At 35.6% G+C, this 72089-nt stretch overlaps 1 protein-coding gene across 7 annotated transcripts; it reads left to right on the forward strand.

Annotated features, from left to right (window-relative positions):
- The first annotated feature begins 18029 nt into the window (after positions 1 to 18029).
- On the forward strand, positions 18030 to 51346 carry LOC107850579. 7 transcript variants are annotated; one of them, XM_016695196.2, is made up of 8 exons: positions 18173 to 18370; positions 20665 to 20959; positions 46645 to 46849; positions 46949 to 47169; positions 48953 to 49014; positions 49137 to 49393; positions 49511 to 49767; positions 49896 to 51346. In XM_016695196.2, exons 2-8 carry the CDS (start codon positions 20774 to 20776, stop codon positions 51096 to 51098), a joined length of 2391 nt encoding a protein of 796 aa, XP_016550682.1. In that variant the 5' UTR covers positions 18173 to 18370; positions 20665 to 20773; the 3' UTR covers positions 51099 to 51346. The 7 variants fall into 7 exon arrangements, with proteins under 7 accessions (XP_047256382.1, XP_016550682.1, XP_047256383.1 ...); XM_047400427.1 differs by having other exon boundaries at positions 18178 to 18358; XM_047400428.1 differs by lacking the exon at positions 18173 to 18370 and adding an exon at positions 18867 to 19049.
- Positions 51347 to 72089: the final 20743 nt, after the last annotated feature.

Consider the following 72089-nt stretch of genomic DNA (forward strand, 5'->3'; position numbering starts at 1 on the left):
AAGATTAATATTTTCCTCCTCCACTACAACAACTTTCTTCAGTCTTCTTCAATATATAGAGTTTCTTTGTTAAGAACACTGTATGCTTTGCCTATTGATGAGTAGACCACTATCAGTCAGCATAGTCCTGACAATATTTATGAGGATCCTTGTTTTTTTTTCAGAAAATCTATTTTGTTGAAGAGTCCTTGGGACATAGAACTTGTGACTGATTTTATTTTCAACACATAATTATTTAACTTGTGAATTCTCAGATCCAATTCCATGATCAGATCTGAACTCAATAATCTTGCAATTAAGGTTTATTTGAACTTGCTTGGCAAAGATAACCAAAATTTCATAGGTTTCATCTTGTGTTCTCAAAAATATTGTCCAAGTGAACCTTGAGTGGTCATTCACAATCACAAACACATACTTCTTGCTTCCTCTACTTTGGACTTTAATAGGTCCGCATAGATCTATATGCAGTATCTCAAGGGGTCTAGAAGTACTTACTTGCTTCTTTAACTTAAAGGAAGACCTATTTTGTTTTCCCATAACATAGGCATTACAAACCTTTACCTGGAAATTTCAGCTTTGACATGCCATGGACCAGGTCCCTTGAAATCAACTTGTTCAGCAAAGAGAAACTTACATCAGCATTCTTACTTTAAGCACTTAAGCATGTCAATTCCTTATCTTCTGCAGACTCTAAATCATCCACATACATATTCTTAAACCTTTTTTCTTTGAGAATAATCATTCCAGACATCAGGCTTGATATAGTACACCCACCAGATAAGAATTTTACTTCATTACCTTTGTTACAGATTTGAGACACTCTTAGAAGACTGTACTTGAGACCATTCACATAGTACATATCTTTTATTACATAACCAAGTGATTTTTCAGTCTTTCCAATACTATGAAAACAACTCTTTATATCATTTCCTATTGAGGCACCTACACCTTGAAGTATCTTGAGAGAGATAAAACAGTCAGTCTTTCCAGTAAGATGCTTTAAAAATACACTATCCATAAACCAGTTATGAGTGCTTTCCCCTCTACTTTCCTGCAAATATAGTCATTTTCTAGATTTGGGAACCCACTTGAGTTTGAGTTCCCTGAAGAAAGACAAGGGTGAAATAAAATCTTTCTTGGACCATATAGGTAATGAGAGCTTCTTCATATTTTTCAAAGGTTTGGAACCCTTAGGATAGGTATTTCCCTACCGGATATATCTACAACTGCTCATTCTAACTCTATGCCAACTTTTACAGTTTTTCTTCAAATGACCATCTCTTTCACAATAAGAACATAGAGGTCTGTGGACCCTGTTTCTAATATGATGAACAACTTTCCCATGAGACCCAAGTGATTGGGTTTTGTACTATTATCCAATCTCTTTACTATTATTGACACTTTCACTAGTTAGATTAGAAAGGATTTGTGAGGATGTGGTCTATTTTATGGATTTGTTAAGTTTTTTCCTTAGACGGATCAGGTCCCTTTCTAACTCTTCAATCTTTTAGAGGGTAGTCATAAGGTGATTTTGAGAATCTCTCAGTTTATATTTAAAGTTAATCTAAATCCTTAAAGCTTTTTTCTTCCCTTTATTATTAGAATCATTTACTTTCTTCAGTTGACGCAATAAACTCAGATTATCAGATTTCAACTTAGCAAATTATTAGAGTTAAATCAATTAAACCAAGCTCTTAATTCTCTATTTTCTTTTCTAGAGCATTTTTCTCAGTAGTCAGTTCACATAGAGAATCAATCAACATATTTTCTAACTTTTTTATCTTTCTTGCAAAGTAGTTATCTAAATTTTCCTTTATATTAGAGAGAGTTACCTCATTTTGTTTTTTTGTCTTCAGTGCTTGCCATAAGAGCAAATAAGGAATCATAAATAACCTCACTATCTTCCACAGCTAGCACAAATATATCTGCAATCTTCTCAGCTTCATTAGAGGAATCTCTCTAAATAGCTAAGGCTTGTTTCACTGCATAATCAGTTGCAACCTTACTTCTTGATTTTATAGGAACTTGTTCCCCGTTCTTTCTTTTGTCACCTCTAGTCTTGAGATATTCTTGATATTCTATTTTATGCATTGGACAGTCCTTAATGAAATGCTCAGGACTTTCATATTTGTGACAAACCTCCACAGTGCCTCCCTTTTTGCTGCTACTTCCTCTTCTTTGAAACCAACCACTTTTATTTATTTCTCTAACAATTTCTTTGGCCAAATAGGCAAAATAAATGTCTTCTTTACTTGAAACTAACTTAGAATACTTTAATGCCAAATATTTTTCTCTTTTTACTTTTTCCCTTTCTTTCCATAACTACTTCTTGAGTCCAGCTGTCTTCAGATTACCAGTAAATTCAACCATAGTGAGATTTTATAGGTTCTTTTACTTAGTGATAGCGTCTACTTTGCTTTCACAGGATTTGGGTAGAACCCTCAAAATTTCTCTCACCTATTAGTACAAAGGAATTGTTTCTCCTAAGTAGTGTAACTTATTGGTGATTAAAGTGAATCAGCTATGCATCTCTTGGATAGTTTCACCTTCTTTCATGGTGAAGTTTTCATATTGAGTAGTCAGTATATGAACTTTTAAATCCTTCATATCAGTGGTTCTTTCATGAGCAGTTTTCAAGCAATCCTAGATTTCCTTAGCATTTTGACAAACAGAAATCCTATTGTATTCATCAGGTCCTACACCATAAACTAGCAGTTTTTGAAATTCTTCTCAACCTTCTTTCTATCTTTATCATCATACTCTCTCCTTCTTTAAACAATAATTCTAGTTATGTTTCCTTCTTTGACCTCTCTAACTGGCATATAAAGACCATCAAGTATTATATCCATCAGCTCAATGTCCTCAGCCATAATAAAGTCATTCATCCTTGTTTTCCATCACCCATAGAATTGCCCATTAAAGTGGGGGGGGGGGGGGGGGGCTCTAGTGGTAGATTGCCCTTTTCCCAAATTAGGTGGAGAAGCCATACTAACCAAATCACTCTAGGTGTCACATCTTAGAGTGTTCTGACTCTAATACCAATTGTTGAAATATAAAAGGGCTACACCTCACTATGAGGGGCTAGTTCCCTTACATTCAGACACAAGCAATAAAATAGTAAAGCACTGAGAAACTAAAACCTTGAAGAAAAGTAAAAAACACAGTATTTAACATGGAAACCTCGCTCAAGGGAGGAAAAATCATGACTTACCTTCACAAGCGCTCAACAATCCACTATAATCAAAATCTTAATTATAGACTTGATGTGAACCTAACACTAGGCTCGTCTAGTTTGTAACAACTCTATTACAAACCTACCTTAACAACTCTGCCGAGAACTCACCTTGATATTGATAACTCTAACCAATATCAAACTCAGGTAACTTTATCTGAGCACTCTCAAGAACACAAAGAAATAATTACTCTTATAATATGAGTAATTCAATCACAGACCATGACTTGACTCAAGAACACTCACTCTTTTAGTACATACAAAAATTAAGAACTTGAGCAATGTTACAAAGTTGAGTTTTTTCCTTTTCCCCTCTTCTATATTTTGATTTACGAAAACTTACCAATTAAGAAGCATTCTTTTCTATTTATAGTGGAATAATGATTAGGGAAAAAATCTAATTAGGCCAAGTATCCTAAATGGTACACATCTCACCTGTGCAGTTTGTTACACTGGACGACAAAACTGTGCAGGCCATGTGATAACTATATATTTCTATGAATACCCAGAGACCTGGTCCCTTTTTGTTAGATGATCATCATAAAAAAAGATATAGCAGGTCGCAAATGCAAAGGCCAATATAGTTGGTCGGCCAGTGTTTCCCCCACCAGTGTGACAGGTTGATCGCATTCTGAGGTACTGTTCACTAAATAGTATAAAAAATTATTTTTATATTTTTCCTCTATTTTTGGACCTAAACTTTGGATTTGTACAGTTTTTAGGGTTTTTTCACCATTTTAGCTTAGGTACGGTCTAAAACCTTATTCTCATTATTATCACCAATTATATCATCAAATAATAACTCTAAATCATGATTTCAAAAGTTAGAGTTTTCACTTAAAAAGGGTTTCTTTGATTTGGACTTTATTTTAATGTGTTTTACATGAGTTTTCTCCTGTCGACTCCTATAACCTTGAGAATGTATTTTTAAAATAAAATTTCTATTTTACCCCTTTTATTTTTTAACTTACTTTTTGAACCCATTTTGGACTCATCTTGAATATGGGCAATATTGGTATTGTTAGCTTTCTTTTAACGTGTGGATAATATATTTGAAAGTTGTAGTTAATTCTAATAGTGTTCGTAATGGGAAATCTTCATGTTGAAGCACTTTAGACCCATATTTTATTTTTGTTGAGGTAAGTTATGGCTTAACTTCTTTCGGATTAAGTTGGGTAGTTAATATATAAGTAAAGAAAGTTTTAGGTTGGGGATAATAACTATGGGGTCTAAATCTTGAGATTATTATTAATGTTGTGTGTCTATGTGGGGGTTTATATTTAGTTGTTGTTGACTTGTGATATCTGATATTATGTGTTTCATGTGTGGGGAATTTATTTGATATCATTGGCCTTATCTGTGCATTTAAATATCTTTATTCTAGATATGATGCTAATGCAAGGCTTATTTTACTAATATAGGTCTTATTTGAGCATTGGTTGCCTTTATCATGATAGAAATACCCGAGCTAGGGATTGATATTATATTAACGATGTCTTACATGCATATTTATTCTGATGGTGCCTAATCGGAGTTGATGATCATGAATTAAGGTCATATTCAATTTTTTTGGGCTCACTTATATATATAGGTGTTGAATGGAATGAATATCATCATATGGAGTAGACTGTGAGTATTACATCCTCATTCTATACATATACATTCATGAAATACACCATTAAGAAATATTATTTTTTAAAGAAAATGAGACACTTAAAAAACCTCACAGTGAACACGAGTCAAAGAGGTGAGTTGAGATTGAGATATGAGATATGGTATATGAGTTATGAAACCCCCATAGGTCCTACCAAGTAGCTGCAAACTCAGTGAGTGTATACAAAAATTCATACGATGGCTTTCATCATTCATCCCTTCCACATTGTATTGCATTGCATTTACACATATATTTTTCTTGATTTCCTTAGTTTTCTTGACTTATGTTTAGTTTCAGTGTATCATTGCATATGTTTATGTTATTTTTATTTCTATTTATATATTAGAATCTGTTAGTAGAGACGATGTGAGCTACCATTTGGGATTTTTCTACTTGAAGGTGACGTGCTTATAGTATTATTTTACTAATATTATTTTTTTTCTTAGCTCATTTAACTTATAATACCTACTAAGCATAAGTGGATCGTACTCATCCCTATTGTGCCCTTTTAATGTAAATCCTAGTATGAGCACTACGCGGTTGGCTGAGTTCATGGATGAGGTAGTTGGTGACTCGAGGTACTGGCATGCTCTAGGTGTATAGAGTTATTTCAAAGCCTTATCCTATTTTTATTTATGTCTTTAGTTATTTTGGAGACAGATGTTATATTTCTGGCTCAGTTGTATTATTAGATGCTATGTACTAATGTTACTAAGTTTTGGATTAGATTTGTGTATTTCTTTCAGACTTTTGCTTTAACTTATGTTTTAGGGCCTGACTTCAATCTAGAAGTCTCGTCATGTTCTATTTTATTATTGTTTTTTGAATTGCCTTTACTCTTGGGATTTGGACTTACTTATCAAGGATGGACCATGATAAATGCCATCATGACCCCATATTATAAGTCGTGACAAATTGATATTAGAGCAGCCAAGTTTACCAGTCTCATAAGTGTAAGAGTAGGATGTCTAGTAGAGTCTCGAGGATCGATAGTAGATGTTTATATCTATTTAAAGAGGCTATAAGATATATTTAGGAAAAAATTTTCTACTATTAATTCCTAGTCATGCGAGTTGTCTATGCCGATGTTTTAATTTGTGTTTCGCTCTTTTTTTAACAAATAGTGCGAACTTGATCTCAAGGGGCTAGGGATACTGATCCAGCACCCGAGGATAGATCCCAGACCAGAGGGCGAGGTAGGGATCTTGGAAAATCCAAAAGTAGAGGACTAACACTAGGAGCTGCCCCAGCTAGAGGACATGCTCTTGAGGCCTTTCCTAATCTTGAGATTATGTAATCAAGGAATAATTATCTGACAAGTGATATGGAGATAGCCCAGGACATAGGGTGCAGTTGACATTATTTGTTTCTTGAGTCACTTAGAGGGTGTTCCCTATAGTGTACATGGTATTCTTCAAACTTCTAGGTATTGTTCCACTGTCAGTGTTGATATTTACTTATGGAATTCCTTCTTCTAGGGTACAACCATCATCTATGGTACCCTCACATTTAGATTTATTGCCTATTAGACTTAATATCCCTCCAATTACTTTGGCTGCAGTTATGTCTATTAATGATCAGAAGAATTTAAGAAATTTATTTGCTTGGGTCTTCCCAAGTTTAGTGGAGCTATTATGAGGATGCCTATGAGTTTTTGATTGATTTCCAGGACAAGTTACATAATCTTAGATCCCTTGAGTCTCATAAAATTCCTTATACTACCTATCAGTTGATGGATGTGGCTAGGGATTGGTGGAGATCGTATGCTAGTTGTAGACCTTTAGATTTGCCTGCCATGACTTAAACTTAATTTTTTGAGTCCTTCTTAGAGAGGTTTATACTATATAGCTTGGGAGATCAAATTCTTGATAAGTTTTATCACTTGGAGAAGGGCTCCAAGACTATTGCTAAGTATGAGCCTCATTTTTATATTTTATCTAGATATTCAGTTACTAGATCTCCATCGAGTCTGAGAGAATTTGAAAGTTTGTAAAGGGGTCAGATGGTGCTTATTAGTTGGCTATAGCTTAGATGGTCATTTCAGTGGCTTCTTTCTAGAGTATTATTGAGCATACCAAGATAAAGGATTTTACTATCTAAGAGACTCGATGAGGCACAAAGAAGGTGAGTCATCATAGTGAGTTTAGTCGGCATGCCTCTCGAGGTAGCAATTTCTTAAGTGAAGGTTCCCATAGTTATCATGGTAGGCTAGTTCAGGCCATTTTATAAGGATTGGGTGGTAGAACTTTAGGTTTAGTAACTTCAAGTATCCAGACATTGAGCCAGGGTAAATGTTCTAGTGCAGTTGTGCCTCCTCAAATTGAGTTAGGTCGTAGATGGTGTTTTGTAAGTGACAATTTTAGCCATGTGGATAAGGGTTGTCCTCGATGTATTTTTCAAACCTATTCCTATATCGACAGTAAGAGGTATTTCACAAAGTGGTAGGGGTACTGCTAGAGGTGCTTGAGGTAGAGGTATAGGTGTTAGTGGTGGTAGTCATGGGGTTAATCAGTCCTGGAGTGAACATGGACAGTATTATGCTATACATTCTAGACTCGAGGTAGAGGCCTTTGATGTTGTTATTACAGGTATCATCCCTGCTTGCTACATATTTGTTTTCGTATTATTTGACCCTAGGTCGACCTTCACCTATGTGTCTATATATTTGGCTTCTGGTTTTGATAATGCATGTGAGCCTCTTGATATGTCTCTTCATGTTTCTACCTCTATAAAAGATTCTTTAATAGTTGATCGTATAGATCTTGTGTGGTTACTTGCGGGCCATGAGACTTGGGTAGACTTGATTGTCCTAGATATGCTTAATTTTGATGTTATCTTAGTATGGATTGGTTAGATTTTTGTCATGATATTTTGGACTATTTTGTCAAGGTTGTGGCCTTTGCTACGTCAAGTGTGTCGAGGTTAGCTTGGAAGGGGATGCTTATTTAGGGTCGAAAGGTGTTATATCTTTACTTTGTGCTCGTCGTATAATAAATAGGAGTATTTGTCTTATTTAGCTTATATCCATAATACTAGTATGGTCTCACCACCTTTCTTAGTTATATCCAAGTTGTTCCTAAGTTCATGTTGTTTCTAATGAATATGCCAGTATGTCTATTAATCATTATATTGATTTTGCTATTAATATGGGGTGGGACACCAAGCCCATTTTTATTCCTCCTTATAGGATAGCCCAGGCTGAGTTGAAGGAATTGAAAAGCGGTTACAAAATTTATTAAGTAAGGGATTTATTAGACCTAGTGTATCTTTTTGGGGAGCTCTAGTCTTATTCATTAAGAAGAATGATAATTCTATACGTATGTGCATTGATTATTGGCAGTTGAACAAAATGACGATTAAAACAAGTACCATCTTCTTCGCACTGATGATCTTTTTAACCAGCTTCGGGGAGTTTTGGTGTTTTCTAAGATTGATTTGTGATTTGGTTATCACTAGTTGAATAGTAGGGCTTTGATGCTTCGAAGATGGTTTTTCAGACTCAATACAATCATTATGAGTTCATGGTTATTTTTTTGGATTAACCAATGCCCCAGTAGCATTATGGAGTTGAAGAAGTAGGTGTTTATATTCTATCTTAACTCCTTTGTGATTATATTTATAGATGACATCTTAGTTTATTCCAAGAGTGAGGTTGATTATGTAAAGCATTTGAAGATTGTATGTTAGAGGTTTCATGATGAGAAGTGTATGTTAAGTTTTCTAAGTGTAAGTTTTGGTTGGATTCTATCTGTTTCTTTGGTCATGTGGTGACCAAGGATGGTATTATGGTTGATCCAACAAAAATAGTGGCAATTCGTGATTAGTCTAAACCTACTTCTCCTATAGATATTTGGAGTTTTGTTGGTTTGGTGTGTTATTATTGGTGTTTTATAGAGGGTTCCTTATCTATTATGGCTCTTTTGACCAAGTTGACTAGGAAAAAGGTGTTTTCTTAACGGCTTGATGCATGTAAGAAGAGCTTCCAAAAGCTTAAAGAGTTGTTGACTTCAGTTCCTATCTTTACTTTTTCCAAGGATATTAAGGATTTTATCATGTTTTGTGATGCTTCTGGTGTTGGTTTGGATGCGGTGTTGATACAAGATGGTAAGGTAATTGATTATGCCTTTCGTCAGTTAAAGCCTTATGAGAGAAATTATCCTACCCATGATTTGGAATTCACAGTCGTAGTGTTTGTGTTAAATTTGTGGCGTCATTACTTTTATGGAGTTCCATGCAGGATCTTCTCGGACCATCATAGACTTCAGTATTCCATTAGACAATGAGATCTTAATATGAGACAGTGACATTGGCTTGAGTTATTTAAGAATTATGACCTCACTATTTTGTGTCATTCGAGCAAGGCTAATGTGGTTGCGGATTCCTTAAGCCGAAAGTCATCTCGTATTGAGAGTTTAGCTCATCTATTGACTCGGAGTGGCATTTAGCCTTGGATGTTCAGTTTATAGCTAACCAGATGGTTAGGCTTGATATTTGATACACAGATGTGTTTTAGGCTTTGTTGATTCTAGATCTTCCTTGATGGAGCTAATTTAAGCTCACCAATTTAATATTGAGAGTTTGAGGGTGATTCAAGATAAGGTGATGAGTGACGAGGCTAAAGAGACATTTCTTGATTTTGATGATGTTTTAAGGATTTGAGGTCGAGTTTGTGTGTCGAGGGTTGGTGGATGGGTAAGATTGATTTTGGAAGAGACATATTGTTACAAGCATTCTATCCAACCAGGTGTGACCAAAATGTATTATGATTTGAAGCAACTTTACTGATGGGGTGGTATGAAGAAGAATGTGGTGGATTTTGTAGCTCGTTATTTATTTTGTCACCAGTTGAATGCAGAGCATTAGAGACCAGGTGGTTTGCTTCAGATATTACCCATTCCTAATTAAAAGTGGGAGCGTATCATTAAGGATTTTATGAGTGGATTGTATTATACCTTATTTTTACCTAAGGTCAAAACGAGCATGACATTATGGACTCAAAAAGAATTAATTTTGTACAGAGTCGCCACCTAATTTTTAAGGAAAAAATAGGAAAACTATTTATTGTTTAACAAGTGTGATTTTATTTAATCTGCAAAACCATTTTAGATTCCAAGTAAGGGTTCAAATTATTCCGAAGGGAAGGGATTAGGTACCCTTCAGAATCCACAAATGTGGTTCCCGGCCAGACTTAGGTTTATTAAAAGATGAAGGAAAAAAATGATATTTATAAATATGAATATACAATGTGTTTTAAAATAATCTATATTTAAAGTGTGTATAAATTACATATGTCATCATAAAGAATATGAACGTAAAAGTATGTAAGAGGCATGTAACCAAAGTACATAAGAATATGTTTGAAAATGAAAAGAAATTCGTAAAAGAAAGTATTTTTAATTTTATTTGATTAAATACCTAAATTAATTTAATTCTTTTTTGTTTAAATATAAACAGCCGAAGTTCACCTAAACGCGTGGTGAAGTTTATATAAATAGAGAACATCCCTTCCCAACGCCCCAAAAATAAAATTTCACTATGATAATATTTGTACAAGTATAAAAATTTCAAAATACAAACACAAAATTTAAGGTCTTCTTTTAATGTCATTCCCAAGGAGTATTCTCAATAACTCGTATAAACACTTGTAATAACAATGTTAGTAACAAATAAATAATAACAAAATAAATTGTAAAGGTATGTATGCATATATGCATTTAAAAGTATAATTTTTGTTAAAAAGTGGGCTCAAATAAAGTTTTAAAAAGATTTATAAAGATTTCATCATTGTTTGAATTTATTTATTTTACTACGTATTTATATACGTAATATCTGTCTTTTTATTTGTAAAGACCTCGAAAATCAATAGAGAATTTCTTCATCGGCAAAATTTGATGTCTAATATAAAATAAGTAAACTTGAGAAAATAAAATCTGTCTTTTGTATTGGGGTGGCCTAAAAAACCTAAAGGAAAGATAATGTCATCGATCGATATCAGTGTAGTATTTATTTCTTATCAGTGTAGCTCATTCACAAATTAGTAATACAGTCTCAGATTTGCAAATACAGTATGGAACTAAATAGAACCATAAAAAGATTGACAAAGTCGTCTATATGTGGACAAAACAATAACCAATCCAAATGTCCAAGCCAATATGTAAATACAACAACAATTACTCAAAATAGTCATAAATAGATCCCAAAGCAGTGTTGCTCAGTGGGGACAACTAAAATTTTGTCGAAAAATTCTAAGTCGTAAAAATGTCAAAAGATCCCAACAAAAGTGAAAGAAAAAAATATTAGAGCACCCCAAATAACACAAATCTGTAAAAACACATATTAACTAAGAGAAAGATGGGTGTTGCTTCAACGACAGATGCTGGAGCAACGGTAGAGAAGCACAAACCGGTCAGATCTGGCTATTTTCCAACAAGGCAGTGTCTGTGGTGTTGTTCACTAGTCATCGATGGTTAAATCCAGCGAAGGCGACAGGAAGAAGTGAAAGGGCAAAGGGGGCGGTGTGAGAAGTGGCTTTGTTCGGCCCAAACTCGTCAGTAGTCACATCCGGCGAGCCAGCGATGGAGCAGCAGAAATAGAGAAAAAAATAAAGATCAGTGGGAGAAGGGCGTGGTGGTGGCGCGGCTGGAGCTCAAAGCTCACCGATCACCACCTCCGACGAGCTAGCTACAAAATGGAGAAGGAAGGAGAGGGCGTCGTTGGTTGTTTTTTTTTTTAGAGAGAAAGAAGAGAGAAATGTGAGTTTAGAGAGATAACACAATCTCATTTTTTTGGGTAAGTGTATGTATGTTGGGTATTTAAAAAGGAAAAAAAGTATATAACATCTACTTTTTCTTAACAAATCCCTTAAATTTGGGTAGTAGGTGAAACAAAGCCATGTTTCATAAAGATGACGAGACCTTGACTTGATTGATTTGTTTCTATGTGTATTAAAATAATTGATCTGACTCAGCTTTTGCGGGTTGTGACAAATGTACAAAAATATAGGTATTGATATGTAATTACATAAAAATGTAAAGACTATTAAAATTATTAAAATATAATTAATTTAAAAATACTATAAAAATGTGATGTCATGTCCTGCACGTGTGCAGATGATTGTAAAAAATGTTAAAAGATACTAAATTGATAAAAAATCAGCAAATTATAAAAAGTAGAAATATAAAAAATAAATTGATAAAGTCCTAAAGTAAGAATGAATATCAATAATTTATTAACAATTGCAAAAATATGTGAAAATTGTATTTTGTTCCTTTTACCGACCAGGAGGCCCGAAGACGTTAATTTTAAGCAAGGAGAGCGAAAATTGGGTGTCAACAGGTTGCCTTGTACTTTTTGTGGTTCTGGCATTATTTGGGTCATCGTGGATTAGCTGACCAAATCAGTCCATTTCATCTATATTTAGACCTCATCTAGTGCTGAGAAGTTAACCCATATCTATGATCGTGAGATAGTTCATCTTTATGTAGTTTTTATGTCTATTATTTTAGATAGATGCTTGGTGTTCACTTCTACCTTTCAGTAGACTTTTTAAGAGAAATTGGGTACTTAGGTTGACCTTAGCGCAACTTCTACCCCAGATCGATGGACAGTTAGAGTGGACTATTCAGGTTTTTAAGGATATATTTCGCGTGTGTGTTATAGACTTCAGAGGTTAGTGGGAGCAATATTTGACTTTGGTAGAGTTTACTTATAATAATAGCTATCATTTTAGTATTAAGATGGCCTTTTTTGAAGCATTGTATGGTAGGGTTGTCAATCTTATATTGGTTGGTTTGAGACCTCAAAGGTTAAACTTTGTGGTATCGGGTGATTCAGGATAGGCTTTGGGCAGCCCAAAGTAGGCAAAAAAGTTATGTGGATTGTAGGCTTAGTACCTTGAAGTTTGGGATTAATGATTGAGTCTTTCTTCATATGTCGAGCATGAAGGGAGTGATGAGGTTTGTGAACAGAGGAAAGCCAGCCTGAGGTACATTGGACCATTTTTGAGATTCTTCAAACTCTTGGAGTGGATGCTTATGAGTTGGAATTACCTCTAAACTTTTCAGCTATTCATCCAGTTTTTCATATATTTATGCTCCATTGCTATATTTTGAATGATCTTATATGCTTCATTAGGATTCGGTTCAGTTAGATGGGAAGTTGAACTTTGTTGAGAAACCAGTCTCCATTTTAGCCAAGGATGTTAGACGATTTTATGTTAGAGATATTCTTGTGGTTAGGTTTAGTGGAGATACCATCTTGTTGAAGAGGCTACTTGAGAGGTCGAGGTCGACATATATAGTAGTTACCCTAAGCTTTTTATCGATTTAGATATTTTCTTGCCTTTTAGTTTGAAGAGGAACTAGAATTTAAGTGGTGGATGCTGTAATGACCTGAATTTGTGAATTCTCTATTTCTATGTCTTTTGACTATTTTGTCCTTCTCTGTAGTTGCTATATGTTGATTTTGGGGTTTAGGGGTGGTTGGCATCGTTTCTAATGTGGTTGAAAATGATTTGCGCAAATTTATGATTTTTAGAGGCTTGATAAGCCATATAATTGAATTCGGTGAACATTTATTGTTTTCAGTCTCGGATGAAAATTTTGATTAGTAATGCGGTTGATTCTAGCTTGGGACCTTTACATCTCATTTTGATCTTTCATTTTGGAAAATAGTGAAAAAAGAATCTCAAGGGTCAATTCAATAAAAATAGTTCTTTTTTAAAAAATCCGTCATTGCCATTGAGTCTAGAACATCAAAATTATTCTAGTAGCATATATAGTTTATTTTTGTCGGATCTCAAACGAATTTTGAGGGTCCATTTGGAGATGTTGGAAACCATGCAAATCAGATGATAATTGATATCTGGTGAATGAGGTCACCATCTTTGCAAATGCGAGCCTCTAGCCATGAATACGAAGAAGAAATTATTCCTTCATTTCAAACACGAAGGTTTGGGTCTTGGATCTCCGCGAACGCGAAGCCCTAGCCACGAATGCAAAGGTTAATTTCATTGGTCGGTCAACATTTACCCTTGCAAATATGAAAGATTGACCGCATTCACGAGGAACTGCTCACTAAACAATATAAAAACTCATTTTCATGTTTTCCCTCCATTTTCAAACCCTTAAGTTTTGAGTTTGAGCAATTTTTTAGGGTTTTTTCACTATTTGAGCTTAGGTAAGATCCCAAACCTTAATAAGAAATAACTCTAAATCATAATTTCAAAATGAAATTTCACCGCTAAAGTTTAAGAAGGGATTTTCTTTGATTTAGACCTCGTTTTAACCCATTTTGTGTAGATTTTCTCATGTGGACTCATATAACCTTGAGGAATGTGTTTTTAAAACAAAATTTAGTTTTATCCTTTTGTTTCAAACTTATTTTGGACCTGATCCAAATATGGTCAATATGGATATCGTAAACTTTCTTTTAATGCATATAAGCTATATTTGAATGTTGTAGTTGATTTTGAGGTCATTCTTAAGAGGAAAACTCTGTGTTAAAATACTTTAGATCGGGATTTCATCATTTTGAGGTAGATATAGCTTAACTTCTTTTAAATTGAGTTAGGTAGTTAATAAATAAGTAAAACATGCTATGGGTTAGAAAAAATAATTGTGAGGTCTAAATCTCGAGATTATTATTACTATTGTGTGCCCGTGTAGGGCCTATATTTGTTGTTGTTGACTTGTGGTATCTGATATTGTGTTGCAGGTGTGGGGACTTTATTTGACATTATTGGTTTTATCTGTGTATTTAAATGCCTTTATTGTAGATATGGTGTCCGTGGGGGGAGTTATTTTTCTAATATAGGACTTATTTGAGCATTAGTTGCCTTTATCATGATAGAAATATCCGATTTAGGGGTTGATAATTAATAATGTATTTATTCTAATGGTGTTTAATTAGAGTTGATGATCTTGAATTGTGGACATATTGAGTTGATTTCTGGGCTCACTTATATATATACATGTTGGATGAATTGGATATCATTATATTGAGTAGATTGTAAGCATTACATCCTCATTCCATATATATACATTCATGATATACTGTTTCCATTGAGAAACACTATTTTAAAAAGAAAATGAGGTACTTTTAAGAAAATCTTCGCCATGAACACGAGCCAGAGAGATGAGTTGAGATTAAGATATAAGATATAGTATATGGATTATGAACCCCCCTCCCCCCCAACCCCATGACTCTGTTAGGGTGTTTGTCCTGATTTTCTTACCAAGTTTAAGTTCTACTTTTCTTGAAAGAAAACTAAAACTTTTTCATATTTAGCAAACCTCTTTCTTGGAAGAAAGGTTTTAAAACTCTATAAACAGAAGACCCTCCTTCTTATATCATAACACAATAGCATCCACAATGTAGTCCTTAAAGAGTCTTGTTTAGGGAGAGATTTCTCCCAATAGGTTTTAAGTTTTTTAATATTATTTTCAATATGTAGGTCGTTTGACCAAACCATATTAATAATATGTTTTTTAGTATTGTTTTATTTTTTATCTGAATTATCGTCTTCTATGATTTGCAAACTCTAAGCTTTTGCATGACACCCTCTTGACTTCAAACACAAGAAGTGGTAATAGAACATATGGTTCAATGGTCCAATGGTTCAAATTGAGGACATGTTGAGATCAAAGTTGAAACCAACTTGACGATAATGAAGATTTTTGTAAAAAAAAAAAACTACATGTAGAGACAGTTGTTAATCATATTTTCAATAATCCTGCTGTTACATATTTGAAAATAAAACTTACTTTTAACCCTATAAAGTGCTCCAATATTTTTAACCGGAAAGGGTTAATATATTTTTAAACCTGAAAGCTCCATTTTAAGCATGCCAAGCAGCAGTGATGAAGACTATGTGAAGAACAAATATCAAAGATGTGAAGAAGGCAGATCAAGTGAAGAAAATCAAGCCAAAAAGGAGAGATTTATTAGGATTTTCCCTAATTTTTTTACCAAGTTTAAGTTTTACTTTTCTTGAAATAAAAATAAAAGCAATACCATAATTACTTTTACTTTCCTGAAAGGAAACTATAAAACTTTTCCATATTTGAAAAACCTCTTTCTTGGAAGAAATATTTTGGAACTCTATAAATAGAAGACCTCCTCTTCTCATACCATAACACAATAACATCCAAAATGTAGTCCTTAAAGAGTCTTGTTTAGGGAGAGATTTCTCCCAATAGGTTTTAAGTTTTTCAATATTATTTTTAATATGTAGGTCGTTTGACCAAATCATATCAATAATATGTCTTTTTAGTACTGTTTTATTTGTCATTTGAATTATCGTCTTCCATGGTTTGCAAACTCTAAACTTTCGCATGACGCCCTCTTAATTTCGAATCCGACAGAGTCCTACCTGGGAGTTACGAGCTCAGTGGATTTGTACAGAAAGTCATGGGATGAATTTTATCATTCATCCCATCCACATTATATTGAAATTTCACACATATCTTTCTTGATTTCTTTAGTTTCCTTGACTTGTGCTTAGTTTCAGTTTATTGTCACGTATATTTGTGTTATTTTCATTTCTGTTTATATATTAGAAACTGTTAGTGAAGACGGTGTAAGCTATTAATTGGGACTTTTTGCTTGCAGGTGATGTGCTCATAGTGTTATTTTATTTATCTTATTTTCTGCTTTGCTCAGTTGGCCTATGATACCTAATAAGTACAAGTGGAGCGTACTCATCTCTACTGTTCCCTTTCTGTGCAGATTCTAATACAAGCACTACGTGAGGTGGCTAAGTTCATAGATAGTTGGTGACTCGAGGTACTGTCATACTCTAGGCGTCCAGAGTCATTTTTAGGCCTTATCCTATTTTTATTCATGTCTTTAGTTATTTCGGAGACAAATGTTATGTTTAGACTCAATTTTATTATTAGATGCTCTACTTATGATGCCATATTTTGCGATTGGATTTGTGATTTCTTTCAGACTTCGCTTTGACTTATGTTTTAGGGTCTGACTTCGTTTTAAAAGTCTCATCATTTATTATTGTTATTTTTTTAATTCTCTTAAATCTTAGAATTTGACTTACTTATTAAGGGTGGGCCGTGATAAGTGTCATCATAGCCCCAAATTTTAGATCGTGACATAATTAGTCCTGAAACTATTTTATCCACCATTTGAATTAAAATGGTGAAACTACTATCTCATGTGGAGGGTGTTACAAAATAGTCCCATAAAATATCCTAATTAATGGGATATCCCCACTTATCCAATCCATTATACCAAAGGACCCTTAATTTAACTGCAACTACTTTATGTAGTTATTTAGTAGGAGTTAGGCCATGAATATTATTCACAATATTTTGTAATATGTTCTCATAATATTTGAATTTTTATAAAATACCTAAAAACGTGTGTTCACTATTTCTAGATTAAGTTTTTGCATTTTTTGATTTATTTTTTTAAAAAGAATCTAAATTTTTTATTTTCATAAAATAACTCAATTTCATAAAACTCCAATTTCTTTTTTCTAAAATTCACTTTTTATTTTTTCTTAAATTTAAAAATACCCTATTTCTAAAATACTATAGGCAAACACAACTTCAATTCTATTTTTCATTTTAAAAATACCAAATAAAGTGAATATATTTTTTATTTTCATTGCCAAACGGGTCCTTAATACCAAGGATAGAAAAAAGATATAATCGAATTTTTTTGATTTCATAAACTCAACAAGTAAATAGAAATAATTATTTTATGATGGGTGCCAAAGAACTTGAAATGGAGAGAGTATTTATTCCCCAAGCTAAAATTAACTACTTTCCGTTTGAATCTCATTTATTTCTATTTTTTAGATAAGAAAAATTAAGAGCAAAAAACTATGAGAAGAATAGTAGATTCTATTTGGTCTTAGATTTTAAAGTTGTAATTTGAAATTTGAAAATTTGATTTTTTGAAATAGTGACTTTTGGAATTTAAGATTATGTTTTGAGAAGCATTTCAATTAAAAAGAATTTAAAGTTTTGTGAGTAGAAATATGAAAAATTGGACCAATTTTTGAAAATTTAAAAATATTTAAAGATCATATTTTAAATTTTGATTAAATTCATAATCTAATAAATATTTGAAAATCCTTCCATTCAAAATTTACATCAAATACTAACTTAATGAAGAATAATTGTGAAGATTAGATGTTTCGATCATAACCCGGAAATGAGAACACTGTTTTTTCCGTGTATAAACACAGAAAGAAAGTAAAACAAAAAAAGTTGTACATTTAATTTTAACCCATCTTGGAGTGAATTTACCTTTTTTACTTTAATTTTTTGTGTCATAAAGAAAAAGCTGAATACTGAAAGAGACCAAAAAGAGAGCATACATACTATCTCTCCTACCCTTTAATCGCACAGTACTCTAGAGAAGACAATTCTCAGTACAACTAGACACTCTGAACAGAGATTTGCTGTCGGAAAGTTTTCATTCTCTCCCTTTAACTCCCCTTATCGCCGGCGAGTATCTCCGTAACTTCTTACTCCTTATTCCAACTCTTCTACTTTTTTAGAAAGATGTCAAATTATGCTTTGCTTTGAGTGTGTATATATACAGTGTAGAGTACTCATTATCCTTTGTTCCCCCCCCCCCCCCCCACCCCGCCCCCCCCCACCCCCCCCCCCCCTTATTTTGAGCTTTTCAAGTGGGAAAATTACATTTTAATCACTCTAGTTGCTGACGCATGCTTTTATTTTTTGAATTGTCTGCTGCCTTGGGAGTACCAACTTTATTTTCCCTTCCCTTCGGGTATTTCTTTTTGTTCATTCTTTTGACAAAAATGAGAAGACGTGCATGTTGGTACTTCAAATTTCTTGGTCCTCTAAGTTGGGTCTAAGCTATTTATCATTATTATTTTTTTTTGTGTGTGTTATTTTTAAATGTTTCGGCCAAGAAGATAAATAATGGTAGTTACAGTTAGGCATGTTAAAAGATGCTTTGGAGTCTGCTAAGTTTAACGAATGTTGTTGATAATAAGCGCTTGATAAGTTGTGAATTCTGAAAAGTTTTAGCTGTAAGTTCTGTTTTACTCCTGCTTATTTAGGAATTCCTATAACCATCGTTCTTGAGAAGGGGAGCTTTGGAGTAACTAGTAAAGTGACCAAGAGGGCAAGGGTTCTGGCCGTCGAACAACTCTTGCAGAAATCTAAGGTAAGGTTGCGTAAGATAGACTGTTGTGATCCGGCCCTTCTCCAGACCCTGCATTTAGCGGGAGCTCTACTGCACTGGACTGCCTTTTTTTCTTATAACCATCGTCGTTGAATTGAACATACTAGCTCAAAATATATGGTTATTGCAATGGTTTTAGGTTGAAGAGTAAATGTTTCTTATGGAGGTGCTCGGGGGCTAGAGGGGTGCCCATGGCGTACATTAGGTCGATTTAGGACATGTATGATGGCGCGAAGACTCGGGTGAGCACTTTCCGGTTTTTATAGGGTTGCATCAGGGATCGACTCTTAGCCCTTTTTTATTTGCCTTGGTGATGGATGTTTTGACGCGATATATTCAAGGGGAGGTACCTTGGTGTATATTATTTGCCGATGATGTGGTTTTGATTGACGAGACTCGGGGAGGAGTAAATGATAAGTTGGAGATTTGGAGACAAACCCTCGAGTCTAAAGGATTTCGGTTAAGTAGGATCAAGACGGAGTACTTGGAGTGTAAGTTTAGTGATGTGTTGCCGGAGGCTGATGTGGTTGTAAAGCTGGACTCTCAGGCCATTCAGAAGAAGGAGAGTTTCAAGTATCTGGGGTCTATGATTCAGGGCAATGGTGAGATTGATGAGGATGTCACGTATCGTATTGGGGTTGGGTGGTTGAAATTGAGGCTCGCTTCGGGAGTTTTATGTGATAAGAAGGTGCCCCTGAAGCTTTAAGGGAAGTTCTACAGAGTGGCAGTTCGGCCGACTATGTTGTATGGAGTGGAATGTTGGACAATTAAGAACTCCCATATCCAAAAGTTGAAGGTGACAGAGATGAGGATGTTGCGATGGATGTGCGGCCATACTAGGAAAGATAGGGTAAGGACTGAGATTATTCGAGAGAAGGTGGGAGTGGCCTCGGTGAAGGATAAGATGCGAGAAGTAAGGTTACGTTGGTTTGGGCATGTGATGAGGAGGGGTTCGGATGCTCCATTCCGGAGATGTGAGACACTGGCTATGGATGGTTTTAAGCGGGGTAGAGGTAGGCTAAAGAAATACTGGAGGGAGGTGATTAGGCATGATATAGAGCAGTTATAGCTTACGGAGGACATGACCTTTAATAGGAAGGTGTGAAAAACCTGGATTAGGGTAGAGGGTTAGGGGATGAGAGTGCGTCGGTAACAATAGGGGAGTGTTCTTTATTTGTGTCTGAAGTTTCTTGTTCGTGGTATTGAGTGATGTCTATGATTTCGGATAGATAGTTTTTAGTATTATCTTGTAGCTGTAGTATTATTTTGTAGACGTTACTAGTTTATATGCATTTATGATTTGTGTTTATTATACTACTATCGGTCCTAAGCCGGCGGTCTATTGAAAACAACCTCTCTACTTTATCTGAGGTAGTGGTATGCTCTGCGTACACTCTACCCTACCCAGACTCCACTATGTGGGAATACACTGGGAATGTTGTTGTTGTTGTTGTTCCTCCCTTTTTGTCTGCCAAGATTGTAAAAAGCACATTTTTATAATTCAATAACGAGTCCTTGATGAGGTGAAAAGTGGTTCCAATAATGTTGAGCTCACATGATGTCATTTTGATGTAACTTCTTTTCATGATTTTTGCAGCATATATATCTTCTAGCTTCAGCTTCAAGTCAACGACTTTGCAATTCAAGTTGTTTTAAGTTTGCTGTGGAAGTATCTGCATCTCTCTGTCTGACCTTTCAATAACCTAATGATTCGGAAAAAAGTGTTCTTAACTTACAAGCGGAAGAGGCTACCAGGTTCTGATCTTTATCCGGAAAATGGGATTCCTAATACACCTTCTGAGTTTACAAAATCAAAGGCTGTGTCCCCTTTGCTGAAGGAAGAGGAGAGGTGTGAGAACCCTAGCTTCAAGGATGAAAAGAAAGACTTTGAGGTGATATCTTTCATATTTTCATGTACCTTACTGTTTATTTGCATTTGGAAAACCAAAGATTTTATGGTGGCATGAGGTCTTTGTTGTGCTTGTGATTGAGGTGTAGTAGTAGTAGTTGCTGTTGTTGTATGAGGTCTTTTCCTGTGGCTTGATTTTTTTTAAGATAGTCATCTTCTAATATATGTTGTCACGTTTATAAATGAAACAGTGGCAACAATTCTGAATCAAATCTTACTCTTCATATGGATCATCTCCTAGAGTACAAATGTGTAGTGTGGTGCATGATTCCAATCCTTGCATCTCTTGCTTTCAGAAGTACATTATGCAAATGCAAGTTATAGGATTATTAGCTACCGGCTCTAATAGCCATTCATACTTTGTCTCTGTCTGTCTCTCTTCTTTTTTGCTTTATGGAAATCGTTTACTGGCAATTAGAAATGACAACTAGGATGAAGAGTATATTAGGGTGAATTCAAGAATTCATGTTGTTTTTTTGTGATGAATTGCTAAGTTGTATATAGTATATACTGGAAAATTTCTGCTTTTGCTTACATGATAAACCTGGTAGGTGTGGGTGCAAGCTGACTGATATAATAATCACAAAAGAACTCCTTATGGCAGGTGTGGGCTTAGAAATTTTTATGAGAAGTAAAGTTACCAGTTTCCAAAAAAAAAAAAAAAAAAGAGTGAAATTGGTATGGGAAGTTTGAGAGCTTAGACTTTGGCAGAGATTTTATAAATAGAACTTGATCTTTTATTTTGGTCACATAACTAAGTTTTTGGTAGTTTGAAAAGATATTGCTATATGGTACATAGTCCCAAAGGAGATGACACAGCGGTTGAAGCATGGGAGTGACAATTCGGGGATCTCAGCTTCGAAGTTATAAGCTCAATATGAGCTCATTTGCTGTGACATTGACGAGCAGGATTACTTTCACAATCTTGTGCTAGTGGATTTGACAAATTGCTCAGTTGAATGGTTGAGGAGCGTGCAAGTTGGTCCAGACATCATCAATTATGAAAATCTCTCTCTTTTGTACGTGATAAGCAATCACTTGTTGAGATTATATGCTACTGCTAGCATCAAACAAACTGTTGTAGAATTAAGTTGAAAGTTTTGAATAGGGTGAATACAATCTTCTCCGTTGGTCCTACTATCAAATTAATTGTGAAGATTCTGAACTCCTAGTAGTTTAATTGTGAAGCTCTTGGAAATGCTTTCTTCCATCGTGAATAAATCTGTGGACACTAGATAACCGACTTCTCAAAATCCATACGAACACCATGAGACCCGAACCCCAAGTCCTACTAATCCTAAAATGACATTCCGAAGCTAATTGAATTCCCAAACGACTTTTATATCACGAAATGTTGACCGAAGTCAACTCTACCAAATTCCCAACCTCCGAAAATGAAAAACTCGCATAATACTCAACCAACCACCTTAGGAACGATGACACCAACACCGGCAGACCACAAATACCATAAAGTGGGGGTAAAATGGTCAAAATGCACCAAAATTGAATAATCACTATAGGTGTTGTTACCTAAAAGTTAGCTCAAGAGGTAAGAATTTCCCAATATCGTACATATAAAATGACCTTTTTCTCCCCATCCCATCAATGTGGGATTCAGCACCCCTCACCCTGAATGCCAAGATGTCCAATATGTCCAATCTTGGACATCTGGAGTGTGAACTATATAAGATGGGGCCGCAACATCGAATGAGTAATATTGGGACGGGCCTAGCTTTGATGTCATGATAAAGAAATGGATCTTGAGCCTAACTCAACCCAAAATACTAGATCAAGGGGTGATTAATTCCTGAGACCATAGAAAGAGACCAATTATGTGGGACTCGACAATGAATGGATATTCTCTCTTCTTCGGGTTCACCCAAATAATCAGTAAGATCACGACCTACAAGATCCACTCGAAGGATTGCATGGGAAGGACATAACCTTCGTAAATTTGCATTGTGTGTCTCTTTCTTTGTTGTTGATACAGTGACATGGTGACTCGAACTGACAATTATAAAAGTGGGAGGTGGAGGGTGCTTTCCACATGACCTATCCTCTTTTCTCATTGGCACTTTGTCTCATGCTACCATTCGGATCAAGAACAATACAACTTGTCATACGGCCACAGGCTTAAAGAGACAAGATTGCCCAAGTAGCAAGATACATGGTGTAGATACACTAAAAGTTTCAAACATGACTTGGGTCATGTTCTCTCTTTTAGTTTTGGGATTCAGTACGTATAGGGAGCACCCAAGGGTTTGACCTAGTAGTCAATAAAGTTGGAGAACCATGAAGTCAGGTTCAAATATCAGTGGAGGTAGAGATATCTCCAGTTGCATAAGCTTAGTGGGTAGCTAGTAGGAGGTAGCAGGTACACAATGGAAGAGAAGTTGAGGAACCAGACACCACCGTCATAAAAAAAATAATAAAGGGTTGTATAGGGTGATCCTAGATTTTCTCCATGTCATTCCAATTGCTTAATATGTCTAGCAAAACAAAAGCAGAGACTTTTACCGTATGTTCCTAATGTTTTCCTCACTGCCCATAACTTCCCGCTTGCATAAACAGCCTTTACTTAAAAAACATTTCCAATGAACAATGGAAGGGAGAGGTTCGACATCTTCGCACATTGTTATCCTCATTTGCTGGAACGTATTGAGAGAAGCTAAGAGGGATCCTCTTATCCAGACTCTATACTTTCATTCAGGAGCTGTCACCATGATCTTCATGCTGCTGGAGCAAGGGTGCTAATTTTCTTTGAATCTGATTCATTAAATTTCCAAAGATTTTGCACCCAAGGGTGTGGCCTAATGGTCAATGAAGTGGGTTGAGAACTTGAAGTCTTAGTTCAAATCCAAGACAAAAAAAATACTAAGTGATTCTCCCTATTTGTCCTAGCCTTGTTGGACAGAGTTACCTGATATCTGTTGCTAGTGGGAGGTATCCGTGGATTTAGTCGAGGTGTGTGAAAGTTGGCCCAGATACCACGGTTATGAAAAAAAATTAAAGAACTATATATCTCCAAAATAATAGATAGGAATACCGCAAATAAGGCCATTGCGACAACCATCAAAGTAGTTCCCCACCCAAGGTCCATTGTAGCACGTGTGCTGCCCAGGGGTCATTCGGTCAGCAATACCAGGAAACAAGTGGTTCCACCATTGAGGACAATGCTACGATAAAGGTCCTTTCTGATATCAATATCACACTTCATGATGGAACAGTGAGTTGTTTCGCAGATTCTAGTAGCTTCTATTCCAACTGAGTGATGACATGAACAAGACTTCTGGGCATCTAAATCTCTCTGCTCCATTTGTAATCACCTGGTTACCTGGCATAGCTTTTCTCAACAACAGATGTGCTAGTTAATTTTTCACATCGCAAACAACAGGGCTAGTGGTGGATTAATACCGTCTCCTCATTATGATATTGATCAAATAATCTGCAAGATCACAGCTAGCAAGATCCAATCAAGTGATTGCATTGGAAGGGCACACATAAATTGGCACTGTATTCTATACCATTATCGATACCTGTTGATTGGTCACTGACTTCACGGGCGGACCCATGTTGAATTTTGTGGTGCTCCGGCACCCGTTAGACCCGACATAGACAAAGTATAATTATATAAGAAATGGATAAAAATTGTTATAGGATTTAAAAAAGTACCTTGAAAACCAAGAAGATTAGGTGGGTGCTTTGGTTTCTGGGCGAAACCCTAAAACTTTGGGCATCAATATGTGTGTTCGAACCTCCCGGACACCCACAACCCCTAAATCCTGGGTCCGTCACTGACTGACATGAAGAGACAAGACTGCCTGAACAGCAACATATATGGTAGGCACATCGAAAGTGTCAAACATGATTTGGGTCATTTTCTCTCTGTTAGCCTTGGGGTTCAGAGGTGCTTCACCAAGTAGCATAGGGTGTTCTTCAGAAGCAATAGGTGCTGCATCTGCAATCAATTTTGCAGCATCTGATTATTGTTGCTTCACTTCACTACTTCAGTACTGTACATCTTACTGTATTTTTTTTCTTTTTTATCTATACGTAGTTGTAGTGCAGGAGTCTTTTAAAAAATAGTATATCTGCACCCTCCACACTAGGTGACTTGACTTTCCATTTTCCTCCCCCTCAGATTCATGGTCATTTAAAATCTTCCCTAAAATACTACTGTTACTTTTCCATATTTTATAATAATCACAGTTCTGCATTCAATTCTATTATATTATTGTTACATCTCTAAATCTACTGCTCTCCCAACTTCAAATTAAGTTTTTTTAATGGGTTAGGGGTAGTAAAGCATAATTAGTCCTATGGAAGTTGAGTGGTTCTAACTGATTCCCATAGTGATGGACACACACTTTCCAATTCTCGCCCTTTTATATCTTCAAATGTCAAACGGGAACACCTTGCCCTCCTCAGTATTAAGTAGATCCAATTGTTGTGGCATATCATTTCTTCTTTTCTACTGTTTCTAACAGTTGTCTGTTTTCTCATGACATTCATGATAAAAGATATGTTAAACATATCACCTCTATTGCTGGATGTATCCCATGGCTCTGATACCAAGTAACGCAAGTAAGGACCAGGGCACTTCAATGATATTCTAGGAACATTTACAAGCAAAACATAAACTTATAGTTATAGCTTTAATTCAAAATGGGTCCAAAACATGGCCTTCAACGCCCTTCTGGCTAATAGACCTTTCACATGGACCTTCGGCATGAAGCCTGAATCAAAGCTATTAATGCAGGTTTATATCTTGCAACCTTAATATCATTGGGTGATTTGATTCTTATTTAAGTAACTCTTGCCATACCGCACTAATAGCTTAGTATGTTATAGTTCAACACAAGGTATTTAGCCTATCATTTGGCTGATATGACAAGTAATAAAAATAAGATAAATAATTTATAAAAATACCTTAAGCTGGATGGGTGTGACCAGAACTAAAAACTTTTATTTCAAGATTAATATATTACAAGAGAAGGATGCTTAGAGTAGTAGAGAGAGAGAGGAGTTTCTCCAAAGCCCATCCTTACAAAATGAAAAATGGGATCCTTATATAGCGGATACTCAAGGCAAAATAAAATGGCCTTTACTATTCCTAGTTGGCCTTTACTATTACAGAAGTGACCTTTACTTTATAAAAGAAAGTGACCTTTACTGTACATGCTTTATAAAAGCTGTTGTCCACATGGTATTGCCCCCCAATAATACAATTGATAGTGGGGTCTTCTCAATCAGTTTAGTTCATATCTTTTCTTTGCTTTTTGTTGATTTGGAAGATTCTTCCAATGTGTCTTGAACCTTTTTCAAATATTCATGCAGGTCTTATTCTTCATTACTCTGGATACTTTGGGATTCCCCAGCTAAATAGTCTTCTTCGTTATCTGTGGTATGACCTGCAGATGCCATGAATTTATCCGAAGCATTTTCTCTGTTTAGGTTTCTTATTAAATCTTTTTTGACTTCCTCCATATACGAGGCAATCATTTTGGATTTTGATACAATCCCTTTCTTCATTTGAAATTTTCGGGCAATGCTTTTAAATGGACTAAATTCATCTTGTTCATGTAATAGGGCCATATCCCTTTGTTCTCTGTATTGGGTAATGACTGTTTTTATAGAATCAATAAGTTGTTCGCCATGGATATGTCCATCAGCTGTTTTTTAATTGTTTGTTCCAGAATTTTGTATAAAAAATTCTTTTCAAACATTGAAAATTGTCAAGGTTAGGTTTTACTTCCACGGACCATTTCATAATCCATGGGATAGAAAATTCAATAAAGAAATACATTGTCGACATTCCTTTAAAGTAGATATCATTTTTTTGCAGTTTGAGAAGAATCGGAGACACTTCGTTCCAATCAGTATATAAACTTTTAAAAGGTTCTGGCAAAATTTTTGTTGAAGGACCATAATAGGTCCACCATTGCACAAACCAATTTGGGATGCTTTGTTTGTAGATATTTCCACAGACCTTGATAAAGCACAAATGTTTCCTATTAGGATTTTCGTATAATAAGGCTTTATTAAAGCTTTCAACACAATCCCAGTAATTGAATTTTACCGAGACCTTTTGTTCTGGATGCATATAATCTTTCTCCTTAAGAGTACTTATTCCCCACTCTTCTAGAGTAAAAATCTTTTTAATGATAATTTTAGAAAAACTAGTCTTTCTTTACTATGGTAGCCGTATAAAAATGCTGAATTTCAGCTGACCTTGTTTGAGATAATATTATCTCATAGTGCATACGATATTTGTATGTAGTTGTGGCATACGATGTATTATCCAAATACCATTGCCTCAACTGCCATGGATTTATCTCTCCATCTAAGATCATTGTTTTCCAGAATGAATAGAACTTCATCTGCTTCATTTTGCTCACAGAGCTCAATACTTTAATTATTATCATCAGTGAGAGCACTGGAGTATGAAGGGACAACATTCTTACCTTTCTTGGATTTTATAAATTCGAAGAAGTCCTTGTACAGTTGTTGATCCGTATTAGGATCAGATGAGCTTGCAATACTTGTGGCTATTAGCCTTTGGTTTCCTATCCGGGCAAGGATATTTCCTCTGCCTTTTCTCGGGCCTCTATTAGAGGAGGGTGAACCTTGAGATGCCATCCTGTATAACATGGAAGACATTAGGTTAGATACTCTCTAGTGAGAATGTTGGGAAGATTATTATCTGATCCCATTAAATATAGAATTTCGAAAACAAATAGAGCTAATAAAGCTTGCCATTTTGCGAATATTTGTTTGGACACATCGTGTTTACAATTTTTATTAAATATAAACTTAGTAGCCTGACACTTAGTTTTTATTAAAAACTTTTGGTTATATAAATCACCTTGGAATTTTAAAACACATTTAACTATCGCAAGGATTGTCTTAGCAACAGTTGCATAATTCTTCTGGCTAGTATTCCATTTTCCAGAATAAACTTGGATGTAGGCTTGTTTGTCCTGTAGGGAATATTGTTTTGAAATCCCACCGTAGCCAATATCCGAGGCATTAGTTTCGATTATTTGTCCCAATTTGGATTTGCTAGTGTAAGGCATGGTACGTTACTAACCTTTGCCTTAATATTTTTTACTGCGCGAGTATGATTGTTGTAGCGGGGGATTTCAACGGGCACATCGGGGCGCTACCGGGAGGCTTTGGGGATGTGCATGGTGGTTTTGGTTTTGGGGAGAGAAATGAAGAGGGTGCGACCCTATTGGAGTTTGCGAGGGCGTTTGGGCTGGTGGTGGTGAACTCGGGCTTCCCGAAGAAGGACGAGCACCTGATCACTTTTCGGAGCGCGATAGCCAGGACCCAGATTGACTTTTTGTTGCTTAGGAAAGGGGATAGGGCGTTGTGTAAAGACTGTAAAGTCATCCCGAGTGAGAATCTTTCGACCCAACATAGGCTCTTGGTTATGGATTTGGGTATAAAGAAGAATAGAAAGAGGAGGAGTAAGGAGTGTAGACCGAGAATTAAGTGGGGCGGCTTGACGCCAGTGAATGCGTGGGAGATAGGGGAGAGGTTGGCGGGAATGGGGGTGTGGGAGTGTAGGGGGGACGTGGATAGTATGTGGGACAGGGCGGCAACGTGCATCAGGGAGAATGCAAGGGAGGTGTTGGGTGTTTCTAGGGGCCGGGCCGGACATCATCGGGGGGATTGGTGGTGGAATGAAGAGGTGGGGAAGAAAGTGGAGACCAAGAAAGAGGCGTATGCTAAGTTGGTGGAAAGCAAGGACGAAGAAGAGAAGCGGGTAAACAGGAAAGAGTACAAGCTAGCGAGGAAGGAGGCGAAGTCAGCGGTCACGGCAGCTAAGGCGGCCGCTTTTGAGAGCTTGTATGCAGGGTTACAGGGGAAAGGAGGGGAGAAAAAGTTGTTCCGACTCGCTAAGGCTAGGGAGAGGAAGGTCGGGACCTCGATCAGGTGAGGTGCATTAAGGGGGAGGACGGTAGAGTGTTGGTGGAGGACGGTCACATAAAGAAGAGATGGCAGTCGTACTTTTATAGGCTCTTGAATGATGAGGGGGACAGAGCTATTGTGTTAGGGGAACTGAAGCACTCAGGGGAGTGTCGGGATTTTAGCTATTGTAGACGTTTTAAGGTAGACGAGGTTAGACAGGCAGTCCGCAGGATGCGAAGGGGTAGGGCGACGGGGCCGGATGAGATACCGGTGGAGTTTTGGAAGTTCGTTGGAGAGGCTGGTGTAAGGTGGTTGACTGCATTGTTCAATGAAATTTTCAGGACGGCAAAGATGCCCGAGGCGTGGAGGTGGAGTACCATGATCCCCCTCTATAAGAATAAGGGGGACATTCAGTGTTGCAATAACTATAGGGGGATTAAGTTACTGAGTCACTCTATGAAGATATGGGAGAGAGTGGTCGAGGTGAGGCTGAGACGGATAGTGTCTATTTCGGAAAACCAGTTCGGATTTATGCCCGGCCGCTCGACGACGGAGGCAATCCACCTGGTACGGAGGTTGGTGGAGCAGTATAGGGAGAGGAAGAAGGATCTGCACATGGTGTTCATCGACCTGGAAAAGGCGTACGACAAAGTCCCCAGGGAAGTGCTTTGGAGATGCTTGGAGGTGAGTGGAGTACCGCAGACATATATTAGAGTAATTAAGGATATGTATGAGGGAGCGAAAACCCAGGTGAGGACGGCGGGAGGAGACTCAGAGCATTTCACTGTCCTGACAGGATTGCATCAGGGATCTACTCTTAGTCCCTTTTTGTTTGCGTTAGTAATGGATGTGTTGACGCGGCGTATCCAAGGGGAGGTGCCGTGGTGTATGCTTTTTGCAGACGATGTAGTCCTGATAGATGAGACTCGAGGGGGTGTGAATGACAAATTAGAGTTGTGGAGGCAAACTCTGGAGTCTAAAGGGTTCAGGGTGAGCAGAACCAAGACAGAGTATGTGGAATGTAAGTTTAATGACGTGAGGCGGGAGAATGAGGTAGGAGTGACGCTAGAAGCACAGGAGGTAGGGAAGAGGGATAAGTTCAAGTATCTCGGGTCCGTGATCCAGAGTAACGGTGAGATTGACGAGGATGTCTCGCACCGTATTGGGGCGGGATGGATGAAGTGGAAACTCGCATCGGGGGTGCTGTGTGATAAGAAGGTGCCGCCCAAGCTTAAAGGCAAATTCTATAGGGTGGTAGTCCGTCCGGCCTTGCTGTATGGAGCGGAGTGTTGGCCAGTTAAGAACTCCCACATCCAAAAAATGAAGGTGGCAGAAATGCGGATGTTGCGCTGATGTGTGGACTGACCCGAGGGGATAGAGTTCGGAATGAGACTATCCGGGAGAAGGTTGGTGTGACTTCAGTGGAGTGTAAGATGCGGGAAGCACGATTGAGATGGTTCGGACACGTGAAGAGGAGGGGCATGGATGCCCCGGTCCGTAGGTGTGAGAGGCTAGTGTTGGATGGTTTTAGACGGGGAAGGGGTAGACCGAAGAAGTACTGGGGTGAGGTGATTAGGCGGGACATGGAACAGTTACAGCTCACCGAGGACATGACCCTAGATAGGAAGGTCTGGAAGATGCGAATTACGGCAGAGGATTAGGGCCAGTTCGGGTCGCTAGTGTAGGGAATGAATTGGTGGGGGTGTATTCCTGTTATGATTCCGTATTCAGTGTTTCGTGTTCCGTGTTCCATGTTTATTACGAATCTGTGTGCTTTCCTCTGCTTTATATTCCTGCATTCCTGCTTTACTCTGTTTTATATTCCTTATGGGTGCCGTATCTATGTTATGTCATCTGCTTCTGTGCTGTACTATGTGTTTGTGTGATATCTCGTGACTTGAGCCGGGGGTCTTTCGGAAACAGCCTTTCTACTTCATCAGAGGTAGAGGTATGGACTGCGTACATCTTACCCCCCCCAGACCCCACAAAGTGGGAATACACTGGGTTTGTTGTTGTTGTTGTTGTTGAGTATGACTCCTTATCCATGTATTTGGACTCTTTTTTAATCTATCATATAAAATAGTTGTATCTTTAGCAAGATCCTTCATAAAGGAAGATATATAATTCAGACTATCCAGAAATCTCTGTAATTGGGTTTTTGTCTGTTATAATATCTAAAAATTTAGAAGCAAATTCTATGCTTCTGTTGATAGGGACAATTTTCCCTTGGTCAATATTATGACCTAAAAATTCGACTTTCGTCTGGAATAGAAACATCTTTGGTTTAGATATAACCAAACCATTATGTATAATGATCTTGAAAAGATTCAGATGTTTAAAGTGTCTTAATATTTTTTGAGAACACCAAGATGTCATCAATGTAAACAATTATGAAGTTGCTATAAGGCATAAATATATCATTCATAATGTTCTGGAATTCCGAAGAAGCATTCCTTAGTCTAAACGACATGACATTTCATTCGAGTTGTCCCATAAGAACATTAAAAACAGTCTTATATTTATCTGCCTCTAATATTTGGATTTGCCAATAACCTGATTTCAAATCAAATTTTGAAAATATTAGTGCATCATATAATCTATCCAGTAAGTCCTTATTAGGAATCGGATACCTGAGATTTAGAAGGTCGTATGAGACCTTTATGCAAAAGAGAATCAATTTCTTTTTTGCACAATTCTAAATATTCAGAATTCATTTGGCAAGGTCTTGCATTAGTGGGGATATTACCCTCTTGAAAGCTGTCTTCATATGGAAGACTAACCACATGCTTTTTTCTTTGCCAAAAAGCATTTGGATGGTCTCCACATATTTCTAGAGAAAACTGGTTTTTCAGAAAATCTATTTTTACTATCAATTTCGGATTTTGAAGAGTTTGTTCTATTGTCAAACTACAAATTTCATTTTTAAAAAAATCCACTTGCCTATTTTTGGAAAGTATTTTTTCTTTAATCAAATTTATATATCTAATATAAGGTGGTTCACACCATTCAAACTTGATTTCCTTATTATTAAAGGTGCGAATTAGCCCATTTTCATCCCACCGAGTAATGGAATACAGATGGACAAACCATGGTTTTCCCAGAATGATTGTTGCTGATATTTTTTATCAGTACAAAAGTTTCTGGTATGCATATTTTATCGACAAATATATGCCTTGGGGATTTCGTATTCTACCCCATCTTATGACCACTAGCATTTCTCAGGACATGAGTGGTTTTTTCAAAATACTTTGAAGGTAATAGACCTTCTTGGATGCAATTGCAACCCGCCTCTCTTTCAATTAGAGCAGTAAATTCTTTTTTATAATTATAATCAATTAAAAGAATTACTTTAGCATAAAAATGTTGCTGAGTAACTGCTTCTAACGTTTGAAGGAATCATTCTTTAGGTAAGGTAGGATTATGACTTACCTCTGTAGGTATGACACTTAGGTTTTCTAATATAGAAACTCTTTTGTCCAAAACTATATTATGATCTTTAAGGAAAGATATTTCCTTCTTGAGATTATCAATCTCAATCTTTAGATCTTGGGTTGTTGCCGGGACAGCAACCATTTTCTGTCTTTCTTTGAGAAGCCCTTTGGGACGGTATTTCCTCCGGTTCTTTAGAAGAACTAGTAGAGGGTTGGTCATCCTCTTGGCTCAGATTTTTTAGCATTTCTAAAAGAGCTACTAATCTGTCTTCCTTTAAGACATTAACTTCCAAATCTTGAAATTGAGAGTAAATGTTGTAGAAAACATCTTCTTGTTATTACAAGGTTGTCCTTGTTGGCATGGAAGACATTCGTCTTCTGAAGGCATATAATCTTCATTATGAAGGACCCGTAGTTCTTCATCCGTAGATGAATGTTCTTTCTCATTATCGCTATGGTCCGAGCTAGAATTTTCCGGAGAGGAATTAAGGAATATCTTGCACAAAGTCTTTTATTTCCTCATCAATCATGAGACTGTTAATTTTCTCCTTGACTTTGCAATCTTTCGCAAAGTGGCCTACTCTACCACATCTGTAGCGAGCATTCGTTTTCGTAGATTTGATAAAATCCTTCTTGGTTTTATAATCCCTTTTCCTCCTATATTTTTTCTCAATTCTCTTAGCCTTTCTACCCTGAGAGAATTTTTTCTTCTTATGCCTATAATGCTCTTTAGCACTCCTAGGAATATCTATGACAAATTGTTCACAGAATTCTCCTAGTTGTTGTCTTTCATTAAGACAATACTTCTTAACTTGCTGATTCAACTTTATCTCATTACATAAGACCAGACCTTCTTGAGTACAAACATTGATCAACTTTCCATAAGTGTACTCATCATAGTTAATACTTAAGGAAGGTCCTCTAAGAACTTTTCTAACTCTTTCAGCAAATAACATTGGAAGGCCATCTATAAATTTGGACTTTCAGTGAGAGCTATTACTTTGTGGTAATTCCATGACTCTTGACAGGAATACATCCTTGTACCATCTAAAAGATGTGAGAGTCTTACATCTCAGGTTTTGGAACATAGTTCTGATAGTCTCATTGTTATCAGACCATCTTCCAGAAAAATGTTCTATAATATTAAGAACCAAGGTGTAAACCTCATTTAGAACTGGTTGGCCCTTTTCCATCTTAACCGTATGCAAAATTTTGGCGCGTTGGTCTAAAGTGAGATAGTTATTCCACCAGCCTTTTAGCTGACCTGTGAATCCTGTAGTAATCATTTCTACAATAGTCTTATCATTATTATCCTTATGAACCTTGCAAATCGTACTGTACATCAACATTCGATGTACTACAGTAGAAATTTGTCTATCAGTGAAACCATCTATGTTCCATTCATAGATTTCGTTTTCCCTAAAACTATTAGGAGTGAGCAATTCTTGCTCTTCTAATAGAATATCTTGGGGAGTTGGTCTAGGATAATAAAACATCCTTTGGACTGGTTTCCTCGCAATTTGTTTTGAGATTTTATTAACATTACTAGAACCTGATTTGTCCTATGTTTTTCTCTCACTGTGGATAGGATTAATCTTCAATCCACGGAATTTTTCTTCTAACAATTTTTCTATATTATCTAAGTCGATGCCTTGCTTAAAATCCCTAATATTAGGGGGAGGCTAAATACTAGTAGTAGCAAGAGCAACTTGGTCTTTTTGGTCTTTCTGCTTAGTATTACTAAGCTCTATTTTCTTTAACTCAGAATCTTATCAACTCTCTCATGTAGGGAAACAATTTGTTCACCTAATATGCTCATATAAATATTAGCATAATTATGTTGTTTTAACATCATATTGACATGTTGAGAAGTAATAAGAGCAGTATCATTCTCAAGCAATTTAGCAAATGCAGTAAAATATACTACTTTGTTATCCTTTTCAATTTGAAAAGATTGTTGGGGGAAAGACTGATGTGGTGATTTCACCAGTACTTAATTTAAAGTCTTTCGTAAGCATGAAAATATAATTATCCACATATTTGGCCATAAACCAAGGAACAAAAGCAATCATTATATTGTGAAACAGAAAGATCTTTATAAAAATTTTCCTGGAAAGTAGTTTTTTCTTCTTTATTAAAGCTTTGAAAAAAAAACAATTTCTGAAGAGTTCCCATCTTGATTTAGAGAACTCATCTGAGATCTTTTTTCTTGCCGGTGATCCCGGACTAAAATCAATTTTGTTTTGATTCATTTTAAACCTGTGGTAAAATTCATTTCGGATTCAGTTGGATCCATATCAAGAATAATGTTAGCAATATTATATCTATCAATTCTGATATTATTCATCTTAGAACTTTCTCTTATTTGAGACGTGATGCTCTAGATAGAGAATTAACAATATAATCAACACGGGAAATATATGATGATGTTGACCCGGTTAATCTAGATGCAGATGCAACACTCAAATTATTAGCTCTATTTACTAGAGGTAAGAAATCAGAAAATCTAATTTTAACTGTGCCGTCAGCGGTCTGTTCAACCTCTGTAATGTTGCTATTCGATTCATTCTGAGGAGGAGTTGCATCCTCAAGAATCCATTCTTTGGGAAAATCAATTTCATCCCATTTAATAGGTCTTCTAGCGATAACTTTAAAACTACCAAAAATAGATTCTATAAGAATAGTTTCATTTTTAAAATCCATCATTTTACATATAGGATTTAAAGTATAAAGAGGTTTATAGTAAATTCTATAACAAATACATATAACCTCAGTACCTGACATGTTATTGTAACCATGTAATTTAATGCTTAATATTAAAGCATTTAGAGAATTCTTATCACTTAGAGATATCTGCGAATTAGGATAAGCATTAAAATAAATATCTGCAAATTAGGATAAGCATTAAAACAGCGTCATAAGCCAAACTTGTTTGAACAGTCCCTACAAGAGACTTCTTCCAATCTTGGTTTCTACCATCTCGTATAGCTGCTATAAAGCTTTCAGGTAGACCTCTCAAAGTTAATGGTTTAAAAGCTAGTTGAATTAAACCAATATGGATGAATCTATAAGATTCTCTGTAAGGAGCTAAATCATTTTTAGATAATAACCTGAAAGTAGCATGATCATTATCAGCAGTAAGAGTCTCTTCAGTTGTTTTAACAATTTGTTTAAGACCCAATTTTTTAGAAGTCCCTATTTGATATTGTGTGGATAATTATATTTTCATGCTTACGAAAAACAAATTGTTTTCCTACATGATAGAGTTGATAAGATTCTGTCACGACCCGAACTAGGGCCTGGCCGTGACGGACATCCCGAACCATGAAGGCCCGAATGTCCTACTCGATCTGGTAGTCATGCATAACATTCATATAATAAGAGAAGATGCGGAAATACAATCTGATACGGAAACATGGTCATTTACTCTGAGATTCAAGACATAAGAACGAAAGCTGCAATTCAAAACATTTTACAAGATCTGACTCAGTCTACGAAATCTCTACTATATCTCAAAACTATTTTGAAAACTGGGACAAGGCCCCCACTAGACCAAATCAACGGAATAATATAATCTGAAATAACAAGCCTTCTGGAACAAAGAAGGTTCACCACTGCACGAATCACTTTTCTCTGGGACCCTCTACTGATTAGCCGGACCCTTGGACTGAGCCTCCGAACCTGGGAGGTAGGGGGTCAATACAGATGTACTGGTACGCAGAGTAAATCCAATATAATAATTTATATTCAACATATATGAGAGCAATTTAAAACATTTCATAAACATATCATATAGTAAGAAATCTCATGGGCATTTCTGAAAGACTCTGTAAAATCATCTGAACTCTGTGACACTCTTTGTTTTACTTCTGCGCTAGGTGGTATACCCTACAACTCTGAAATTCCACGGGCTATGTGGAATCCGTTATTGACTCGGCGGGAAGCTTCTAACCCAAGTGTGCCGCAAGGGTTGGAGTCTCTGACTCTGCCACGCCACACGGCCGTCGCCAACGCAAAAATAATATACCCGGATCGGCAAATCACGGTTTTAGGCTAAGAGTTACTTGAACTCTAGCCCTCTTCAGGCAACCACCTAACTCTCTTTATGATCATTTTTAACTCTTTAAGACATGCATTCTCTGAAAACATACTCTGAAAACTCTTAACTCTGTTATGGCATACATTTATATGGCATCGTCATACCATTGACTTGCAAGTCACATCTCTGAGCCATTTTTAGCATATTCCCATCTCTATTTTCAAAACATAAATTCGGGACCACCATATCAATAAATCATTTCAAAGAACTCTTTCTCTAAAACTCATGTAAACACATGTATGGCATTCTCTTTGTCAAACTTTCAATAATGCAAGGTGGTCATGTCAAAGCTCTTAATCTCATGCGAGTCTCTCTTTTAACAAAATATATTTACATCAAGAAACTCCCTCTCTTAAATCTCTAAATCGTGCTCAAAATACTATGGTATTTGAGTAAACTATTTTCAAGCCATAAATCATGCATTTCAATCAATCACCATAAGATCATAAACATAAGGTTATCACAAGAGAGGGATTTTTCATTATTTGTGCTCTTAAACAAATCTTCAATTTCAAGTTTCATACATATACTTATATATGTAAATCAATTTAAGGGGATAAGGCCTAAAGGCCAAAACAACAATATCATTAAACATGCATAAGACATAATAAAATCTTGGATCTCAAAACCCCTTTAACAAATTCATGCTTGATGATTTTTAAATGATAATTGGGTGTTTTCAATAAGCCCATATAGTTTTAGGATAAACCCCACGTACCTCAATTTAGAAATTTGATGGATGATTCTTGAAGCCTACGGTTTGGGGATTCCAAATCTTCAATCAGTTTCGAAAACCCACGGTTGAATCTTGAGTTATTTGGGTTTTTAGTTGGAAACCCTAGAGAGTGTTCTTATAAATTTTTGAAGAAAATATGAATAATGTGGTCACTTGGGAGAAAGATGCCGTGTTTAAATAGACCACCTCCGCGACGCGCCAAGCACCAAAATGATGGTGTTTTACGAGTAGAACTTAAATTAGCCATAACATCTTGCCCGGGTATCGGATTTGGGTGAATCTTATATCAACAGAAAGCTCATTCAATTTTTCACACTACATAAATGATTAACATGGAAATTTTGCATAGGATTTATGGCTTTTGGATCATCTACTCATAGAAATGACGGTTTTCGTTCTAGCCCGAAATGCGGAGTGTTACAGATTCTATCTGAGTTAAAGTAAATAGAGCTTAGTAATACTAAGCAGTAATAGCTTTGATTCAGGCTTCATGGCAGAGGTCCATGTGAAAGGTTTGTTAGCCAGGAGGGCGTTAAAGGCCGTGTTTTGGACCCGTTTTGACTTAAAGCAATAACTATAAGTTTATGTTTTGCTTATAAGTGTTCCTGGAATATCATTGAAGCGATCTGGTCCTTACTTGGTATCAGAGACATGGGATACTTTTATTAATAGATGTTATATGTTCAACACATCTTTTATCATGAATATCATGAGAAAACAAACTACTGTTAAAAACAGTAGAAAAGAAGAATATGATATGCCACAACAATTAGATCTACTTAATAAGTGGACAATTCCTAAAGTTCAACCCCAAATGATATATCAAATGGGGACTTTTGAAAAATTAGGTCTTAAACAAATTGTTAAAACAACTGAAGAGACTCTTTACTGTTGATAATGATCATGCTACTTTTAGGATATTATTCAAAAATGATTTAGCCCCTTACAGAGAATCTTATAGATTCGTGCATATTGGTTTAATTCAAGTGGCTTTTAAACCATTAACTTTGAGAGGTCTACCTGAAAGCTTGATAACAGCTTTACGAGATGGTAGAAACCAAGATTGGAAGAAGTCTCTTATAGGGACTGTTCAAACAAGTTTGACTTATGGCCTTGTTTATTTTAATGCTTATCTAATTAGCAGATATCTCTAAGGGGTCGTTTGGTAGAGTGTATAAGAACAATGCAGAATGTAGTGTATTAGTAATGCTTGCATTAGTAATACTTGTATTAGTTATGCATGTATTATTTCTTATACATTGTTTGGTTTAATGTATAAGAAATAATACATCTTACATAATTTCTATAAAAGAAATGTTTGTTTACAAAAATACCTTTCTTTGATTTTGTACATTTTTTTGCAACAAAGTTCTTTTGTCTTCTCAAACATAATTAGTATTGTTGAACTAGTATGTAGAGGTTTTAAGATTAATTTCAAGACCAACGTCTTTGCGCAGAAATGTTATGTCGACGAATTAACATAGTCGAAATAAAAATAAAATATAAGACGTAAAATTAAAAAATAGTCTTAATTTTTTTAAATCTTTTTAAAGATCCTCGAAGCAAAGCAAAAATATGTTATAATTATTTAAATCAACTTATTCATTGTTGTAAATTAAAATGGCGGGAAAAGAAATTGTGAAATGTTCTAAAAAGATTCATTATTGCAAATTAAAATGACGGGAAAAAGAATGGTTAAATATTTTGAGAAAGAAATTGAGGGGTATTGAGGTCATTTAATAAGTTAATGCATGTGTTTAAAGTCTTTGTATTGCTAATACATAGGAAATGGAGTGTATTACTAATACACACTCTAATACACAAATGAGTATACAACTAATGCTTGCATTAGTTATACATAAGCAAAAAGACGTACCAAACAAGGTACTAGTAATACACATTAACTAATGCATGCATTATATTTTACAATACACTCTACCAAACGACTCCTAAGTGATGAGAATTCTCTAGTGGGATAATTATCTCACTTTAGACCAACGTACCAAAATTTTGTATGCAGTTAAGATGGAAGAGGATCAACCTATTCAAAATGCGGTTTATACCTTGGTTCTTAATATTATAGAACATTTTCTAGAAGATGGTCTGATAATAGTGAGACTATTAGGACTATGCTCCAAAACCTGAGATGTAAGACTCTCACATCTTTTAGATGGTACAAGGATGTATTCCTGTCAAGAGTCGTGGAATTACCACAGAGTAATAGCTTTCACTGGAAGTCCAAATTTATAGATGGTCTTCCAATGTTATTTGCTGAAAGAGTTAGAAAGTTCTTAGATGACCTTCCTTAAGTATTAATTATGCTGAGTACACTTATGGAAAGTTGATCAATGTTTGTACTCAAGAAGGTCTGTTCTTATGTAATGAGATAAAGCTGAATCAGCAAGTTAAGAAGTATCGTCTTAATGAAAGACAACAACTAGGAGAATTCTGTGAACAATTTGCCATAGATATTCCTAGGAGTGCTAAAGAGCATTATAGGCATAAGAAGAAAAAATTCTCTGAGGATAGAAAAGCTAAGAGAATTGAGAAAAAATATAGGAGGAAAAAGGATTATAAAGCCAGGAAGGATTTTATCAAATCCAAGAAGCCGAATGCTCGCTACAGATGTGGTAGAGTAGGCCACTTTGCGAAAGATTGCAAAGTCAAGGAGAAAATTAAGAGTGTCACGATTGATGAGGAAATAAAAGACTCTTTGTGCAAGATATTGCTTAATTCTTCTCCAGAAAATTCTAGCTTGGACCATAGCGATAATGAGAAAGAACATTCATTTACGGATGAAGAACTGTGGGTCTTTCATAATGAAGATTATATGTCTTCAGAAGACGAATGTCTTCCATGCCAACAAAGACAACCTTGTAATAACAAGGAAGAAGATGTTTTCTACAACATTTAATCTCAATTCCAAGATTTGGAAGTTAATGTCTTAAAGGAAGACAGATTAGCAGCTCTTTTAGAAATGCTAAAAAATTTGAGCCAGGAGGATGACCAGCCTTCTACTAGTTCTTCAAAAGAACTGGAGGAAATACCTTCCCAAAAAGGTCCCTATTCCATGACAGAAGTCCGCAAACTTCTCAAAGAAAGACAGAAAATGGTTGCTGTCCCGGCAACAACCCAAGATCTAAAGATTGAGATTGATAATCTCAAGAAGGAAATATCTTTCCTTAAAGATCATATTATGGTTTTGGACAAAAAGGTTTCTGTATTAGAAAACCCAAGTGTCATACCTACAGAGGTAAGTCATAATTCTACCTTACCTGAAGAAGGATTCCTTCAAATGTTAGAAGCAGTTACTCAACAACATTTTTATGCTAAAGTAACTCTTTTAATTGATTATAATTATAAAAAAAAAATTTACTGCTCTAATTGAAAGAGAGGCGGGTTGCAATTGCATCCAAGAAGGTCTATTACCTTCAAAGTATTTTGAAAAACCACTCATGTCTAGGGAAATGCTAGTGGTCATAAGATGAGGTAGAATACAAAATCCCCCAAGCATATATTTGTCAAGATAATATATGCAAGCCAGAAACTTTCGTACTGGTAAAAAATATCAGCAACGAAATCATTCTGGAAAACTCATGGTTTGTCCATCTATATCCCATTACTCGGTGGGATGAAAATGGGCTTATTGGCACATTTAATAATAAGGAAATCAAGTTTGAATGGTGTGAACCACCTTATACCTGATATATAAATTTGATTAAAGAAAAAATACTTTCCAAAAATAGGCAAGTGGATTTTTTGAAAAATGAAATTTGTAGTTTGACAATAGAACAAACTCTTCAAAATCTGAAATTGACAAAAAAATAGATTTTCTGAAAAATCAGTTTTCTCTAGAAATATGTGGAGATTATCCAAATGCTTTTTGGCAAAGAAAAAAGCATGTGGTTAGTCTTCCATATGAAGGCAACTTTCAAGAGGGTAATATCCTCACTAAGGTAAGACCTTGCCAAATGAATTCTGAATATTTAGAATTGTGCAAAAAAGAAATTCATTCTCTGTTGCTTAAAGGTCTCATACGACCTTCTAAATTTTCATGGTCATGCACTGCATTTTATGTCAATAAGCATGCTGAACAGGAAAAAGTACTAAGATTAGTTATTAATTATAAATCTCTCAACAAAGTCCTCAGATGGATCAGATATCCAATTCTTAATAAGGACTTACTGGATAGATTATATGATGCACTAATATTTTTGAAATTTGATTTAAAATCAGGTTATTGGCAAATCCAAATATTAGAGGCAGATAAATAGAAGACTGCTTTTAATGGTCCTATGGGACAATTCGAAAGAAATGTCATGCCGTTTGGACTAAAGAATGCTCCTTTGGAATTGCAGAAAATTATGAATGATATGTTCATGCCTTTTAGCAACTTCATAACTGTCTACATTGATGACATCTTGGTGTTCTAAAAAATATAGAGACACTTCAAATATCTGAATTTTTTCAGAAAGTACATTATACAGAATGGTTTGGTTATATCTAAACCAAAGATGTTTCTCTTTCAGACGAAAGTCAGATTTTTAGGTCATAATATTGACCAAGGGAAAGTTGTTCTTATCAACAGAAGCATGGAATTTGCTTCTAAATTTTCAGATATTATAACAGAAAAAACCCAATTACAGAGATTTCTGGGTAGTCTGAATTATATATCTCCTTTTATAAAGGATCTTGCTAAAGATACAACTATCTTATATAATTGATTTAAAAAGAGTCCAAATACATAGACAGGGAGTAATACTCTCGCCTTAAAAAATATTAAGGCAAAGGTTAATAACCTACCATGCCTTATGCTAGCAAATCCAAATTGGGACAAAATAATTGAAACTGATGCTTCTGATATTGGCTATGGTGGGATTTTAAAACTATATTCCTTACAGGATAAACAAGCCTACATCATCCAATTTTATTCTAGAAAATGGAATACTAGCCTGAGGAATTATGCAACTATTGCTAAGGAAATCCTTGCGATAGTTAAATGTGTTTTAAAATTTCAAGGTGATTTATATAACCAAAAGTTTTTAACAATTGATTGTCATGCTGCTAAGTTTATATTTAATAAAGATTGTAAACACGACGTGTCCAAACAAATGTTTCCAAGATGGCAAGCTTTATTAGCTCCATTTGATTTCGAAATTCAATATTTAAAGGGATCAGATAATAGTCGTCTTCCCGACATTTTCACTAGAGAGTATCTAACCTAATGTCTTCCATGTTATACAGGATGACATGTCAAGGTTCAACCTCCTCTAATAGAGGCAGAGGAAATATCCTTGCCCAGATAGGAAACCAAAGGCTAATAGCAGCTAAGGCTGGCAACGAAACCGGAAAATTCCGTTTTGGTCCATTTACTTCGTTTCCGGTGACGTTCCGGTACCGGTAACACAATGGTGCCGGTTGGTACCGGTATACCGATACCCAATGGTCTGAAATACGGTACCGGTGCGAACCATCCAAAAATTCCAGTAATTTCGGTTCTAGTTGACCCGTTCCGGTTCCGGTTCCAGTTCCGGTCCGGCGACTTGAAGACTGAAGACCGTTACTATTTTTATTTTTTTCTAATTTTTGTCATTTGGAATTTTGGATTTTGGAATTGGAATTTTGGATAATAACTTAAACTTATTAATATTATATTAACTTATTATATAAAGTTAACTTAAACTTATTAATATTATATTAACTTATTAATATATAAATATAATAACTATATAAGTTAATATATATATATATATATAATTTAAATTAAAAAGAAAAAAACTGTCAAGAACGGTACATAACTTACCAGCTCCGGCATCTATTCCGGTGTCGTTCCGATCCGAACCGGTTCCACACTGGTAACCAACGGACGGTGCGTTGGAAGCAAAAATTCCGGTATTTTGGTTCCGGCGACGGTTTCGGTAAGGCAGTTCCGGTACCGATTCCGGTTTCGGTCAAATCGGTCCGGCGGTTCCGGTCCGTTGCCAGCCTTAATAGCAACAAATATTCCAAGCTCATTTGATCCTAATACGGATCAACAACTGTACAAGGATTTCTTGGAATTTATAAAATCCAATAAGGACTTCTTGGAATTTATAAAATTCAAAAAAGGGGAGAATGTTGTCCCTTCATGCTCTAGTGCTCTCACTGATGATAATAATGAGTATTGAGCTCTTTGAGTAGAATGAAGCAGATGAAGTTACACTCATCTTGGAAAACAATGATCTTAGATGGAGAGATAATCCATGGCAGTTGATGTAAAGGTATTTAGATAATACATCCTATGCCACAATTACATACAAATATCGTATGCACTATGAGACAATATTATCTCAAATAGAGTCAGCTGAAATTCAGCATTTTTATACGGCTACCAATATCAAGAAAGACTATAGTTTTTCTAAAATTATTATTAAAAAGATTTTTACTCCAGAAGAGTGGGGAATAAGTACTCTTAAGGAGAAAGATTATATTCATCCAGAACAGAAAGTCTCGGTAAAATTCAATTACTGGGATTATGTTGAAAACTTTAATAAAGCCTTATTATACGAAAATCCTAATAGGAAATTCGTGGTTTATCAAGGTCTGTGGAAATATCTACAAACAAAGCATCCTAAATTGGTTTGCGCAATGGTGGATCTATTATGGTCCTTCGGCAAAAATTTTGTCAAAACCTTTTAAAAATTTATATACTGATTGGATAGAAGTATCTCCGATGCTTCTCAAACTGCAAAGAGATGATATCTACTTTAAAGGAATATCGACAATATATTTCTTTATTGAATTTTCTATTCCATGGATTATGAAATGGTCCGTGGAAGTAAAACCTAACCTTGACAATTTTCAATGTTTGAACAAAATTCTGGAACAAACTCAATAAAAAAACAGCTAATGGACATATCTATGACGAACAACTTATTGATTCTATAAAAACAACCATTGCCCAATACAGAGAACAAAGGGAATATGGCCCTATTACATGAACAAGATGAATTTAGTCCATTAAAAAGCATTGCCCGGAAATTTCAAATGAAGAAAGGAATTGTATCAAAATCCAAAATAATTGCCTCGTATATAGAGGAAGTCAAAAAAGATTTAATGTGAAACCTAGATAGAGAAAATGTTTCGGATATATCCATGGCATCTGCAGGTCATAACACAGATAACGAAGAAGACTATTTAGCTGGGGAATCCCAAAACATCCAGAGTAATGAAGAATTAGGCCTGGATGAATATTTGAAAAAGTGACATATTGGAAGAATTTTCCAAATCAACAAAAGCCAAAGAAAAGATATGAACTGAATTGATTGAGAAGACCCCACTATCAATTACATTATAGGGGGACAACACCATGTGGAAAACAACTTTTTTAAAGTATGAACAGTAAAGACCACTTTTTTTTTATAAAGTAAAGGCCATTTGTGTAATAGTAAAGGCCATTTTATTTTTTCTTGAGTATCCGCTATATAAGGATCTCATTTTTCATTTTGTAAGGACAGGTTTTGGAGAAGCCCCCCTCTGTCTCTCTACTACTCTAAGCATCCTTCTCTTGTAATATATTCATCTTGGAATAAAAGTTTTTAGTTCTAGTCGCACCCATCCAACTTAAGGTATTTTTATTTTAAGTTATTTATCTTATTTTTATTACTTGTCATATTAACCTAATGATAGGCTAAATACCTTGTGTTGAACTATAACATACAAAGCTATTAGTGTAGTATGATAAGAGTTACTTAAATAAGAATCAAATCACCTAATGATATTAAGCTTGCTAGACATAAACCTGCAGTAATAGCTTTGATTTAGGCTTCATGCCGGAGGTCCATGTGAAAGGTCTGTTTGTTGGGTTCCAAATCGAGAAGGCGTCATGCAAAAGCTTATAGTTTGCAAACGTTGAGACAATAAATCATAGGACAAAGAAAAACATAATACTAAAAGACATATTATTGATATGGTTTGATCAGACGACCTACATATTAAAAATAAAATTGAAAAACCTAAAATCTATTGGGAGAAATCTCCCCCTAAACACAGACACTTTAAAGACTACATTGTAGATGCTATTGCATTATGGTATGAGAAATGGGTCTTCTATTTATTGATGTCCAAAATCTTTCCTCCAAAAAAGAGGTTTGCCAAATATGGAAAAGCTTTCTATTTTCCTTGTAAGGAAAAATAAAATAATTATGGTACTACTTTTATTTTCCTTCAATAGAAAATTAAAACTTAATTTTGGTTAGAAAATTAGGGCAAAATCCTTAACAAATCTCCCCTTTTTGGCTTAATTTTCTTTACTTGATCCGCTTTCTTCACTTCTTTGATCTTCACAGTCTTCATTACTGCTGCTTGACATGCTTAAAAATGGAGCTTTTGAGTTAAAAGTATGTGAGCCTTTTTGGGTTAAAAATATTAGTGCCCTTTTGCACGGTTAAAAGTAAGTTTTATTTTCAAATATGTGACAACAGGATTGTTGAAAATATGACTGAAATATTGTCTTCCACATGTAGTTGGACAAAAACTTCTTTATCTCCAAATTGGTTGCAACTTGATTTGAAATCGCTTTGAACCTGTTTAATCTCGTTTCACCAAATCATTGAATCTTTGAACCGTAGGCTCTGATACCACTTGTTGCGCTCGAAATCGAGAGAGCGTCATGCGGAAGCTTATAGTTTGCAAACCTTGAGACGATAAATCATAGGACAAAGAAAAACATAATACTAAAAGGCATATTATTGATTTGGTTTGGCCAAACGACCTATATATTAAAAATAAAATTGAAAAACCTAAAACCTATTGGGAGAAATATTTTCCTTCTAAGAAAAGTAAAACTTAAACTTGGTAAGAAAATCAAGGCAAAAACCCTAACACTGTTAGCCAGGGGCGTTGAAGGCTGTGTTTTGGATCCGTTTTGAATTAAAGCTATAACTATAAGTTTATGCTTTGCTTGTAAATGTTCCTGGAATATCATTCAAGCGATCCGGTCCTTACCTACATTGTTTTTCTCTTCTTCTACTACATTGTTTTTTCCCTCCAAGTACAAGTTATGGTGTTTACTGAAAGAGGGTCAGTGCCGAAACAACTGATTGGACATAGTTGCATCTCAACATTCTCTTTTAAGTTTACTTATGTATTTTTAAGGATGAAAATTGTGCGCACCAGTGAAAACTTATTTGTATCAACTGGCATGTTTAAATGCATGTTCCTTGCCAAAACCAAGAAAGCCGATAGGTAATTGAGTTATTGAAATTATTTTATACTTATATGATGTGTTCAGGACTTCTGTTAGGACCTATTAGAGACAGTACTGTTAGATGGTCAAAGCTGAGCCCGAGGGATGGATTTTGAGCTTTAATGTGGCTTTTGGTGGCATTGTGGTTTTCATTGAAAGAATTTTCTTCTTGCCTTTACTGGATTATGATTCTGGAGATTAGAAAAGGTATCTTACTTGTTAACTTCCTAAGCTGTGTAATTGTTGTTCATCGTCGCAGGATAATTCTGAAGAAGCTCACTCTTCAAAGGGTTCCAGATGGCCTCTTTCTGAAGGAGAACCGAGGAGTTCACAAAAGAGATTATGTTCTTGCGTTACTTCAGGCTGTGGATGTGATAGTAAATGCACCCCGAAGTTTTCTCCTTCCCTGTTGACAGGATTGAATACTTCGAGAAAACAAGATTTGGTAACTCCAAATTCTGGTGGTGAGAGGAGATGCAATCTTCAGTGTTCTGATACCTCTGATTTGGGAAAACCGACTCTGGAAGAATCTGACGCACTAAAAAATTTCTCTGTGAATGCAGTAAGAAAAAGTAAATTGTCTTCCAGTCTGATTACTTTTCAGCGACGACCCAAGCGGGGCAAGGATGTACGTTGGGCAGAGGCCAAGTGCAAGCTTGAAGTTGAAGATGTTGCTTGCTCAACAGTTGCAAATATTCCATGTTTTGATGCTTCTCATGGCTCTGAAAAATCAGTTGCTCAGAGTTGCTCGATGGATCTTTCTGCAGATCTTAAGCATCCAGAGGTTAATCCTTATCCTAGGACAAGCCACTTCATTGCTAGACTATTGGGATAAGAAACATAACAACTGCGTGCAAAAACAAAATATTCTGCTTTTATGTCCACACAAGGCACAACTAAAGTATAGTTTCAGAAGTATTATGTCAAGTTACTTGCTTTCCTATAACTGCAGATACTAGTCTAGGTTCAGTAATTTGAGAGACAATTTCACTCTGCATGAGATTTTTTTTCTGCATCCTGCTTAAATTGGATACTTGGGGTTTTCTCCTTTGACATGTTAAGCTATGTGAAGGCATTGATCTCGTTTCATCTTTGCTTTGCTTGTTAGGGTTTTTGCCTGATTTTCTTACCAATTTAAGTTGTACTTTTTCTTGGAAGTAAAAAATAAAAATAACCATAATTACTTTTACTTTTCCTGAAAGGAAAATATAATTCTTTTTCATAGTTGGCTAACCTCTTTTTAAGAGGAAAATTTTTAGACCTCTATAAATAGAATACCCCTTCTTATACAACAACGCATTAGCATTCACAATGTAGTCGCTTAAGAGTCTTGTTTAGGGAGAGATTCTCCCAATAGATTTTATCTTTTTCCAATATTAGTTTTAAATATGTAGGTCGTTTGACCAACCATATCAATAATATGTTTTTAGTATTATGTTTTTCTTTGTTATTTGATTTATTATCTCTATGGTTTGCAAATTTTAAGCTTCGGCATGATGCCCTCTCAATTTCGAACCCAATAAGTGGTATAAGAGCCTATGGTTGAAAGATCCAATAGATTCGTGAAGCGAGATTAAAGATAGGTTCAAAGCGGTTTCAAATCAATTTTGCAACCAATTTGATGATAATGAAGATTATTGTCCAACTACATGTGGAGAATTTCAATCATTTTTTCAATAATCTTGTTGCTCCATCTTTAAATAAAATCAGTTTTCAACTCAGGCTTATGGGCTCCCTGCTTACTTTCAACGCTTGGGTTTTTTTCTACTCATGCATTTACTTTTAACACATGAGCTTCACTCTTAACGTGTTCTCATTTTCAATGCACAAGGCTCCACTTTCAACCCTGTTTACTTATAATTAATGCACAGGGCTCCAATTTTTAACCCTTATCAACTTTTAATCAAGGTAAGCAACAGTGATATATGAAGATCGTGTTAAGAAGGAAGATCAAGATTGTTTTGTTAGAAAATCAAGCCAAAAAGAGGAGATTTGTTAGGATTTTTGCTCTAATTTTCTTATCAAATTTAAGTTTTACTTTTTCTTTAAAAAAAAATAAAAGTAACAATAATTATTTTTACTTTTCCCAAAAAGTAAATATAATTTTTTTCCATATTTAGCTAACCTCTTTTTAAGAGGAAAAGTTTTAGACCTCTATAAATAGAATAACCCCCTTTTCATACAACAACATATTACCATCCACAATGTAGTCATTTAAGAGTCTTGTTTAAGGGAGATTGCTCCCAATGGATTTTATGTTTTTCCAATATTAGTTTTCAATATTTAGGTCGTTTGACCAACCATATCAATAATATGTTTTTAGTATTATGTTTTTGTTTGTCATTTGATTTATTATCTCTACGGTCCACAATGTAGTCACTTAAGAGTCTTGTTTAGAGGGAGATTCCACCAACCATATTAATAATATGTTTTTAGTATTATGTTTTTCCGATTTCGAACCCAACATTGCTGTCCTACTAAAGACCTGATGAAGACTGACATGCAATTTATTTCTCTAGCAAATCATGTAATTTCAATGTTAACCAAGTTTTTGAATTTTACTGTAGATAACCAACCTAGGTGACCATTATCAATGTGATTGTGCTGGATCACCTTCACTGATGAAGATGTAAGCTTAACCATCTTCTACTCCTGCCTTACAGTGAAATGAGGAGACAGGTTTAATAAAAGATTCTTGTCTGGAAATGTAACCTAGTTTGGAGATTCAATTTTATTTCCTGGCTTGTACAGATTGTTAGATGTTAATGAACAGCCTATCTCAGTGAAGGAAGCTCCACCAATTGGCAAAGTAGCTGTTACAAATTCTGGTGTAGGTTTCTCTGGTTTTGACGACTCTGTTGCTTCAGATGCTTTAAAGGACTCTCCATTTCATAGCCCTCATGACCGTTCTTTTGATGCTGTATCCAACACTGAAGTGCCAATATCGTCTCCCTTAGAGTTTGCAAGCAACAGAGGTCCCCTAGCTTTAGATCTATCTATACCTTGTGGTATGCATTTTTATTTGGTTTTATCCTCGTGGATTTAAGATATATGTTTTTGTAGGACCTCGTATTCATGAATTCTATGTGTCTCAGTATGCTTCTGTTTTATATTACCATGTTCAGACAGTGATGACAAAATGGACTGCAATAGGTCAGAACAAGCATTTGATGAACACCTGATTTCAACTGTGCTGGAAGTTCAGAAGAACCCTACTTGCTCCTTGAATGGAAATGATTCTATGGTTTTACATGAGGTGCCTTCTGACGAAAGTTTGGAATTTCTTGACAAGAAGCTCGAGAAGATAACTCCAATTCACGCAGAGGTGCCTGAAGCGGGTTGCTTATCTGGAAAAGCATCTTTGAAAAATGAGTTGCTGCAGGTTAGTTCATATTAAAGAAACTGTTGCTTATCTCAATCTCTACCACTTTTCCGTGTAGGCTGTGTTATTTTCAATTAAGTGAATCTTTTAATGTTTGATTGAGATGCATTAAATTTATTTTCTTTCAGCCTTTGTCAGAAGATAGAACCTGCAACTTTTTCCCATTAGCAAGCACACAGGAAAATGAGAGTGCTAATTCTAAAGAACGAATAGCTTCCTCATTAGAAGATAATAAGCATTTTGCGCTTGATGTAGCGGAATCCTCAGATTTTCTTGGTTTGTCACTGCCAACTGAATCTCTGGTCGGTTGTCAAGCTTTAGCTTCGAGATCCTCACAGTTGGCTGATGTATGGAATCAACCAAGGGAATTTATTCAAGGAGCAGTTCCTCAGCTTTCTGTTGATGCATCAATGCTTCACCGACATCAAATGATCCTGGACAACATTCTTAATAGAGCAAGATCTCAAAACGGAAACAAGAGGAGATTTGCAGAAAAATTAGGGTCTCTGACCAAGTGGTCAGAAGAGGAGCTAGATTCTCTTTGGATTGGTGTGAGGAGGCATGGAAGAGGCAACTGGGATGTGATGTTGAGGGATCCAAGGTTGCGCTTTTCCTGGAGGACATCAACGGACTTGGCAGAACGGTGGATGGAGGAACAGACAAGACTTTTACATGGAAAATACATTTCCCCTGTGAGACAGTTACGTACAGCTGATCTTTTCTCGCATGATATGGATGGTGTTCAACTTTCACTTGGGCATGCACATTCCCAGTCAGAGGACAGCATCTGGAGCCAAAAACCGTTCCATTTTCGAAATGCTCAAAATACTTCGTCCAAACGGCTTCACCTGGCTACAACAAATGTAGGGAGCTTAGAGTCTCTTTGTCTCAGGGCAAAACGCAAAAGAGCTAGGTTTGATCAATCCGAGAACCCAGCAGGTTCGGGTATTGAATGTTCATTCAGTTCTCGAATTATGAACAGAGTGTCTGAAGTGGGTAATTTGCCTCACTGGCTTAAAGAAGTGGTTGCTATCCCACCCAGGCCTCCAGGATTTGCGCCAGATTCTTCATGGGTTTTCCAACCGTGGATTGGTCTACCATTTTCTGAACCAAACAGAGCTCATTGCGAATCAAGGAACAGATTGAGCGACTTGTACATTTCACCAAGAACTGAGAATGATGGTAGTGCGGATTGTGCTCATCTCCCTGCAGTGGCTACGAGAGAGGGGAAGCAACACAATAAGTCAGAAGCGGATAGAAGAGTTGAGTTGATTGTCATCAATAGTGACGCCTCATCTGAGGAGACAGTATCTGATGATTGTAATGTATAAGACTAGCTTAAGTTGGAATTTCATAGTTCAGCAATAGTTAAGCTTGTATAAAAGTTTGTAACCTAATTATCTCAGGTACTTCGTGAGGGTGGGATTAGCTGAATCAAGTAGTTTTTTTTTCCCCCAATTATCGCAATCCTTTGATTTGCAAATTCCTATCTTAGCAGCTATTTGCGCTGTATGTTGTGAACTCACTCTTGTTAGTAACATTTGAACTCTATGACAACGTTTGTATTTGCTTGGCTTTTTTTCTTATTGCAGTAGCTATTTGCAATAGCTGTTTGTTGTGAACCAGGCAAATCCAAACGTCGTCATAAACTCGAGTCTGCGAAAGCTTTCTACCCTGGCGCATCATGTCATACAGAGGTCATTTCTTGTGTTTCATTCTCATGGCAACAACATAGGGTCTGGGTTTCATTTTCATAGTCTAAATATATGATTCAAAAGATGATCTCTGATATGAGCTTGTGAGGTAAACGTGAATCGTTTTGTTTTGGATAGTAGTCAAATGCTAAGAGTACTAAGTAGGTCGCCTTTGCATCTCAGGTGGTTACCCATAGTATATGGTATGGTATGAAATAGTTATTACGAGTATCATTTTTGTTTTGATTGTTTCTAAAAATATATGGTATGGTGTGATTTGATTCAATGGTTAGGTAACAATGAAAATTCTCAGTTTATATAATCACCAAGTTGGTGTTATCGCATGTGTTGTAACTTTATGTATTTTTTTTTTCTCATTTACCTTTACTTATTATTTAATAATCCTATTTTATTTTTTATATTCATAAAAATAATACAGTATGATGCAACACAATGCAATACCAATAATTATGAAACAATATATAACAACCATCCGAACGAAGTGTTAAGTGCTTTCTTGAACATGTTTGAGCTAGGATCCAGGTCAGATGGAATGTAACAAACAGGAAGGAGATGACAAATTAGAGCAAAGGTAACATAATATGTTTACTGTAACTGAGAGCTGGCTGTTTTTACTCAAACTGGCTATTTCTACGCTTATTTAATCTTTGCTTCTTCCATATTCTTCTTATGTGGGTAAAAAGATGATGACTAATTTGATCTGTTATTTTACCTCATCAATTGTTTCGAAGTTGAAAACTTTTTATGCAGAGCAACAATTCTCAAAAGAACAAAAACTACGGTTTCTTTTGTTGTTTCTTTTAAAAATTTAAGGAGGAGACGATTCATTAGCGGAAATGCTGGAAATAATTCTTAGTTGCTTTTCAGATACAAAATCTCTATTAACAATAAAAACTTCAAACACACGTTCAAACAATTTGTGAACTATCAATATGAAGTTTCAATAACTTCACACACAAGTTCAAACAACTTATGAACTATCAAAATAAAGTTCAAACTATTTTCCGGAGAATAGCAAAATCAACATTTAAAGAGATGAAAACCAAAAGATCAAGTCCATCGAATTCATGATGTGTCCTTAAAGAATTTATTCCCCTCAAGCACCCGAGGTTAATGGAATATATCCACCCATGATAAAATGATTCACTTCAGCAAATAGTGGTGCCTTAAATTTGCTGAATTTCTAACACACTCAACGATTCGTAAATCACACTTGCGTTTTTAGTAAGAACAAGACGTTTTTCACTTTAAAATTTTGTACCTTTACCTGAGAAAAAATTCAGGTATTTATAGTCAAGAGGTGTTGCTTCAGAAAAGAAGCAATGGTTCTTGAAAAAATGCACTGTTTCAGGCTGTCGTCGGCCTGCGGACCCCACATGCGGCTGCATGCCGCAACTTGTCCAAAACCAGAAAGTTTTGTCCGATATGCATTCGACCTGTGCTGGCACCTGCATCCACATGTGGTCAGATGCGCACAAAAATCCCAGTGTCGTTTCCAAACAGTGCCTCGAAGGGTCGTGTCCCTTCAATGTGCATTGTGACGTGTGTCCGCACTTCCTTACGTGCGTCCGTAAATGGAGAATTTTCTTATATTGGATTCTTGAATTAAAACATCACTATTTTTCAGGTTTCAAACGAATTTTATCTAAAAGGATAATCTCTTGATCATTTGACAAATCCAAATTTAAAGTCAAAGCCAAAGACGAGCGGAGCGACGATGACGATGGTGCAATGCTTGTCTTCTTCTTGCCTCACTATCCACATGAAGGAGTTTTCTATACTTAAGCACAAGGATTTTCCTTACTCCCACCAATATGGGAGAATATTCCTTTTATAAAATGAATATACACTTCAATTTTTTCTCACTTTTCTTCCCTCCATTTTCCTCACACTTTCACTTAGAACCCAACAATCCCCCACATGAATGAAGAATGAATATTTCATCAAAAATCTACGGCCAAGTGTATAATCTACAAATAAAAAATAATTGCATCTGGAAGTAGGTTTCCCTTTGAGCTTTTCTTAGTGAACTTGCACCGTATGCACTTGGTCAATCAGTATATGTTATATCTTTCAACCATCGAACTTTTATGTACACCTAGAGAATACAAGTCATACAACTAGCCTTTTAACATTTATGGTTCTCACGATTTTATTCGTTTCATCCATGAACACCACATGGTTTCACGAGAGTTTAGAGAATATGCCTTTACTATCATTCTCCTTAAAGTGACTTCCACTTCATCCTCACATAGGTGATTCCTAAACATTTAATCATATTGATTAAACTATTTGGTCAAAACTGTCAAACTTAGAAACCATTAAAAAGCTTCAAATCATAGACCTTATCCTTGTTTTCTAAATATTGTCTTTATTATGAGAACGAGTTGAGTTAATTGACAATGCTGAACAATCAGTCACCACTCTGTTTGATCTCCTTGAATCTAGCTCTTGGGATCTCCAATCCGCTAAGTAGAGTTTTTGCTGTGATGAATTATCCTAGGCCTTAAATTTATTTCCTTCGATGAACTCTCAACTTCCTCTTTAGATAAGTCTTTTGTACGTGAATCTGACACATTATCCTTTGACTTTACAGAGTTAATCGCGATAATTTAACTAGAGAGTAGTTCTCTAACGATATTATATATCTTTATTATATAGCGAGTTTACCGTTTTACATCATGCTCCCTACCTTACCTATTGCCGCTTGACTATCATAGTGTATACTTATTGGTGCCAAAGGTTTGAGCCAATAAGGAATATATTTCAAGAAATTTCGAAGCCATTCAGCTTCTTCATTGACTTTATCTAACAAGATAAATTCAGATTTTATTGTAGAGAGGGCAATATATGTCTGTTTAGATGATTTCTAAGAGACTTCTATACATATCCACTAGTGAATTTTATTTTATTTGACCCGGTGATCCAATTTACATCATTATATCCTTCAATTACTGCTGGATATTTGTTATAATGAAAAACATAGTCTTAAGTATATTTTAGATATCCCACAATTCATTTTATTGCCATCCATTGAATATGATTGGGGTTACTCGTGTACCGACTTAATTTACTGATAACGCATGATATATATGATCCCATATAATTCATGATATACATCAAACATCCCAACACTCTTGTGTAGTCCAATTGTGAGTCACTTTCACCTTTATTCTTTTGAAGTGCAAAGCTCACATCTAATAGATTCTTGGCAATATTGAAATCCAAATACTTGAACCTGTAAAGTACCTTTTCAATGTAATGAGACAGTGACAATGCCAATGCTTATGGAGTTCACATCAACAACTCTAAGGTCTTTTATATCAAATTTTCTCTCAAGTATTTGTTTAGTAACATTGTATCTTTACTGATAATCAACATGTCATCCACATACAAACAAACAATTATCTTGTGATTTGAAGTGTCTTTAATATAAAAGGAAATTTTGGCACGCCCAGTGTAAACAGATGATCTCTCTCTCTCCCTCCCTCCCTCTCTGTCATGATTCGAACTGGAACCTAGCTATGACGGGTACCTCAAGTACCCCGTGGACTGGAGATTACCCCCTTCACCTAACCTAACCAACATATCAACCATAAGTATAGGATAAATTATGTACGTATAATACGATAGAACAATATAAGACTAACAACACCTCAAGAAATGTCTAAATCATTCATTACTACAACACACTAAATCATCACACCCAAGTCCACAGTAATTCACAATGTCTTTACAATCCAAAGTTAATATAATGTTGGCACATATCCTCGACAATAGCCAAAATCCAAGTCTAATAAAGTCTATGACATTGAGTAAAAAGGCCATAAAATGAATAGCTTCCAAACTGTGGAAGCTCACTACTTCAATGTCAAATCACGAGCCACTCGAACACCTGGTCACCACGCAGAAAAAGAAAAAGAAGGTCCGATCCTTATATCGGGTGGGGATACAACGTTTGAAGATGGTTAACGGTTGGTACACTAGCATGTAACTCAGGTAAAGAGGGATAAAATAATGCCATCAATAAAATTGAGTTAAATCATTTTATGCAATCACGTGTATGCATACATATATATATGTCGTGTCGGGATAGGGAACAAGGCTTAGTATGAACTTTAAAAATATTAACCTGGGCTGTGTAGCATAACCGTTATAAAATAAGGCACCCACGGGTTATGTGGATCCAGCTCTTCCTTGGCTGGAAGGGCCCCAATGCGTATAGCTACACGAGCCAAAGAATATCTTTATCCGTATATGCCATTATGGTGAACTCAATCCTCCCGACATAATCAAGATGACTTTAGCACCAACATATATACAATATGGGGAACTCGAACCTTTCATTCATATATTTATTCGAGGGACTCAAATATCTCGGTCATATAGACACCTGCATCGGCTATTGTGGTTTCCAGTGTGAATTCTTCGAACTTCTTCTTTCATGGCCCGACTACACATCTCACTTTAAAGTCCAATTTAAAACATTCATTACACATACACACAACCATTAGTCTAATTACTTACCAAAGGCATCCCATTGGTATCGTCATACTAACTCCACTTGAAAGCGTACAACATGCCATAACGATTATCATTCAACATTGGGACTCGAACTTATTGTCTATGCAAAAACATTAATTCAATTCAAGATCTAGGAATCGAACCTATTTCGCCATTTAAACCACCAAGGTTACAATTTAAAACCACTTATGACTCACGAGGTCTTCATGAAACCATTTACCAACCATGTTCATTAATAGGCCAATGCCTTAGATTAAGTCACAATTCAATTCAATTTATGACCGTGAAGACCTTTATAAAACCATTCATCCTTCATTAACATTCTTAGGCCAAGCACTAGTTCAAAACACAATTCATCATGTGACAAAATTCTTCTTATAGACATTTTCACAAATAGGTTGAGGGCATGCCATTATCAAACCATTATTCAAGTAAAAAACCATCAAGTTAGGGTTAACCATGACCCATTCATTAAACCACAATTCCCATGCACCCCCATATGCAAAACCATTATCAAAAACATGTACAAACACAAGTGAAATCATGAGAGAATAACACCCAACATTATACATTTAAATCCTCAATCATGGATTCCAAAACCATCATTTATGATTCAAGAACAATGTTAAAAACATATGATTTTTATGAAATAACAATGAAGGAAGAGTCACATGCCTGAGTTACGATGATTCAGGAGAGATTTCGATCCTTAAGCCTCTAGATGAGCACCTTGATGAAACCCTAGCCCAATCTCCTTGAAAAGATTTTACAGAGTTTATGAGAGTGTTTTGATTTTCCAAAGTGAGGAATGAGGGACCAGATGGTGTTATAAGACGTGGGGTCTTAAGGGTATAGGGTGGAAAATATCTAAAATACCCTCAGCATAAAATTTGTAAAAGACTCGCAAGAAGGTATGGCTTGGCCTCTCCATTCGTACCCACATCATACGAGTGGTACCCTCACTCGTAAATTGATCAAAATTTTGGACATCACATTCTATCCAACATATAACTCATTATCCTAAATCGTACCTTACCATAAGATTAGTACCTTTCAAGTCATACCCTAAGCAGAATATCAAGGATAGACACTGAACAACATAGATTGGCACTATACTTCTCGTATCATGTACATACGACTATTATGATGCCTTCTTGTACTAAGAATAGAGCTTTTACAATGTGGCAATGACCAACATACGACTAGGATCCTTGACTTGTACCCACACTATACGAGTGGCATGGTGTAAGTCGTATGATGCACATAAAGTTCATGATTCCAAAAATATTGCAAGGGCCAAAGTTTGGAGTGTTTTAGTCTCTCCCCTTAGGATCATTCCTCCTCGAATGATGGGGCGAGGCACTATAAGCACGATTAAACCCCAAATAGCTTTACTCTTATCTTTAAGACAGAAAGAAAACACCAAGAGATTCACAATCTATCATCAACAAAGGTATAAAACAAAGGTGTTATGAACAACACATACCTCAAACACAATTTTCTAGAATCGGGAATAGGAATAAATAGTTGGACTTCATATCCTCCTAGGCTTCCCAAGTAGGTTTTTCAAACATTGGTTCCGCCATAGAACATTCACTGAAGCCATATCTTTCATTCGTAATCGACAAACTTGCCAATCTAAGATCATCATCGGGACCTCCTCATAGGACAAAGAATCTAAAATACCAATGTTCTCCAAGGGAACAACGAATGAAGTATCACCCACATATTTTCACAACATGAAAACATGATCGAAAAAGATATCACCATGCACCTCATATAAATAGTGACGCCAAATTTTCAATGCAAACACCACAACTAACAACTCCAAGTTATGAGTCGGATAGTTCCTCTCATGAACCTTCAATTATCTAGAGGCATAGGAAACTACTTTATCATGCTGCATCAACACACAACCCAAACCAATACGAGACGTAACACAATGAACCATAAATCCCTCTGTACCCTTAGTAGAGTCAAGACTAGAGCTGAAGTCAACTTATCTTTTAGCTTTTCAAAACTACCTCCGCAAGCATCAGACCACAGGAACTTCACTTTCTTTTGAGTCAATTTGGTCAATAGAGCAGTAATAGAAGAAAAAATCTTCACGAACCTCCTATAATACCAGGATAAACCTAAAAAACTTCGAATATTGATTAGAGTTGTGGGTCTAGGACACTTCTTAATCGCAGAAACTTTCTGAGGATCCACTATAATCCCCGCACTAGACACAACATGACCTAGAAAAGTTACAACATTCAACTAGAATTCACACTTGGAGAACTTAGCATACAACTGCTGATCTTTCAAGGTTTGCAACACAAGGCAGAGGTGATCTGCATGATCCTCCTCATTCTTAGAGTAAACCAAGATGTCATCAATAAAGATGATGACAAACAAATTTAAAAAATAATGAAATAAGCTATTCATTAAATCCATGAACGTCGCCTGGGCATTGGTTAATCCAAAAGACATAACTAAAAACTCAAAATGCCCATACTAGGTACGAAAATCTGTCTTAGGGACATCCACTTCTCTAATATTTAACTGATGATACCCGGATGAAAGATCAATACTAGTGAAGAATTTGGCACCCTAAAGCTGATCAACGATAATATCAATCCTCGGAAGAGGATACTTATTTTTTACTATCACCTTATTCAATTACCGATAATCAATACACATCTAAGGGAACCATCCTTCTTTCGCATGAACAATACCAGTGTACCCCATGGGGACACACTAGGATGGATAAAACCCTTGTCTAAGAGGTCTTTCAATTGCTCTTTAAGCTCCTTCAACTCAATTGGAGCCATTATATATGGGGAATAGAAATAGGGTAAGTGTCCGAAAAAAGGTCAATACAAAAATCAATCTCCCTATTAGGAAGGATACTTGGAAGGTCATCGTGGAAGATTTTGAGAATCTTATTCACCATCAGGACCGAATATAAATAAGGACCCTCTAAGTTAGAATCTTTAAACTGGACTAAGTGATAGAGATATCCATTGGAGATTAACATCTAAGATCTAAGATACGATACAAACTTCCCCTTAAGAGCTAGGGAACCACCCTTCCACTCAATAATTAGCTCATCTAGGAATTCAAACTTTGCCTTATGGGTCTGATAATCTGGGGAAACATAGCACGAGTGCAACTAGTCCATTCTTAGAATAATATCAAAATCAATTATATCTAACTCTATCAAGTATGCCAGAGTTTCTCTACTCCCAACAACTACCGCACATTCCCTATAGACTCTTTTGACAATCACAGAGTCTCCTATTGGGGTAGAAATAAAAAAAAGGTCAGACATATTTATGACTAAAACCAAAATACCAAGCCACAAATGGGGTCACATAAGAGAGAGAATACCCTAGATCAAGTAAATAGTACACATCACGAGCAAAGAGTTTCAATGTACTAATAACAACATCTGAAGATGCCTCAAACTCCTGATGAGTAATAAGAGCATAAAGGCGGTTCTAACCGATGTTGGAGCTAGAAGTAGCACCCTTCGGTGCAGGAGATGATGAAGAGGTAACATGAACCTTGTTTGCCCCAGAAGCAACTCTAGCGGGACAATCCCACTTCATGTGTCCAATCTAACCATATATAAAACACGGTTCCTTCCTTTCTTACACTAACCATGATGATGCTGATCATAGAATCTGCAAGGAGGGTAAGATATTGTGGACTAGTCCCCACTAGCTTGAGAATAGGCAACCCATGCCCTAAAAGCATCACCACCCTAAAAATGTCTATCTTTCGACAACTTAGGGTAGGGAGAACTAACTGTCTAATAGGTGTTAGGACTCCCTAAAATGTTCCTCTTAGGCCACTTCCCACTTTGCTACTGTCCCCCACTTTGTTTTGAAAATTGAGACTTCTTAGTCTGCCTCTCACTAATCTCATTCTATTTCTTTTTCTCATCCTTGACCTGTTGTATATACACAATCAATCTGGAGATGTCTATATCCTTGATCAACAATGCAACCTTCTTCTCAAGGATCAACTCATGAGACAATATCAAAGCAAAATTTCTCATTCGAGACCTCATATTAAATACCAATTCAGGAGCATATCAGGACAACTAATGGAATTTCAAGGCACACCCCTTGACTGAAATCCTCTTTTGCTTTAGGTTAACAAATTTTTTTGCTTTAGCTTTCCTTAAATCTTGAGGAAAAAAGTGGTTCAGGAACGCATGGAAGAACTAGCATCCTCACCTTTCGACTGATCCCACCCTTTGTACCATTGGTATGCCATATCCTTCAATTGGTAGGTATAAAACTCTATACCATCAATCTCTGAAGCATGCATAATATGAAAGAACTTCTCCATTCATCAATGAAGCTTTCAGGATCCTCCTTATCCCTTATACCAATAAAAATTAGAGGATACAACCTCAGGAATTGGCTAACACTAGTGGCCTCAGATGAACCCATAGCAGCACCAGTAGAACCCGACTGTTGTAATTGAGATGTCACTAACTAAGTCAACAGGGTAATGGAGCAATAAAACTCTACATTAGTAACCTCCCCAGGAGGCGGATGAGTATAAGTGTCACCATCAAGATTAGGATTAGTGGGGATAGGCAGAACACCACGAGGACAGTCAGATACAACAACCTTTGATAGAGTCTGGACCTCAAAAGTTGGATGAGCTTCGTCCACATTGTCCTCAGATGGGATAGAAGAGTTTGCAAGAACATCAAATCTTCTTAGAGGCATGATCTGAATGACAAGAAAATAGAAATTGAAAGAATCCAAGACCTTTGGCTCTATAGCTCAAAAATAACACAATAAGAAAGGAAGACATTCCTAAATGTCTCATAGCCTCTCTCTTATAAGTGTAGTGTGCTACGTACCCAAAAAAGAGACTCTACTTGACATTGATTTATAGACACCCAATTGAACATGAACCTAGGCTCTAATAACAACTTTTTCATGACTTGAATCAGGGCCAGGACTTGATGGGTACCTTAAGTCCTACGTAGACCAAAGATCACCCCCTTCACCTAATTTATCCAATAAATCAGCCATAAGTGTCAGATGAATTCCAAACATATAATAAGATAGAGTAATATAAGACTAACAACACCTCAAGAAATGTCTAAACCATTTATCACCACCACACACTAAACCATCACACCCAAGTCCACAATAATCCATAAAGTCTCTACAATCCAAAGTCAATATAATGTTGGGACAATCCCCCGATAATAGATAAAATCCAAGTCTAACAAAGTCTATGACATAGAATAAAAAGGCCATAAAATAAATGCCTTCCAAATTATGAAGGCTCACCACTTTAATGTCTACTCATGTGTCACTCACCTAGTCACCGTCCAAGAAAAGAAGAAAAAGTTCCGGTCCCTGTATTATGTGGGGATACAGTGTCCAGATAGGGTTATAAGTTGGAATACTAGTATGTAACTCAGGAATATATGGATAAAAATAATTCCATCAATAAAACAGAGTCAAATTATTTTATGAAATCATGTGTATGCATATATATGTGTGTATATATCATGTCGGGATAGGGAACAAGGCATAACATGAACTTTGAAAATATTAACCTGGGCTATATTGTAAAACCGTCATAAAATAAGGTATCCACAGGCTATATGGGTTCAACTCTCCCCTAGTTGGAAGGGCCCCTGTAAGTGTAGCTTCACGAACTAGAGAATATCCAAATCTGTATATGCCATTTTGGGGGACTCGAACCTCCCAACATAATAAAGCTGACTTATCACTAATATATATACAATAAGGGAGACTTGAACCTCCCATTCATATGTTCATTTAGGGGATTCGAACCTCCCGGTCATATAGACACCCACACCGGCTAGCGCGGTTTCTAGTATGAGTCCTTCGGACTTCCACTTTCACGGCTCGACTAAACATCTCGATTTAAAGCCTAATTCAAATCATTCTTTACACATACACACAACCATTATTCTAATTACTTACCAAAGGTATCCCATTGGTATTTTCATACCAACCCCACTTGCAAGCGTACAATATGCCATAACAATTATCATTCAACATTAGGACTCAAACCATTATCTATGCAAAGACATCAATTCAATTCAAAATCTAGGGACTCAAACCCATTTCTCCATATAAACCACCAAGGTTACAATTGAAAATAACTTATGCCCCATAAGGTCTTTATGAAACCATTTACCAACCATGTTCATTAATAGGCCAATGCCTCAGCTCAAGTCACAATTCAATTCAATTTATGGCCATGAAGACCTTTATAAAACCATTCATCCTTCATTAACTTTCTTATGCCAAGCATTAGTTCAAAACATAATTCATCACGTGACAAAATTCTTCTCAAAGACATTTTCACAAACAGGTTGAAGGTATACCATTATTCAAGTAGAAAACCATCAAGTTAGGGTTAATCATGACCCATTCATTAAACCACAATTCCCATGCATCCCCATATACAAAACTATTATAAAACATATTTAAAAACACAAGTGAAATCATAAGAGAATAACACTCAACATTATATATTCAAGCCCTCAACCTTAGATTTCAAAACCACCATTTATGATTCAAGAACAATGTTTAAAACACATAATTTTTATGAACTAATAATGAAGAAAGAGGAACATACCTGAGTTACGATGATTCATGGAGAGATTTTGATCCTTAAGCCTCTAGATGACCGCCTTGATGAAACCTTATCACAATCTCTTAAGGGTTTGGGGTGGGAAATATCTAAAATACCCTCAGCTTAAAAGCTGTAAAAGACTCACAAGAGGGTATGGCTTGGCCTCTCCACTCGTACCCAATTCATACGAGTGGTACCCTCCACTCGTACCTTGATCAGATGTTGGACATAATATTCTTTCCAACGTACGACTCATTAGCCAAATCGTACCCTGCCATACGACTAGTACCTTTCAAGTCGTACCCTAAAAAGAATGTTAAGGCTAGACACTGAACAACATATAGTTTGGCACTATACTTTTCGTATTATGCACAGATAAATCGTATGATGCCTTATCATACCAAGAACAAAATTTGGCCAATATGACATTGACCAACATATGAGTAGGTTCCTTGAACCATACTCACACCATACGAGTGGCATGGTGTAAGTCGTATGATGCACAAAAAGTTTAAGACTCTAGAAATTTTTCAAGGGTCAAAGTTTGGGGTGTTTCACTCTCTCACGAACCTTTATCTAAACCCTAGCTTCATCTGAACATTGTACATGTCCAACATGACCACTGGTCAACCTTCTTCTAAGGTTTAATTTCTATTATGTCAGAATCGAGTTTCCTTAGTCTGTGTAATCCAAAATGTCATACCCCTAGTTTTCCTAGCATGCCTTCAAAGTTGCCTATGAATTTGAATAACAATGGTATTAATGTAGTAGAGATAATAGTAGATAACACAAGCAAGGTTAACTATGACTATCAAAGTGCAGATATGGGAACGTCTATTACAATTAAGCAACTCAAATATATAGGATGGGTTTCTAGAGTCTTGTAGACAGATGAGAAAGTAAACAAGATGAATATTATTGAAAATATCAAATATGATACCATTGAAAAACTTTCATATGGATGGCCCACATTAGATGATTTACATATGCAAATTCTAAAACAATACAATATAAAAGGTGATTGCAAAATTGGGCTACTTAAGAATACACATCTGTTATTTGATTGAGTCATATGGAGGACTATGTGAATATCATGTCCAAAATAGTCTACTACATTTTGGATAAAGAGGGATACTCATATCAAATAAGGCCACTGATTTATGACATAAGTTTTCAATCAACAGAGAAAATATCACAAGTTGTAGCTTGGATTTTATTTTCAGACCTGTTGCCTACCTTTTACATTAAAAAATCCTTGTTATCCTTAGCAAAAGTTCTAGGTAAGCCATTGCAGTTGGATATGATCACTATAAATAAGACATGACCTAGTTATGTGAAGGTGAAGATGTAGATGGACTTACTTGCCAAATTGCCTGAGATGGTAGAAATTAAGGTGGTAAATTCTAAGAGTGGGGATGCAAAAGTGGAACACATAAAGATTCAATATGACTATTTACTTATATACTACAAGATTTGCAAGCTGAAGGGAAATGGTGAGGATGAATATCAAACTCTGCATCCAGAATTAAAAAGAGAATTTGAAGTCAGAGATAAAGAGAAACAAAATCATTAAGTGAAGAAGTATATACCCCCAAATACTTTCAGAGGAATAAATGGTAGTTAGTTTGTTTTGAATCCTACTAACAAGAGGTTGAGAAAGAAGGTTGAATCTCTTATTAGGTATATTATTGCACCTATAGAAAACCTGCAGAAAGATAGAGTAGAGACTGGTAACTCATTTAAGGTTTTAAATGAGATATAGCATATAGAGACAACTAGTAACACAGAGGGAGATGAATTCATGCATACATAGGAGGACATGCAGATAATATAAAAGAGGTTACCTTCACAAAAGGTTTTGAGCATAGAGAATGATAGCATGTTAAATGCATATCAAGGGGTATAGACTGAGGAGAGTCACGCTAGAAAAGACAAAGAAATAATTGAGACAACTTTGAATGACAAGGTATAAAAGATAACACAAGGAAATAAGGAAGTAATTGAGTCACAACAATATATCCATGGATAGCAGCACAATGATAATACACAAAGTGGGAACCTACAAGAAGCTAAGGAACATAGAAATGAAGTAGCATATGAAGTAGAAATAAGTTAGGAGAACACAACTACATCTTTGATGGTACTTACAGATGAAAGTGAAGAAATAAGGAGTCAAAGAAACTAGAAGAAGCCACTTACCATGAACCACTACAACTAGCAGATGTTAATTACATGTAGATGTCTGTAATGTCACAAAAAAATACACCTCAATTAGAAGTGCAATGTGGTCGATTGTAAATATAATAAACCAACTAGGTTGGGATCGATCCCACAGAGAAAATATGAATAGTTGCTTGACTTGATGTAATCCACGAGCAGTATAAAAAAGTAAATGAGGAGATTTGTAGTATCTATTGTAAGTAGTAACCAAATTTTGTGTGATTTTGAGTTGTAATCAATATAAGACAAATGCTAGATTTGTTTTCCCCTTGGCTTCTCAACTGCTCAAATTTCTCGTGATCAACCTAACTATTCTATTGTTCTGAATGTGACAGCGCCCAAGCGCAAACACAAGTGTACGTGGTCTTATCAAGTAGTAAAGTGGCTTCAAGGAAGCCCAAGTATCGATCTCTCAAGGACTTACGTTCACCGCTTATCCAATTCTAGTTTAACAATTGAGAAAAAATAAACAAGGAGGTTTAAGAATTGTAAAATAAAAAAACTAAACTAATGTAGAAAAGTAAATGACTTTGGATAATCAAAGGATAAAGATCCAAGATTAAGGCTTACGAACAATCATACTATGTTATTGAACTTCATTCATTAAATTGCTTATCGTGGTTGTTGATTCGTAGGGTTAATTGCATGATCATGGTTTCCTAACCTCTAATCCTTTACCTAAGTTGAACCTTACAACTACATCATTGAGCGGGGATGTAATAGTCCACTTATGTTCTTTGAAGCTATCATCCTACATGTAAATCAAGTAAGGCATCTAAGTACATCCCTGTCCTAGATACTAATTCAAATTCCTTATTTTATAAAGAAACAAGAACCATACTTTGCTTATTCCCAAGTTCTATCTCCCTATTTCCTCTCTCGAGATCACAAGGTTGACAATTGATGTATTCTAAGGGTACCTAATCCTTAAAATAGTTAAAACAAGAATAAACAAACAACTAATAATGATAAGAAAATTAACAAACTTAATTCAAAATGAAAGTAATCATGATCATATCCTTAACCCTGGATAGGAGTTTTAGCCTTTAATGGAAATATTCATCATCCGATTCCTTGGATTGATGACAAACCATGAAAGAAACGAAAATAAAAGAATGATAAAAAACCCTAAAAAAAAGTTGTGTAGCCTTGAATATCTTCCAAGGATGTCCAAAAGTTCATAAAAAAATATTAATAATGTCCTATTTATAGTGGAAGAAATAACCCATGACTTGTTGAACAAGGAAACAGTTTTTTGGTCGTCTGCGAACCCAGTGACGTGCCACGTCGATTATCGCGTTGTGTACATCGATGCGACGCATCTAATTTGCATTGATTCACTGTTTTGGGTGATTTATGAATACATTTATGTGTTGCACTTGCCACTAATTATTCTCACACGCGTATACTCTCCCAATACTTTTCAGGTATCCAAATTGGCGTCAAGCTGCATTTTGTGCTTCCGTGATCTATTCCAAGCCTTTTTGAGTTGTTTCCACTTAATTTGAAGCTTATAAAACCTTAATATATCATAATAGCCCATTAAAAAAGCATCCTATAGTATTAAAAACAAAAATTTAGAGCTTAAAACAACACAATATCCTCAATGATGAACTAGAAACATAAGCTAAGCATAGGCTAAATTCTCATTGGGCTTTAACTTTTTGTTTTGACTCTTTTCTTTATCCAATTGACCCTTGAAAATTATAAATAAGTTGTTTCACATATAAATACATAATTACAACCTTATTAACTCATTAAAATACATTAGACCCCAACACAATAGACTAGAAAAACACATAGCTCAAGTTAGTTACACTAGTTTTCTCGGTTGAACTCTAAATGCTCAAATTGAATCAAAACTCATGTGTATCCACCATTAAACATTGTAAACACATTCTTGGAAACATAAATTCTAATTTATATCATTATCAACCCATTAATCACATGAATCATCCTCAAAACAAGGCTAAATAGGCTAGAATAGTAGCGCTAGAATGCATAAATGTACCCAACATCAACATACAAAGCCTTTAAAATAATTCTTATCAACTACCTCATAAAATAAAAGATAAATTTCACCCCTTACTGAGTAAGCCTCAGGGTATTTCCTTGTTTTCTCTTGCTATGACCTCAGTTACACTTGTTGGGGTAGGATCAAGTGATAAGATGAGATGCTTGGACTAAAAGTTGAAGGTAAAAATCTCAAATCACTTACTTAATCTTCTTTTCCCAATCACAAAAATTCTTGGTTATTTAATGTATATGAATACAGGCTATCTCAATCGTCTGTAGCTGCTATAAGATTAATTATTGAGAAGAAGAGTTATGATACATGCAGAAACCCTAGAACAATTGAGTCTCACACTTTCTCTATATTTCTAATCTGCCAGGATTCCCGCAACCCTAGCTAAGGAGATTAGCCTCTCATGTTTGTACAAGAAACCATGATTATCAATGAAGAATATATAAAATTAATTGCACAAGAATAAGATGAAGAAACTCTAAAAGTTTTTTATTGAATAAACCCTAAATTCTCAAGAACAATTTTAAATGTATTGTAATAATATGTAAAAGCATATAAAAGAACGTTCCAGAGTGTAACCTGATAAAAGATAAACCCTAGGGTATTTATAGTATCTCTAAATAACATAAAAATTCTATTAAAAATGAGAAAGGTAAAGTTAAGTTGGTAGTCGACACTTGTGTCGTACCAATATGAGTCGTACCCTATTTTATCATACCAATATTAACTTTTGTCGGCTTAATATGAGTCGTACCCTATTTTATCATATCCATTCCAGTGTCTGGTCCTCCCACGGCATCAACTCTCTGTTAAGCATAAGTCCTCTCCTGATAAGTCGTACCTGAGTGTACGACTCATGCCCTCAACTTGTATCCACCTTCGACTTCATTCTTTCCCAGCTTTGAATACTAGTTTGTATACGACATACCTATACGAGTCATAATCAGACTTCCAACTCGTATTCCTTTGACACTTCAACTCCTAAATGGTAGCTTAGGTTCTGTTATTCTTATGACTTCTGTATATGACTCTTATCCTGGCTTACAACTGGGGTACTTGAGTAGTATCTTCCTCATACTTGGCTCCTTTATCTGTATTTTGGTTCTTCTATTCATACAACTTAGCATACGAGTCATATCGAATGGTTACGACTCAAGAGCTAACCCGTGTACTGATCAAAATTGGTCCTTTTCAAGTCTTTTTGTTCTTTTTTGGTTCTAATACTATTGTAGACCGATTTTGCCTACAATTTACACCAAAGTGAATCATATCCAAAATAATATCCTAAGTTCACGCATAAATTTATGGTTTTAAGCATCAAAAGTATCGTGTTTCTATGCTACATCAACACCCTCAACTAGAATTTTGTATGTACTCAGGCAAACAAAACCAAATAACTATGTTCTAGTACAGAGCTGATGCTTAAACAGGAAGATCTCAAGCAACCCATGGCGGTGATTTTGAATTAAATTTCAATCTTATGGTTCCCCTGTTAACTCTACTTTTCAAAATGCATCTGCGAATGATAATTTAGCACGTGTAGAAACATGAGAGAATCCTATGATAGAATTACAGTAGCAATAGACACTTGGGCATATATATAGTTTACATTCATCAAACAATCTAGCAACTTAGCAGCATAACCCATGTGCGCTCACAGTCAAAGAAATCCCATTCACTCTTTAGAGAGATAAACCATTCTATTAAGGGATATAACTAATGACTCTCTCACTCACAAAGAAGTATCGCCAGTGTGCACAGAATACCATAGGCTTACCCTTATGCTCTTTGCCTAAGTTGTCAGATAGTCATAGAAGGATCACTATAGGACTTTATTTGGCTTGTAACGTAGGCTTGAAGATGGTAGGACATATTTTGAGATTTATTTAGTGAATAAGCCTCCTGGACACTACGCCTTTCTTGGAATCCACGTACTTTTCAGTTTTTCTTTTGTTTCCACCCTTATGTCTCCCCTTTTTCTTAAGCACATTCTAATTGGGTCAGGTATGGCGTTTTAGCACTTATTTTCCTTATTCTTTTCCTTTTACTATGTATTGCATATTTGTTTCTTTTCTTTTTATCACACCTACCCATGTTTTAACTATTTTTCTTCTACCCATTATCTTCATACTTATTTTTCTCTTATGCACCCCTATAATAGCCACCCTAAACTTAGGCGATTTGCCTGAGTTGAGGTGTACAATGTCCATAGGAGGACCAGGGCCAAAAGAGGTTCATTATAAGTGAGGAACAAGAAATAAATAAAAATTGAATGCAATGTATTTTACCAACATACCTAGGCTTAAAGTTCATGAACAAGTAATAATTCACAATTAGACTAATCAAAATTTTAACTCCAAAACCAAGAATTTTAGAAAGCCCCATTTTCCTTAATCATTCATAAAACTAGACTAATCCCATCTATATATCAAGAAAAAAAAAGAAACAATATTTTTCTGATACAATGCATTAAAAAGAATTTGAAAATACCTGATCGGATTTGATGGCGCTGCTAGTGGAGGTGTTGTCGAGCTCGGATTATGCTGGTAGAGGTTCTGTGAAAGTGGGCGGTCGGTGGAGCGTTAATAGTGAGAGAGGAAAAATAGATCTAGGGTTTTGAGAGAAGGTGGTCGATGACAAATAAAAAATAGAAATTAAGTGTTGTAATTTTTTTAAAAAAAAAGACCTTGTGAGTTCTATTTTTAAATATCCATTGACTGATTTTACTAAAATTAATTTTGTAACATATTTTTATATTTTTTGAAATATTTAGTGACCTTGTGAGGTTGTTATTTTTTTTGTAATTTAATTCCGACCTCATGGGGTGTTTATTACTATTTCACAAAATATTTTTTTTCATCGACCTCATAAGGTTTGTTACTTTAAAAAGAATTTAATATGAATATTGATTGAAAAAGTGATCTCATGAAGCCTTTTTTGTGATATATTTTTGAGGTCGCTTTTTACAATGTTTTTAGTAGTGAAATAGTTAATCACGTTTAGTGCATAATGGTACTTCTAGGGCTTTTCTAATTTGAGTGTAAATAAATTCTATTTGAATTGTCTGAACTATCTGAGTATGGACTGGGTCATTTGGGTCAATATTCATATCCTTTTATATTTTCACTTTGGGTTTTTAATAAATGGGCAGATTGCCCATCTTTGAACCAAAAAAAGGGTGTCTTTAATATAACCACATTTATCAGACTCATTTATCTTGAATTTGTTTACCAACATGATTTGGTCAAACTTTGCGTGCCACTGTTTGGGTGCTTGAGTCCATAGAGTGACTAACAAGTTTTTAAACTTTTCTTTCTTTTCTAGAAATGTAAAACCCTCGGGTTGTTCAATATAAATTTCTTTCTCCAATTCTCTATTTAAGAAAACTGTTTTACATCCATTTGATGGATTTCAAGACCATATACCACTGCTAATACAACCAACGTCAGAATGGACGTTATCATTGTTACTGGTGAGTATGTGTTAAAATAATCATGACTTTCTTTTTGTCTAAAGTCTTTCGCAACAAGTCTTGTATTGTATTTATCAATAGTACCATCACATTTCATTTTCAAAGATTCATCTAGACCCTACAGGTTTATCTCCTGAAGGAAGATCAATCAACTTCCAAGTATGGTTGCTTATGATTGAATCAACCTCAGTATCGACTGCCTCTTTCCAAGAAGATGAGACCGTAGACAACATCTCTTCTTTAAACTTTGAGGCTCATTTTCAAGAAGAAACGTTACAATATTTGATTCTAAGGAAGTCAGTGTTCTTTGTCACTTACTATACCTTGGATTCTCTTCGTTAATTACATTCTCCTTTGATTCATTCCTAGGTCGTTTAGACCCTTCACTAGAAAATTCATTTCTAGTCTTATATGGATAGATATATTCAATGAACTCAACATTATATTATTCAATTACCGTATTATCATGAATATCCAGATGTTTAGATTTATGAACAAAAAATCGACATGCTTTACTATTTGTAGCATATCCAATGAAAACACAATTCACAGTCTTTGGCCCTATTTTTCACCCTTTTGGGTATATCAACATGGACTTTGGTTAGACACATCCACATTTTGAAATATTTCAAGTTGGGTTTCCTTTCTTTTTGTTTATCATATGGAATAAATTGTTTCTTTATGTAGAACACTCTATTGTACATTCAATTTGCTGTGAGGATAACTCCCCCACACGTTTTGCAGTATACCTAAACTTATAAGTAAGACATTCATTCTTTCCTTTAATGTTCGATTTTCTATTTCATAATCCCATTTGGTTAAGGTGAATAAAGGGCAGTAGTTTAATGAACAATTTCATTTTCTGATCATATCTTTGCAAAAGGAGATTCATATGCTCCACTCCTATCGCTTCTCATCATTTTAGTTTTTTTATCCAACTAATTTTCAACTTCAATTTTATATTGTCTAAATATTTCTATTGCTTCATCCTTACTACTCAACAAATAAACACGAGCAATAAAAGTAATGAAATACTATTTTCCACCACGATATGGTGTTGACTTCATATTCATAAATGTCTATGTGAATTAAGTCTAAAGGATTGAAATTTCTTTCAAAAGACTTATATGAATGCTTAGCTTACTTAAACTCAACACACATTTGACACTTTGATTTACTGCACTCAAAATTATACAAAACGTTCAAATGAATTAATTTTCACAAGATTTTATAAGTGACATGTCCTAAACGTCATGCCATAAATCATTAGACTACTTGGTCCAGTCTCAACCAAGGACACAATATTGCTTTAATTCATAATCATCACCCGATACTAATTATAATGGATGCCCAAGAAGCTATACACCTCCTTAAATCATCTAACATATAGCACTTTCATCTTATATATGACTGCAGGTGGCTCCTCCATCGAATCCCTAATTAAAAACTATTATTCTCATACGATATTGAAAAATTGATGCTATCATCTAAAATACATACTGTAATTATTGAGGAAATTAAAAAACAAAGAAAGGGAGAAAGAAAAGGAAAGAACAGACAACAACGTAAGTGTAGATCTGTAGTGACTTTAGGACGTGGTCCTTATGATCCTCGAGTTTCCACGTGGACACATCAGCTAGCATATATGCTTGAATGATGGATTAGATATGTACCATTTGATGTTGATAATGAGAGGATGAGGTGGAACACGTGAGTAATAAATATACATAGT

Source organism: Capsicum annuum, chromosome 12 (assembly GCF_002878395.1).
Source record: "Capsicum annuum cultivar UCD-10X-F1 chromosome 12, UCD10Xv1.1, whole genome shotgun sequence".
Taxonomy (NCBI): Eukaryota; Viridiplantae; Streptophyta; class Magnoliopsida; order Solanales; family Solanaceae; genus Capsicum; species Capsicum annuum.

Coding starts and splice junctions, on each gene's coding strand:
- LOC107850579 (XM_047400426.1), top strand. CDS start 20,774: ATGATTCGGAAAAAAGTGTTCTTAACTTACAAGCGGAAGAGGCTACCA. Junction 49,394..49,510: donor AGATCTATCTATACCTTGTG/GTATGCATTTTT, acceptor TACCATGTTCAG/ACAGTGATGACAAAATGGAC. Junction 49,768..49,895: donor TGAAAAATGAGTTGCTGCAG/GTTAGTTCATAT, acceptor ATTTTCTTTCAG/CCTTTGTCAGAAGATAGAAC.